The sequence below is a fragment of the Phacochoerus africanus genome, chromosome 9 (genome assembly GCF_016906955.1).
Source record: "Phacochoerus africanus isolate WHEZ1 chromosome 9, ROS_Pafr_v1, whole genome shotgun sequence".
Classification (NCBI taxonomy): Eukaryota; Metazoa; Chordata; class Mammalia; order Artiodactyla; family Suidae; genus Phacochoerus; species Phacochoerus africanus.
The window spans coordinates 71,757,433-71,829,521 of NC_062552.1; the positions used below are offsets into that span (position 1 = coordinate 71,757,433).

A 72,089-nucleotide genomic window follows, 5' to 3' on the forward strand; every position below is an offset into this window, starting at 1 on the left:
CTGGTGGCTGCAGCTCCGATTCAACCCCTAGCCTGGGAACCTCCATATGCTGCGGGAGCGGCCCAAGAAATAGCAAAAAATAAAAAAAAATTTTAAAAATTAAAAAAAAAGAAAAAAAGAATTATTTAAAAAGAATGAAAAAAGCAAAGCAATTTCCAATAAAAGGTGTCAGCATAAAGATATTCTTTTGCATTCCTCACTCTGATACTAACATAGAACAAAAAAAGAATAAAAAACTAAAGAAAAAAATTATCATCTATAAAACTCCCAGAATTCCAAGTCAAACCCTGTAAAATCTGTCAACTAAAATGAAGGAGCCCCTAATAATTAACAGAATTCTTGAAATAGTTCTGTAATACACAAGACAGCTCTAATAGTGGAAAATTTTAGTGAGGATTGGGTTTGTGGAAAGATGGGGGAAGTAGAGAGAGACTTCTATTTTTTGCTTTGTACCTTTCCTTAGTTTGAACTTTTTTTGGTAAAGACACATTTTTACATTTTAAAAACAATCTCAGAAGTACAAAAGTGATGGAAGTAAGTTTTACCGAATATATGGAAGATGCTTTCAAGGAGACAAGTATCTTCAGAGTTATAAATCTGACTACATGACTCAACTTAAGATAGTCCTCTGAGGGAGTTCCCATTGTGGCTCAGCAGAAACGAATCTGACTAATATCCTATGAGGATACAGGTTCGATTCCTGGCCTCGCTCAGTGGGTTAAGGATCCAGTGTTGCCATGAGCTGTGGTGTAGGTTGCAGACACAGCTCAGATCTGGCATTGCTGTGGCTGTGGTGTAGGCCTGGAGTTGCTCCTCTGATTTGACCCCTAGCCAGGGAACATCCATATGCCGCAGATACAGCCCTAAAATAATAATCGTCATCATCGTCATCATCATCATCATCATCATCATCATCCTCTGAGAAAAAAGCAAAGGTATACGAATATAAAATAAATGTATTCTACTTCTGGACCCTACAATCCTACCAAAAAAAAAAAAAAAAAAAAAACAAGCTCTATGAAACTTGAACTTTTGATTTGATTGGAAGAATCAGATTCACACCACTCTGTAGAAATACCTGGAAGCTAATAAAATGTAACATATGCTCAATAATAAAAGTCCAGGGGTTCCCATCGTGGCTCAGTGGTTAACGAATCCAACTAGAAACCATGAGGTTGAGGGTTCGATCCCTGGCCTTGCTCAGTGGGTTAAGGATCCGGCGTTGCCATGAGCTGTAGTGTAGGTTGCAAATGCAGCTCGGATCCTGAGTTGCTGTGGTCCTGGCGTAGGCCGGTGGCTACAGCTCCAATTCGACCCCTAGCCTAGGAACCTCCATATACCGCTGGAGCGGCCCAAGAAATGGCAAAAAGACAAAATAATAATAATAATAATAATAAAAGTCCAGTCTTCCTATCAACAATATGCTTAAGTTCATAACATGGTTGTAAGTATAGGCTAGGCAGTGGCTGAGAATTTAATTATATCTTCTTAGACACTAGAGTTTAGGTATATAGCCTGTGAATAGCAGGTTAACAGTCAAATTTCAATGGAAAAAAAAATACAAGTGAGTGGTGAGATATTTTTTCCAAATTCATAGTTCAGGTAGATTTCAGTGAAAGAACATATTTTATCTTAGGCTAAATCTATTATTTGGAAATATGCCAAATGCCAAGCCATGTTTTAAAGAGAAATTTTCTTTTAATGCCACTTACAAGAAATGACCTGGAGATTTACAGAATTCCGCTGGCCTTTCTTTTTTAAGAAATCTACATTCCACCCCAAGCATCTGTAGGCTACAGAATATTATCAGACAACTAATACATCCCAATCAGACTGAATTTATTTATAGACAACGTTCTTTTTGCAATGTTAGATGCCTCATTAACTTGATTCAGCTTGTGCATAGCAAAAATATTCCCTCCCTCTACAGATTTTTGATAGAGTGAATTATAATTTCTTGTCTCACTCATTATAAACCTTTAGATTGGAGGACATTTCAGAAATATGTAGTGCCACTTACATAAATCCTGGATTACTTGTCCTGGATTAACTATGCCCTTTATTCATTTTTATTTGGGAGAAATACAAAGTAGTATAGTAACTGTTCTTATTTTCTACTTTACACAGAAAATAATCTAAAATTTAATTTTGCTATGAACTTCCTCCTAGGAAAAAATGAAATGTGGTTTTTGTGTTTGAATAAATTCCATTATACACAATATTGTCAGGTTAGTGGGGTGTGGATTGAATAGTTGGGGTTTTAAAACTCCTGGAGCCTTAATAATTCAACATACTTTTTAGATATGTTCATCTGAGAAGAAAACTAAAGAGACACTGTGAAAAATCAGCACATATAGCTCCCATGTTATGTTACACATATCCAAATTGTGAAATTTTCTTTTGAATATCACTATGCAACTTTGGGTTGTATGCTCTTTTAATTTGGCTTGCACTTCTATAGCATGGGGGAAAAAAGGATTTTTCGTTCCAAATATTCCACTACAACTGTTTCAGACTCATCATTTTGAAACCAGATTTAAAAGGTTAAATTGAGCTCAGGGAAAAGATGATAATTAAAAAGCTAACTTCTATTTCTCTTAAATTCAACATATCATGCTTTCAACAAATTTTCACACAAATAAGTAAGAACATCTAATGTTTGATGTAAAGTGGCCACAAATTATACTGGGAACTATTTCCATACTTTTAAAAATAAATGTTAGTATTATAAAGAGAAAAGAAACATTTTTCTTAAATTATAGCCTGAAACATTTTAAATTTATTCTATATGATTGATTATCCTGTCCTATATGTCAGAACATAAATAAAAATATCCAATATATGTTGTTTTCATTATCTTCCAGATGATAGGGAACATACTTACTATCCTGTAGCTCTGATACTATACAATTAATTTAGCCAAAGTTGATCATGTAACGACAACAACAAAAGATGATTTCATTGCTGAGTCTTAACACTTAAAAATGTGTAGCAGAAATGTGAATACCTTAAGCAAGTTTCAAACTTCTGTTTTTAGTCAAGGAAAAATGCAGAAATCCTTTCTCTTCCTGCAAAGCACATCTTGTTCTTTTTTAGTCCTTTATCATGTATATTCCAAGTAAGCTTCTATTCAAAAGAAATAATTTAAAAGAAATCTCTAAATATGAAATCCCCCATGTGATTGGAAGAGAAAAAAATACCAAAAATAAAGTTTTTAAAAGTTTCTCTATGCAGTGTTTTGTCATCAAAGACCATGATATTAACAAGAAATTAATTTCCCCTTCTAGACCGCAAATAGCCCTGGATCCACATAGTTGGATAAAAATTCTGATTCTCACAAGATACTGGGAATTTATGCAGAACAGTATGATCTATGTTCATCAGGTGGAGTGTTTTCTTTGTGATGGGAATAGGAATGAGAATTGAGAGGGTTTGAAATTAAGAAAATGAAATCAGTCATGTGGCAAATATATGACAAATGATATGAAGCATGGGTTAAGTGTGTATAACTGGCCTATGGATGAGCTGTCTTTTTTGGAATACATAAGTGAAAAGTCATTTGTAAGCCAATATTTTTGGTCCTAGAAGAATTCCAAGTTTACCTGATAATCAGTTTTAAGGTTTCAGGGTACATATGGTAAGCCCAAACTAGCGGCCCTCCCTTATTCTAATCACATTTAAAGTCAGCTGTGGGAGGCTGCCACCCTTGAATGGTTTATAATCAGCTTGAGACATGAAACTGACTCATTTCTGGAAATGTGGGGGCTGTTCTTTCACTCTCTTCAGTACATGAATGCCACCATAAAATAAGATTAAAAGTTCTGGAGTTCCCCGGCTGCTTCTCTTTCCTATTTGTTATCTTTTCATGGTATGTGGGCTAATACTGTATTTGTGTTTTCTTTGCTTCAAATTATCTTACAATTTTGCATTGGATAGTCTGTTTTGCTATACTTCTAAAATAGGACATATTTTCCCATTATGCTATATTTTTATCATGTTATTTTTAAAAGATGAATACCTTAAATATAAATAGGTATAATATTTAAACTCATTAGAGTTATAATATCTTTCCTGGTGCCTACTCCATTCAATGCCAGCTCTTGGAAGATTACTTGTGAGCTTCTTTCACACTGTCTAAAGGTAGCTGTAAACTTGTCCTCTAAAATACCATTATTAGGAAATCACACTGCAATTATAGACTTTCTTCCTAAAGCTTCTGAACTTCAAGCCATGATGTTTTATTTTCTTCTTTTAAAAATGTCTTGGTCTCCTAAATTATGGACACATATCTTCTAAGATCTTATAGACATTCACCTAAGTCCTTGATCTCTTGCATTTTGAGACATCTTACTCAAGTTTTAAAGGAGGAAAAGGCTTAATGTACTCAATAAACTCTCGAATTGATTAGAAAAATTAAATACATGTATTTAATTTTGATAGTTTATACATATATTTGATTAGAAAAACTAAATATGGGAGTTCCCGTCGTGGCGCAGTGGTTAACGAATCCGACTAGGAACCATGAGGTTGCGGGTTCGATCCCTGGCCTTGCTCAGTGGGTTAACGATCCGGCGTTGCCGTGAGCTGTGGTGTAGGTTGCAGACGCGGCTCGGATCCCGCGTTGCTGTGGCTCTGGCGTAGGCCAGTGGCTACAGCTCCGATTAGACCCCTAGCCTGGGAACCTCCACATGCCACGGGAGCGGTCCAAGAAATAGCAAAAAGACAAAAAAAAAAAGAAAGAAAAACTAAATATGTGTATATATATAACTATGTATATATATATGTATATATATAACTAAATATGTGCATATATATATATGTATAAACTAGAGAGAGACTAAGAGAAGAAGAAGCAAAGAGATAGAAAGATGACATAAAATATGATTTGCTAAAAATTTGCAAATCAGTAAATCTTGTAAAGTACCTAGGAGCTTTCTGTACTATTATTGCAGCACTTCTGTGAATTTGAAGTTATTTCAAAATGAAAAAATATATTATTTCAATAATAGTATTTACAATTATGTAGCAAATAATATAATAGTTAATGAAGAAAATAATACTATGATGACAACCATATACTAAAACTAAAAAATACAACATGAAATGAGACAATAATTGGTTTGTAGGGGACTTACACTAAATTCCTTTGCTTTTATATCAAGGATTTAATAAATCATTATTTTATATCAAGACCTAGAGTGATCAAAGTCTGTTTGGTGAGGTGAGAAGGATGAGAACAAAATGGTCAATGTTGGTGGAAGTGGGTGGTTTGCAGAGAAGTAGGAGGAGAGTTACTTTATTTTTTTATTTGTATACTTAATTTTTATTGAGATAGCACTGGTTTATAACATTGTTTCATGTATATAACATTACATTCCTACTCCTGTATACAGTACAGTGTGCTCACCACCAAAATTTTAATTTCCATCTGTCACGCTACAGTAGAGAGCCTTTACCCATTTTGCCCTCCCCACCCCTTTCCCTTTGGTGATCACTATTCTATTTTCTGTATCTATGCGTTGTTTTTGTTGGTTTTTGGTTTGGGGGTGGTTTTTACTATATTCCATATATGAAGGAATCATAAGGTATTTCTGCATCTGATTTATTTCAGAGATCATGATATCTTCAAGGTCTAATCATGTTGCCACAAATGGTAAGATCTTGTCTTTTTATGACTGACTAGTATTCCAATGTGTATGCGGTGTGTGTGTGTGTGTGTGTGATACATCTTCTTTATCTTTCCATCTATTTATGAGTACTTAGGTTGTTTCCTTATTTTGGCTATTGTAAATAATGCTGTGATAAATATAGGGTTGCATATATCTTCTTGAATTAGTATTTCTGTATACTCTGCATAAATATCCAGAAGTGAAATAGCTGAATCATATGGTAGTTCTATTCTTAATTTTTTTGAGGAATCGCCATACTGTTTTCTGTAGTGGCTACACCAACTTACATTCCCACCAATGGTGTATGAGGATCTCCTTTTGAAGATTTTACTTTCTTACTTTAAATAAATAAGTCATTGGCAACACACACACACACACACACACACAATTGTAGATGCAGAGATTCCCCTATGGCATAGTGGAAACAAATCCGACTAGGAACCATGAGGTTGAGGGTTCAATCCCTGGCCTCACTCAGTGGGTTAAGGATCTGGTATTGCTGTGATCTGTGGTATAGGTCATAGATGCGGCTCAGATCTGGCGCTGCTGTGGCTCTGGTGTAGGCTGGTGGCAACAGCTCCGATTAGATCCCTAGCCTGGGAACCTCCATATGCCACGGGTGCGGCCCTAAAGAAAAAAAAAATTGCAGATGCAGATAATGGTATATGATCAATAACAAGACAGTAATAAGCAATGAGGAGTTATAAAGCAAGCAAGTGAGAAAAACAGAAAAGACAAGATATATGCATAGCACCAGAGACTCTTAAAAAGAAAACCTGAAGTAACTGACTCTGTCAGCTTAAGCTGCTTTCACAGTCCTCTTACCCTGAGTAAGAGCTGATTCCGACTGAGTCCAACCTGTAGACCTAGAAGGTTCACAGGAAATAAAAATTAGAAAACTCAGTCTGACTTGGTAGAATGCGGGAATGGTATCCAATAGAGTGTTTAGTAAGGGTTTGTCTAAATAACCCTTTTATTTTGAAATAGTTTCAGATTTATTGAAAAGCCTCAGAAGTAGTAAGAGAATCCCATATAGCACTTACCATTTCTCCTATTATAAATATATTTGTATGTACATTTGTCACACAAATATTGATACATTATTATTAACTAATGTCCACATTTTATTTAGATTTCCTTAGTGGTAACCAAATATTCACTTCTGTTCCACAGTCCCATTCAAAATATTACATTAATTTAGTTGTCAGTTCTCCTTAAGCTCCTCTTGGCTGTGATAATTACCCAGACTTTCCTTGTTTCTAATGACCCAGACAAACTCTAGGTGTACTGATAAAGTATTTTGTTTAATGTCCTCCTACTGATATTTACCTGATGTTTTTCTCACCACTACATTGGTATTATGTTTGTTGAAGAGAGAGATCACAGAGCTAAAGTGCCATTCTCATCACATCACGTCAAAAATATATATTATCAATATGGCTTGTCACTGTTGTTATTAATCTTGATCATCTGGTTGAGGTACTGTGTCAGCTTTATCCACTGTAAAGTTACTATTTCCCCCCTTTTCAAACTATATGATTTTGGAAGTCCTTATATATAGACCACATTTAAGAAGTGAGGAGTTATGCTTAAGGATAGCATATCCAAATAAATTATTTTAAATTCTACTGCACAGGAAATGTGTCCATTCTCTCCCATTTGTTTATTGACTTAATTATGTATTTATATCAGTATGGACTCGTGGATATGTATATCTTGTACTTTGGGTTATAATTCAATATTATATTTTTTTGTTGCTCAAACCATTCCACCTTTGGCTACTGAGAGGTCTTTCACTTGGAGCTTCTTTGTTCCTTTGACATACTCTCATCAGTGTGAGCATACTCTCATCAGTGTGAGCACTTTCTCACTTTCTGACACTACAAAGTTCTCCTAGTTTACCTTGTATATTTTCTGTCCCACCCCTAGAATCAGCCATTTATCTAGGGAGCCTCAGTTCCTTTAATTGGAGGATGGTTCTAGACACCAAGATGTGAGTCTAAGTATACTTATTGCTGCTGAGTGTCCTTGCTTCTAGGCTCTCTCAGCTAAAAGAATAAGAAAATATGTGGATGTATGTTAACCTTTGTATACAGACATACCTTGGAGATACTGGAATTTTGGTTTCAGAACACCACATTAAAGCATACTTTATAGTACTATGAGTCATATGAATTTTGTGTTCCCACTGCACATAAAAGTTATGTTTATACTGTGCTTATAGTCTATTAAATGTGCAATAACATTGTCTAAAAAACTAGATATATGATAGATAGGTAGATAGATAGATGGATAGATAGATAGATAAACTTTAATGAAAAAAACATTTTATTGCTGAAATATGTTAACTATCACCTGAGCCTTCAGCAAGTCTTGGTAGTAGCATCAAAGGTCACTGATTACAGATCACCATAACAAATATAATAATAATGAAAAAGTTTGAAATATTGTGAGAGTTATCAAAATGTGACACAGAGACATGAAGTGAGCAAATGCTGTTGGAAAAAAGAGTGCCCACAGACTTGCTCGATACAGGGTTGCCACAAAACTTCAACTTGTAAAAAATCAATATCTGTGAAGCACAGTAAAGTGAAGCATAATGAAACAAGGTATGCCTGTATCTATAAATATTTGTATGTATCCATCCAAATCTATAGTGAAATAAAAAAATGAGCTTAGGAGTTCCCATTGTGGCTCAGTGGTTAACGAATCCGACTAGGAACCATGAGGTTTTGGGTTCGATCCCTGGCCTTGCTCAGTGGGTTAACAATCTGGCGTTGCCATGAGCTGTGGTGTAGGTTGCAGACGCGGCTCGGATCCTGCGTTGCTGTGGTCCTGGCGTAGGACGGTGGCTACAGCTCCGATTTGACTCCTAGCCTGGGAACCTCCATATGCCACGGGAGAGGCCCAAGAAATGGCAAAAAGACAAAAAAAAAAAAAAGAAAAAAAACAACAACAACAAAAAAAATGAGCTTATGCATGTATCTCCAACTCTATTTACAACCAAACAAGCCTTTTTGTATGTGTCCATATCCTCCAGCTCCAATAGTAAGAAACCTGCCTCCTGCCATCTGCCATTAATCTACCTCACTGTTCAAGTACATGTGAAACCCACACCCCCATGTGAAACAAAATTAACTAAAATATATTGCTTATGTGCACTTTCTTCCTTTGGCTTCAGTTTTATGTCTCTACGTATTTCCAAAACTACTTAAACCAAAAACTTTTCTCCCTGTTCCTTCAGTGAAGTTGCTTTGTACATGTTGTACAATCAGATTGTTTTGTCACAGTATGCATTACATTCTGGAATCTACCAACCTTCTAAATGATGTTTTATTTGCATACATTAAAGTTAATTCTTGTGCCATGGGTTTTGACAAAGGCAGAGTGTCATGTATCATACAAAATATTTATCTCCACAAACCCCTGCCTCAACCAAAACCAACCTGTCCCCAAACAGGGTCATTGGCCATGCCCTTAAAAAAAATTAACTACTCTAGGAAAAAAAATTCTAAGGGGCACAATTCCCTCCTACTTTCCCTCCCCATCCAAGCCTCCTTTTTTCCCCTAGCATCCTCTCCCCCTCCCCCAGGTGCATCCATTACCTTAAGGGGTTTTCTTCTCTCTCCCACCCTCACACTGTAGGAGTGCATGAGCAGGACAGGTGCACAAATTTTTCAAGAATAACTTCACAAGATGTCCAATGATAGGCAAAGATCTGATGATGAGCACTTCACCAACAGGAATGGTAGTTCCGATGCAGACCAAAGAGACACTGCTGCTCCAAAGCTTTAGGGACAAGAAAAAACACTCCTTGATACAAATTGTAGCAATATTTTTTGATCTGTTTCCTAAAACAAAGGAAACAAAAGCAAAAATAAACAAATGAGAACAAATTAAACTTAAAATATTTTGCATAGCAAAGGAAATCATCAAAAAAAAGACAACCTACTGAATGGGATAGAATATTTGCAAATGAAATGCTTGTTAAGGGGTTAATACCCAACATATATAAATAGCTCATACAACTCAACAGCAAAAAAACAAATAATCCATTTTAAAAATGTGCAGGTAGTTCCTACAAAGGCGCAGTAGGTTAATAATCAGACTGCAGTGCCTCAGGTCTCTGTGGAAGTGCAGGTTCAATCCTCAGCATGTCAGAGTGTGTTAAAGGGTTCATTGTTGCTGCAGGTGCAACATAGGTTGCAGCTGAAGCTCAGATTCAATCTCAGGTCTGGGAACTTCCAGATGCCATTTTTATGGGCATGGCAATAAAGATAGATGGATAGACAGACAGACAGACAGAAGAACTGAATAGACATTTTCCCACAGAGGAAATGCAGATGGCCAACAAGCACATGAAAAGATGCCCAATATTAATAATCATCAGGAAAATGCAAATTAAAACCACAATGAAGTATCATATCACGCTTGCTAGAATGGCTATCATTAAGAAGAACACAAATAAGGTTGGCAAGGATGTGCAAAAAGGGAACCCTCATACACTGTTAATGAGAATGTAAATTGGGACAGCTACTGTAGAAAACAGTATGGAAATTTCTTTAAAAACTTCAAAGAGAACTACCATATGCCACAGCAATTCCACTCCTGAGTGTATATCTAAAAAAGCAGAAAGCAAAAAAGAAAGACACTAATTTGACAAGATACATGCACTCCAATATTGATAGAAGCATTATTTACAGTTGCCAATATAATAAAGCAACCTAAATATCCATCAGCTAATGAATGGATAAAGACAATGTAGAATATATACATTGGCATACCACTCAGCCATAAAAAAGGAAGAAATTTTGTCATTTGCAGCAACATGGAAACATGGATGGACTTGGAGGGCATTATGCTCAGTGAAATGAATCAGACAAATACTGTGTGGTATATGTGGAATCTAAAAAATAAAACAAATGAACAAATATAACAAAACAGAAGCAGAATCATAAATATCGAGAACAAACTAGTGGATATCAGTGGGGAGAGGGATTAAGAGGTACAAAGCATGGAGTATAAAATAAACTACAAGGATGTATTTACAACATGGGGAATATCACAAATATTTTATAATAAATGTAAATGGAGTATAACCTTAAACAAACAAACAAACATACAAGGGAGAATGAGTAAGAGAGAATCTACTATCCAGCAAAAGAAAAACATTAACTTCCCCAGCAAAACCACCACAAATTTTCCATTAAATGCAAAAAGAATTCAGAAGCAGCTAGCTGAAATCAGCTTTGATTATCCTCTTACCTGAAATGCTGAACCTAAAAGAGTTAGCATATATGAATGGAAATTACTTGGTCTATCAGGTTCTGTGAATGAAGGTGGTGTGTTTTTCCGGATATCACACTTCATCCAATTATTCATTTAAGCCACCAAAAGTTACTTTTCACACCACAACCTAACACTGTAATATCAACAGTCAAGAAGTCATCTGTCTGAGCATTCTTAAAAATAACTGCAGTCCCACTTTGACTATTTCAAAGATTTTGCTGTCAATTTTTTCCCTCTTGACAGACTGCAACTCTGTAGATCCTCCAGTTGGAAGCATAGCTGCTTAGTATTTGACCAACAGAGAAGAACATGACAAGAGGTAGGCAATACAATTCACATAATCTGTATGCAGTGTGAAGAAGAGGCATCTTCTCTCTCTGATATAAATCTTTATAGCCTTTGCAATATGGACTTCTGTGTATGTGTTATGCTGCTGGCTCTTCTCCTTGCCTTTATCCTTTGGAAACTAAGAGACTCTCCCAAAGGGCAGATGCTATCAAGAATAGAACTTTGTAGCTATAGCTTATTTATGTTTAAAACATCTACTTGCAAGTCTTGCTTCTTTGGGATAGTAAAATGTACTCTTTAATATACTGATGATACTGGTCTTGAAATCTACCAAAAAATATAGTGCATTTTGGCTTAACTCATTAGCTATATGAAGTTATTCAAGTAGCGATAGATAATTAGGAATTAGATGATTTATAATAAACCATATCTATTTCTGAGTATGTCTTTCACACTGTTGTGAAAATCTTACCTTTTACCTTTGTCAGTTTGTAATTAGAGGATTTTCTTTTACCCTTTGTAACTCAAAGACCATTTTATGTATCATCTCAAATACCACAAATGTGTTCCTGAAGGCAAAAAAAAAAAAAAAAAATTTCAGGAGTTTTACAACAACTTTATAAATACAAAGTTTGAAAAACCATATTGTAATTGCTTCTTTATATGTTTCTAACCTTATGAGGGCTTATCTATCTTATCATGAATACCCATGGCTAGCACATTTCTAGCACGTAATAGGAACAAAGTGACCACTTTGGAATAAATATATTAATCCCAGTTTATCTTAATTAAAATAACCAATAAATAGTTTTCATGCTGAAATTCTTCTGATTTTCAAGTTTTTTAATTGAAAATTGTTGAAAAGTAACTAAAACTTTGAGATTCAATATCTTTTCCATAGGCATATGTATAATGTAACACATTCACTTAGCTCTATAGAATCCTATTAATCCAAAGGGGCCTCTGCATAAACATAATGAATATTTCATTATATCTTTGCCTATGCATTAACACTTTGAAAAATTTTTAATATCATAGGTTCTCTCATTCATAATGAAATAAGAAATTTTTAATAAAGAAATGATATATTTTTATGTCCAAAATGTAAAGTGTTCACAAATTTTATTTTCTATGATTTGGAATAAGTTGCTTCTATAGGCAAACAAGGTCAAGTTTATAATTTTCATAAATGTAATTTTGAAAATTTTATAAAAGCTAAAGCTCCTTTTACTTAATGTAATGAACAGGTGATGGTGACATGCATAATGCAATTTTCGCAAATGAAGGTAAATGTAAGTTCATATTTCTATATTCAAGAAAAATATGAACTAACTCAATAAAGATGAGCAATATTAACCTGAAGGAGTTAATCATCAGAGTGAATGAGGGAAAATAGTATAATTATCAATATATGAAGGTAGTCATTAAGGTGAACCAAGGCACATAATATAGTTTGCAATATAATGTAAACAAAAGCCAAAGTTCCCATAGCAACAGAAACTTTTCTCCAGGGTACACATACTGTATTTTGGATTACCAGTTAGGGTTCTAAATTGGTAGTTTCTTATGCATGTGAGTAATAAAGGTACATCAACATGGTTCTGAACACAAAAATATTTGTACATTCAGTTTCATATGTGTTTAAATTTGCAAGCTTTACACTTAGTTTTCTATACTGCTGATATCCCCTAAACTTATGGTGGCATTTTAGGTTAGTGTCATTAAATTACATTTATCTCATTTGTGGCAATGTTCATAAATATCTTTATTGTTTAAACTTGTATGTTTTAGGATATATATGTGATATGTGCAATTCAGTTTTAAAAACTTTGATGATTAAATCACTAGTGTTAAAATATAAGGTTATATAAATATTAGGAAATATAATAGCTAGCCCTAAATTATTTCACATAAGAAATAAAATGGTGGAGGCCATAAAATGATATTCTTTGCTCATCATTGTTAGTCTTGCTGCAAGGAAAATCTTTTTCTTCTAAAATTCTACCTCAAATAACCCACTCCATTATAGCTATGTCTTCACTCTGTTTATCTTCTTTATAAAATAAAACAGGGCTGTTTAAACTTACAAAGTTCTTTACAGTAAGTTAAATATCAATTCTCATAAAATTTTTGCGAATATGCAAGATGGGGGGAAACTACAATTACTTGTATTTTATCTATGGGAAAAGAGGCACACACCCAAGAGCACACAAGAAGAGCAAATTGGCAATATAATACTTACTCAGCATAGTCAACTTTAATTTATTTTATTTATTTATTTATTTTTGTCTTTTTGCCTTTTCTAGGGCTGCTCCCTCAGCATACGGAAGTTCCCAGGCTAGGGGTCTAATCGGAGCTGTAGTCGCTGGCCTACACCAGAGCCACAGCAATGCGGGATCTGAGCCGCGTCTGTAACCTACACCACAGCTCAAGGCAACGCCGGATCCTTAATCCACTGAGCAAGGCCAGGGATCAAACCTGCAACCTCATGGTTCCTAGTCGGATTCGTTAACCACTGAGCCACCACGGGAACTCCTAATTTATATTTTATATACTAAATTTTTATATTTTATTCCATATATTTAATATTATATATTATATATGGGAAGTAGAAACAGCTAGGGGAAAAATCTTGTATTTTGTTTCCTGTTTATATATTTTATTCACTTAGATATAAATTTTATTCACTTTTATTAAGAATCAATAATAAAATGCTTAGAATATTCTAGAGAATCCTAGTGGCTCTTTATGTCTAAGAGAAATTGAACTTTTCAGGGTCTAAATTATTGATAGGTTTGGCTCTTTGTAAAATGGAAAGAGTTTAAAAGAGGCTTTAGTTTTACTAATATATCGATCCTCAAATTCAAATGCCCTCAAATATGTATGTCTTTGCAATTACATTAAGATAGGGACAGAAAGATCAATCTTTAAGTGAAAATTAGTGCGATGTCTCAAAATTAAACCATTTTGGAATTCCAACACTTAATAGTACATAACTGAGGCACATAGAAGAATATCTGATGTATGGGAGATAATATTACTTTTCCATAATTTGAATAAGTAGGAAAAAACATAAAAATCTTACCAAGCTTTCCAGAAAATATAGATTTGCATTCTTCTATTGTGTAAAATTTGTTTTATTTGATAAGTATAGAAGAAGTCAGAGATGCTGGAAATAAGGGTAAAAGTTAAAATTCCTCTTCAATTAAAAATAAAACAAAATAAATAGTGGTAAGGAGTCTGGATGCCATGAATATTTTAGCATTTTCTAGCATCTAAAGATGTTCTCACTATGTTACAAATATAAATAGTTTTGTTCATGTTGCTATTAAAGTGAAAATACCTGTGTTAGAATACAAATTTAAAACAATGATGTCCAGTTTGAGGGGGGAAAAAATCATCCCTTTTGAAGATAATGATAACTATTCAAGTTTTCCTCTATGAAGGTAATGTTTTTTGTCTAAGTCAACATACTTTACCATTTTTAAACTTTTCTCATCATATTTTTGACAGCAGGTTTTCCAATTTTGACAGCTCTTTAAAAGTAATTTTAACAGCCGAGTGATTTCTCTTCTAAGCAAAGTCAGATTATGTGAAATGTCAATGTAAAAACTATACACTCTGACACATAATCATTTTTAGTTGAATTTACTTATTAATTTTGCTTGCTATTACTAATAAAATATAAGTGCGTGGCTAATTGTATTGCTTTTTGAAATGTTTTAAAGATATTAAAACTGTATCCTTTTCACTACAAAATGTCTCACTTTATCACAATTAGTTAGTTACCCTTCCAAAAATGGAGAGGAAGGAGGAGTGGCAGTGCGGAGTAGATAATAGGGAATTGACAGCTTGAGCAAAGTGGCTACTGTAAAGAGAAAATTCAAGACTGCCTTGGTTAAACCAGGGTGGAGGTATATCTAAATCCCCTGGGGAACCTTTTGCAAAACATGTGCATGTCCCTTTCCCTCCTCTTCCCACAGCTCTATATACCCAACCCCTACTGCTGAGATTCTGATATACTCTCAGCACAGGAGGATAAAGAATATTTTTCACCTGCCCACCCTCACACCTGATTGAAAACCCCTGGAAACAATTTAAATATAAACTGACAATTTTCTCGACTGGATTAATCCAGTTGATTTCCTCAACCTTTTATTTCATAGTCAAAGTGTTGAAGGAGGTGAGGCAACTATCTGGTAAATATAAATAAATGGATTGTCAGTTCAAAAATTACCTTCTCTCTGTTACATCTTCTCTAGTCTCCTGTTTCTTGATTATTTTACCTTGGTGACTGAAAGCTTGTTTCTCCATAGAACGATTTTGTCACAATTATAAAGAAAAAAAGCTGTAGAGAAGAGGGTTTCACTTCAGTTAATGATTCACTATCTGACCAATACTGTAAATGGAATTAAATTGTCATCTAACATGCACCTTGCAAAATTTAGAAAAGTTGGATTAGTTACCCTGGATGATTTCACTGAGGAGTATACATTATCTAGATTGATAAATCGAATTCTAAATTATCCTATTCTCCTGTCATTGCAGAAATGTTCCACTTCGTGTTGAATGAATAGACTTGCCTTAGACAAATTAAAAGCGTTAATTACATTTTGAAGTCTAAACAAGTAAACAAAACACACACACACACAAACAGTTGAAATTACAAGTAGGATTCAACATCTCAATAGCTTCATTCAATGGCAAGTGGGAAACAATGGAAAAATAACTGTAAAATTCCAGGAGAAAATTATTTCCAACCAGACTATCAATCAAGTATGAGAGTTGAATGTAGACTTTTTAGATAATACCTAAAATAACTTACCTTTTCCTAGTCTTTCTCAGGTAGCTCTTAAAGAATGCACTCCACCAGCTTGAAGAAGTAAGCAGTGAAATAAAATCCAGCAATCTAGCAAACAGGAAATCAAACTCAGGAAAGAAACAAATGTAATTTTCAAGGTGATGAAAAATCTTTAAGAAAAAAATAACAATGCAGTAGGCCTAAACTGCTGATTGTGCCATCTAGATCAGAAGAATAGATCTATTCAAGAAAATAAAATAGAAGGAAGGGAATGGAATGTGTCACCTGATGTGTTTGAATATACAGAAATGAGTTTTAGCATTTTGGTGGAAAATTGGCACTAAAATAACAAAAATGGTCACATAAAATATTATAAACGAATGTAAAGCTATGTAAATATGATCCAAACTGTAAGAAAAAGTTGTATGAGTTAATGTAATCAAAGTTAAAAAACATCTAAACCGTGAACAAAATTTATATAGTCAAAATCATGTAACAATAGAATATTGTTTTTAACAGTTTCTTGAGATATAATTCACCTACCATAAAATTCTTTCTTCCACAGCATATAATTCAGTGTTTTTAGTGTATTCACAGAATTGTGCAGCCATCATTACTATCTAAATTTAGATGTAAGCCCCATACCCATCAGCAATCACTCCAAATTCCTTTCTTCTTCAAATCTGGCAGGCAATAATCTACTCAGTATCTCTATAGATTTACCTATTCTAAACAGGTTGTTTTTGTTTTGTTTTGTTTTTGCTTGTTGCTTTTTTAGGGCCACACCCATGGCATATGGAGTTTCCCAGGCTAGGGGTCAAATCAGAGCTGTAGCTGCTGGCCCAAACCACAGCTGCAGCAATGCCAGATCCAAGCCACATCCACGACCTATACCACAGCTCACGGCAACTCCGGATCCTTAACCCACTGAGTGAGGCCAGGGAATGAACACGCAACCTCATGGTTCCTAGTCGGATTTGTTTCCACTGCGCCACCATGGGAACTTCTAGACAGTTTTATAAATGGAATTTTACAATATGTGGTCTTTTGTTACTGATATCTTTAATTTAGCATAATGCTTTCAATATTCATCCATATTTTAGCATGTATTAGGACATTATTTTCATTACCAAATAATATTATGTGGTGGTATGGATATAGTACATTTTGGTTATCATTCATCTGTAGATGGATGATATGAGCTGTTTCCATCTTTTAGCTGTTATAAATAATACTGTTATGAATATTTGTATACAAGTTTTTGAGTGAACATATGTTTTTATCTCTTTGGAGTGTATACCTAGGAGTAGAATTTGCTGAGTCATCTGATAACTCCATGCTTAACATTTTGAGGAATTGCCAAACTGTTTTACAGGGTGGTTATGCCATTTTACAACCCCACAAGCAATGTAGGAGAGTTCCAACTTCTCCATGTCTTTGTCAACTCTAGTTATTATATGTCTTTTTTATTTTAGCCATCCTTATGTTTGCAAAGTGGTATCTCATTGTGGTTTTGAATTACATTCCCTAATGAATAATGATGTAGGGCATCTTTTCATGTGATAAATGTCCATTTGAAAGTCTTCTTTAGAGAAACATCTACTCAAAACTTTTGTCTATTTTTAGATTGGGTTACTTTTTCTTGTTGAGTCTTGAGTTCACTATATACATTCCAGATATAAGTCCTTTATTAAATATGTGATTTATAGATATTTTCTTCCAATCTGCGGATCAGAGTATTATTTTCACCTAAAGTTAATTATATTTTTAAGATAGAACTATGGGAAGTGATCATGTGTGTGTGTGTGTGTGTGTGTGATGTTTGGGAAAAAAATGTTGGTTAGCCTGACAATTACCTTGCACTTGAAAATAGAACAAGACAAATCCAATCCCTGCAATTGAGTAATGGCTTGTTTTCATATTATACAAATAAAACAAAGTTGGTGAAAGGAATTTTGGGTGCTCCTGAGTTTCTCCACATTCTCTCCTCTGTCTTTTTCACTCTCTGCCCCTTAGTCTACAGATGCAAATAGGAAGCTAAGATAGAAATTGGACATTTTTTAAAATACCATTATAAAATAAAAACTTGTCTATTGACACTGAAAATTTAAAAGAAACAGACTTAACGAATCAGCCTTTCTCAAATTGGCTTTTGGGAATGGGATCTTCCTTAAAGCATCCTAGAGGAGTACAAGTTTATCACAAAAATTATTCTCAGGCTTTCAGAAATAAACAAGAATGTAAAAAAATAAATGAAAATAAAGACTGTTTTTGTGAAGAAAACTACCAAAACCTAGTTCAGCATGATAATGCTTACTCTATGTTAACAGAATGCATTTATCAGCTGATGGCTTTTGTAATCTGACCATTTCAAAATCTGAGTCTAACCATTAGTAGGAAGTCATTAATATATACATATGTGCCTATATTTATTCTTAATGTCACTACATAGAACTTCATGCATTTAGCATCCATGTGTTAAATACTAGTTATGCATAGACATAAAATGCAGCAGTGAACAAAAGAGACACAGACACAGCCCCTGTTTCATTCTCTTGAATTACAATTTAAATGATTAAGTTCTACCTCTGGAGAGCAGAAATGCAGAGCATAACAGACCATTATTAAATGTTTGTTTATATCTTGGCCACTGAATTATATAATAGGTATACAAAATAAATGAGGGAAAAGTCCAGTCTTTGATAAGTTTAAAGACTATTTATTACAAGAGACTGAAACAAACATTTTCACCAAAGTGTGGTAAGTGTCATGATAGAGGTAAATGTGGCACTTCATCCAATCTGCAAAGCTGGAAGTGGTTAAGAGAAGATTTTATCCAAAAGGTGACTTGGAAGTTCCCAGTGTGGCTCAGTGGTAACGAACCCGACTCATAACCATGAGGATGCGGTGCAATCCCTGGCCTTGCTCGGTGGGTTAAGGATCTGGTATTGCTGTGGCTGTGGCATAGGCTAGCAGCTACAGCTCCTATTCGACTTCTAGCCTGGGAACTTCCATATGCCACTGCTACAGCCCTTAAAAAATTATATTATTACTATATCAAACATATGATTTTATATTACCTCAATGGCAATTAAAGCAATTAATGGCAATTAACAGTGGATGAGATCAACAAAGAAAATATTAAGGATAAGAAAGAGAACTGATATGAACACTGAGCCTAGGGACACTGCAACATTTAGAAGTCAAGGAAATTGGGAGGAAATGAAAAAATATGAGATGGAAAATCCAGAGATAGGAATATAAAATTAAAATAAAACATAACCACACTGTAGGTTTGTTGTTCTGGAAGCCAAATAAAGAAAGTGCTTTAGGAAGGAGATAGTGATAAATTTGCTCAAATGTTAATGAGTCTTCAAGTAAGATGAGGCCTGAGAATTGACCATTAGATTTCAAAACATGGAATTCATGGTTGACCTTGATAAAGGCAGCTTCAGTAGAATTCTGTTGCTAAAAATCAGTCTGGAATGAATTAAAGAAGGAATTGGAGGGAGAAATTGGAAACTGTGTGTGGAAACTTCTTTATCAAGTTTTGTTTTAAAAGGAATGAGAGAATGGGAAGATTGTAAAGGGAATGAGTCAGAAGGGGAAGTAAAGTCAAAACTGAGTTTTTTTAGGAATGCAAGAAATAGAAGCATGTGTATGTGCTAATGGGAATTTGTCCAGGATCAAGAAAAATGAATATGGTGGAGGAAAGAAAAGAAAGAATGGTTAGTTCCACATCATTAAGCTGGTGGGAATGGGATAGAATCCAGTACATCATTTGAGGGCTAGGCTTTTCTAGGAGTATGGTAATAAAAGGTCAAGTAAATTTGCACAGAGTTAAGTCAACACATGTAGAGGTAGGAGGAGCTCATGGAAACCCTCTTCTTTTTGCATCAATGTTCCTAGTGGGGTAGAAATCATAGTCAACAGTTTAGGATGAGGATGAGAAAAAAAAAGTGTTGGAGATTGGAGGTGAGAAGAAGAAGAATTATCTAAGTCTTATTAATGAACTAGAAAAATGTAGTATTATTTCTCAGTAGCATAGAGGAACCACTTCTGAAGCGATCCCAAATTTAAGGTGAGGTCAGTCAGCATTGTTCTGGATATTCTTTTTTTTCTCTAGCTTCATTCAATTGCCAGTGGGCAAAAGTTGAGTAGGTTAGGGGTTTGACTTAACAAAGGTGGTGCTTTATCCACCTGAGCATATTGAAGCACGTAGAGGGGCAAAAGGGTGGTTGGTATTTGCTAGTGAGTGCTTATCACTGATGGAGAGTCCTTAGAAAGTCATACCAGTTTAAAGTAAAGACATATTTTTAGAAATTTTAGATTTCATCAGTTCTAAATTCCACAGTATTCCTTGGCAGAACAGAAGAAAGAAAAAGTTTGATGTGAACTTTCCATTTCCTAGTTATAGAAAAGGTGCTTTTATTCTCTTCTAGTCTTTAAACTGCATCATTTGAAAATCAGAGTCCTTCATTATCGATATAAGTGTTAGGATGTGGGCTTCTCTAGAATAGTGAAAAGTTAAAAAAAAAAAACTTAAAGAACTAGTAATGTTAAATTATCCTTGAGTGCACATTATTTAGTTCCTCGTTAACTTGTTTTCCAGTAAAAGTGAAATGTGCAATATGCAAATTAAATAATATTACATGTCAGAGTTTGAAAGAAATATTCATTTAACATTGGAAGAGGTTTTTTCCCTAGGAAATCTTGTTCATTTACTTTGCAAGAATTTTTGTTTGTCCCTATTTGTTCAAAACATAATACAATTGTGAGACCCAGTGCCTGCTGGCAAAGTTGGAATAGCTGTCAGCAGGAAATGGCAAACTAATAATAAGTGCTGGTAAAATATTTATATTATAGTTTACTGGGAAGCTGAATGTAGTTTTGTATTTCATTAGTGCTTGAGGCGATACATAGTAGCATAGTCGTGCTCCAAAATAAGTGGATAGAATTCTAAATACTATAGTAACTTATCTTTCAACTATCTACTAGGAAGAGAAAGAATTAATAATAATAAAGCCTTTTACAAGTTGAAATTTAAGAAATTTTAAAGAGGTCTATAGGGCAGTAATTAGCATCTCACATTCAGTGTTATTGGACACTAGGCTGCTGGATCAACCACTTCTGTATGAGGCCTAGTAATTTAGCTCTGGTTCATAATTTTCAATAACAGAGCTATTCAAGAGGAAGGGGTGGTTCTAAACCACCAGAGGACTTGAAGTATAGTGATGTTCAAGTACAACACTGTGTTTATGTACTCCCCAAAGTGTATCAAAGCTCAGATCCAGAGAAATAAAAGAAAAGTCAAACAAAACAAGCATTAGACTGCGTAAAGTAAGGTATGGACAAGGCAAACAGGTGAGGCATTGTTTAGGTGGCTAAGGTAGATCAATATCTATTCTTGCAAGCCAGGAATCCTGCCCGCTTTCCTCTGGCGCTCTGCAGATCATCTTACCGCGTGCAGACAGACTGTCGCCTAAACCCAACTGACAGACAACCTATTTCACCTCTGTAAAAATCATACCCATCTTCTTTCTTTGTGGTTCACTGAGGGGACAAAAAATATATAACTGCCAAAAAGAAAAAATTACTAAATTTGTTTTACCACACTTTAACATCCCTTTTCATTAACTTAATTATAAAGGACTGGTTCTTAATTTCTCTTTCCTATGTAATTTTAATCTACTCAATAAAATGTAAGTATATTATGAGTATAACAATGTGTGTGTCTATTGTAGAAGTGACCAATTTTATCCAAATAGTAAACACATGTAGTGTCTTGCACATAATAATCACTCAATAAATATTAGCTAATATCAATATTTCTATCATAATGTTTAAACATAACAGAGAATGCACAGAAAACCAATTAGAAAATGAGGAAACTAATTCATAGGCTAAACAGGTAATATTTTAGTAATTTCAAAAATATATTTAACAAGCTCACAATAGCTGAACTTTGAGAAAAATAAGAGAAAATCATATTATGTTTTGTGACATAGTACCATCGATTTGCATTCTTATGACAAACTACAAGTTTGAGCATGACTATTAGTAATCTCAATTTTCCCATGTAATGTTTTAGTTCTGAAGGGAAGATCAAAAACAAAAATATTTTCTCAAAAACAAGTATTACACTTGAGTTATATAAAAAATAACCAAATGTAAAACCCATCTTCTAGTTCATAGAATTTTAAAAAAATTATTCAAACTTCCTTGCAAATTGAGCATTATACAATTTTTACTTTACGTATGTAATTTTATTGTGTTTTTTTTCATTTCATGAGTTTAACCACAAAATTAGGAGAATGCCTTTACTCTAGTAAAAGCAAAGGTAATTGCCATAATAACAAAAGCTCTGTGTAAGGAGAAATTACAAAAAAGCTTACTTAGCAAAATATAAACTATAAAAAATGTACACAGTCCTCCTAATTCTGTCTTGGCAAATGGAAGGCATTTCCTATGTTTTACTCTTGAGTATAGCATTCACTGAGACTTCAGATTTTTCATATGTATACAATAACTTGCAGACTTCATTTTACCATGTTTTATATTAAAACCCATCCTGCATTTTTCCCCCTCTTGGTTGAATAATAAAAGGAAAAACAATTTTAATAAAATATTTAAAATACCAAAAGTCAAAGACAAATCCTTACTTTAGTGGTTGTAGAGATTTTGTCTTAATCTTGAAAGTGGAAAAGGTCAGTTTTGTAGACTGGTGCATATCATATCTCTGTGTAATAAGAATATGTCTTTTCATCACTGCTACAGTTTTATGCTCACCTCTTTATGGTGGAAGAAATGCAATTTACTTGTCAGATTGAAGTATTTGATATAAATTCTTATCCTACCTTTTGAACTAGCATTTCTGAAACACTGTATCGTAAACAAATGGCATGTTTAATAAAACAACTACTTTACTCCTAACTGAACAAGAGAATATGATTATATTAATTTATAGCAAGCCATATGATTAGAATTGTTTTTAAATATTAATATAGCAAGAATGTATGATTATACTAATTTAAAATCAAGACATGTAATTGGAATGTAAACAAAATATTTTGAGTTTCCATCTTCAGGATATCATTTTAAGAGTTTAATATAATTTAGAAAATATTAGTTTACATTAAAATTTTGGGGTACTTACCAATCTACATACAAAGCTAAATTTAAAAGTCAATTTATAGTTTAGAATGATGCAAAAAGCTTGTTTTAAATATAAACAGTTGTGATTTTCCAAAGGATTCATTTAACTTTTCTATAGAATTGATTTCTCTCACCTACAGGTTAGCAATTCTAAAATATATTAGCACTGTTCTAATGAGAATGCAAATATGGGGAGGTAGATTTAGCTGAATGTATGGATGTGTGTTTATGTGTATATATACATATGTATTTAATATATAATAACTATAATTTTTTCAAAGCCAAGGATTTGATTTCACCTTCAAATTTCAAAATATTAAATAGTAGATTTTCTCTAATCAGTCACAGACTTTTGATGCTGAAGATCATTCCATTTTTACTCAGTTGTGAGAACAAAGAAAAGTAAAAAATCATTGGGTTCTGACCTAATCAAAGCCATAAGCTGTTTTTTAAAACTTGCATTGTTAGGATCCTAATTATCTCATTTGTGTTTGTTTAGATAGATAAACAGATGAAACATTTCTGATCCAGATGTGACAATCTCAGCACTGTCATTTACCTTTCAAGGATCATAGAATTTTTGCTTTTAACACATTCCCTTGAGTACCTACATGTTTTCATTATAAACCAGTAGTTGAGAAAACATGTCAGATGCTAAATTCAAAATCCACCATCCAGGAAACACGGGGAAATGTAACAACTGTTTTGGAAGAAAATGTCTTGAAGTCAACTTACATAAAATCTTTAATGGTTTGCCAATGAATTATAATTAGCATTTATGTTACAACTGCAAATTCTAAACAATTTCTGCTTAACTACTATAAGGCTGAAATTATTTTTGTCAAGTATGCATAAAACCTTAAGCTAAAACACCTACATTCTATAATACAAAAGTTTAGTGACAAAAAGCCAGAATTTGTAACATCAATTTAAATTATGCAGCAAAAGAAATAAAATAGTCTAAAGTCTAGAGCACTTAAACTTTTTAATACATATATGAATAATACTTAATTCTTTATGAAATCTCATAAAGAATATATAGCGCTCAAGGTAATAATTTCTGATATGAATATTCAATAACTTGTATGTTGAAGTAGACTGAAAACTTAGAAATTCTAGAGGTTCATGTTCAATAGAGTACATGAAAGTTTTGGGATATTTGTGTAAAGGGTAAAATAACTCAAGTATTTTTTAGTAATCATTTTCATCAATAATTATTCTAAAATATGAAGAAAACTATATAACATAAACAATATAATCAATGAAATGTTATAAGCAAAGATAGATAATGCAAGACAACTGAGCTTATAATGCATAACACAAAATATTTAATTGTCTTTATATGACTACACACAATAACTTATTCCTACTTAATGAAATAATAAATACACCTTTTTCTACTTTTTAAATATGTATTTGCAAACATTTTCTCTCACAGAATTGTTCAATTAAATAATATGCATATCCAATTAAAGAATTAATGTATTTATGGATATTCATTTTTCTACATTTATTTATTTAATAAAGGCTAAAGTTGGTTAGACTAGCATGGAAACAAAAATTATGATGTTATTTTGAGCTCTATAACCTCTTCTAATTTGCAAACAGGTAATTATATGAAAAATTGTAGAATGCACTAAAAAAGCAGTTGGGAAACAAAAAATATTTCATGAAGAACTATTAATTAGTGTTATAACCACTAAAAACAGAACTATGTTCATGAATATATAATCATCTAAAGAATGTCAGTCTTTAACTTCACTTAATTACTAAAATGGTCATTTAAGAATATATTTTAATGAGTATCACAAACATATCCTTTGATTAAATGTTAATAATAAGGGATAGTTTGATTTATAATAAAAATAGCAAAATATAAGACCAATTTCATATATATGCATATTGATTATGAGAAAATGTTTAAAATATTTATGCCTCCCAAAATAGTATCAATATAATTAAAAATACTCTTAGTGGAAATCAATCCATTAATATTCACAGCTGATCTCTAACAGATTATCGGTATTAGTAAATGCGAGTGTTGAATGCTAGTTTCTATCATTTATGACTTGTTGGATAAACTGGCAAAATAAGTAGGAAGCTTCAATCTATTTCTTTAACCATGAAGAATAAACACCATCACAAAAACATTTTGGATAGTGTTTAGGAATCCATGTGCTAAATAGGTTTTAATATAAGGAACTCTCTCATCAGTAAAGTGGAACTTTAGAAAAAGTCATATTTTGGAGTATCATAGCAAAGTTTGCACTGTGTGTAGTTTACTGTCATAGCAATTCTTCATAGTAAAAATTCTTAAATCTAAGGTTGTCAATCTTCTGGGTTGTGAGTACTGTACTCACTTAGAAAATAGCAGTTAACAGCAAAAAAAAAAAAACCTTTTAAAAGCATTGACTTTTATACTTCATTCTAACAAAACAATTCACTATTTACTTATTTTACACTTAATCTCCATGCTAAATCTGAAAGTATGCTCTCAATAGCAACTGTAATAAAAGAATGTTGGGATAATGACACAAGATGATAAAAGCAAGGAAAATGTTCATTTGAAGATATAATCTCTTTCACATATGCAAGCTTTAAGTAAGAATAAAGTAGGATAAATGGTCCACAAAAAGTTACCCAGAGAATTCCTATAGGAAAAAAATTATCAAAAAGTGGTAGAAAACTTTCCTAGACTCCAATCCCTGTTGATAAAGACCTTCTAATACAAGATTTATAGCTCTATAGAAATATGTGCTAGTAAATTTTGTAGGCCACAGTTTCTTACCATCTTTAATGAACTGATGAAAAATTGGAGAAGAATCATAACAGTTTTGTTGGTGGAAATATTTGGTTGGTTGGTAAGGCAGAGATAATGCTTTGTGTCCAGCAAACCTATTTATTATTTCTCCTAAACACATAGATCAACCATATTCTCAAATCTTCCCTGCAATTAGGTTGGCCTAATATAACTGACTTCAGGCCAATGGAATAGGTATTATCCTTCAGAATCCTCAATGAGCTTTCTTCCCTCCCTACCCAACACATAGGATCCAGAGGAGCATTCCAGGGCTCTAGAAGACGGCAGAGCCATTCCTGGGTTCCTAAATGACTGAATGGAACTGAATTGCACAAAATCCCACTCTCACTCTCTACCCAAACCACACTGGAATGTGACACAAAGGACTAATAAATGTTGAGGTATTAAGCCACTGAGACTAGAAAAAGGCTAGATAATTATTCATTTTTATCTATTTCTCAAATACTGTGAATAATAAAGAATTATAAGGGATAAAAATAAAATTTGGTACTTCAGAGGAAAGCAAAAGTGGTAATTGTTCTGGATATGAATATTAGAATAAGAATAGTTCTTAGAAACCATATGATGTCAAGTATTCTGCAATTGGTCCCTGTCAAAGTCTTGCTTCCCCAATCATGTGCTGAACTTATGTCATCTTATTATGATAATATTACTATTACTCTTAGCTACCATTCATTTCATACTGTATTCTGGGCTGAGTGCTAAGCACTTTATATGAATGATCTCATTTAATTTCAAAGTGACCCTAGGAGGGAGTTTTGACATTATATTCATTCTACAGAGGAAACATGTCTATAAAATTTAAGATGATCTCACATATAATGAGTGGTGAATCCAGAACTCAAAATATCTTTTTGACCCATGGACATCCTATTAAGATATTATATTTCATTGAGGGTAATATTTGGATCCATCAATTACTGTTTGAGCAATTGTAATTTACTTCAACTACTATCCTTCCCACAAACAGAATCATATATTTGTATGTTCATTTTGTAGGTCACAGGAAAGACTGATAGGAAGGCTTGACCTTAAGAAATATATTATAATCCTAGATCTGCCCTTCATAGTGGAAACCTTATACTGTGACTTTATCAACATGCCAAAATGATTCATCTATCAAAGGGAGATATACAGTAATGTTTTGACCCAGAAATTAAATTATTCATTTATGATGAATAACTTGAATGAAAAGAACTTCACTGAAGTCCTGAGATATAATTACTCATCTAAAGGTAACTACTGTTATAAGTGAAATATTTGAAATTCATGTGATTAGTATATATCCTAGGAACAAAAATACTTCCGAAGCCAAATAATGATACAAACACTGCCTGGAAAGCATGGATTCAGAATGAAGATATTTTTCTGGATAGAATGTTTAACAGCACCAAGTTTAAAAGGCCTGATAAACATTGACAATAGGAATGACCTTTCATTAGGATATAAGACCAATAGAATTGAGTCTACTCCCCCATCTCTGAAACAGTTGGATAGGCTTTGCATACATTGCTTTTGGCTTTCCTATATCTGCTTTCATGACTAAAATTATTTCTGTGGATATGTCAATACCTTCAATTAGTTTATGTCAAACCCTGCTGCACAGGAATTTATCTGTTCTTTGAAGATAACTTTGCATATCCTTGTACCAATTTTGTGTTGATCTTGAAATTCAACAATCAAAAGGCAATCTCATCTTGTGTTATTTCAAATTTCTTGCTCATACCTCTCATAATCTATAAGAACAAAACACAATGACAAGAATTGAAAGAATTAATTCCAGGATAAAATATTGCTTACTGAAAAAACATGCCTATTTGTGAGAAATGAGTGAGGATAAATAATAGCAGCTGTTCTCTTTTTCTTTCATTTAGGGTAGAAGCAGTATATCCATAGGATTCAGTTAATCATTCCAACCATCTTGATTTCTGGACTAAGATCCCCTAACTCTTCCTAAAATAGGTCCATGTTTCTCTTTATAATGGTACCAAACCCCAGTCTAAGCTAGGACTTTTGCTCTGTAAGAAAGTATGGCCCAGAGTAAATCAAATCTGGTATACAATGTTGGGGGAAGATGATGCTATGCCACTTGCAACTTATCAATGAAAAACTAAGCTGTTCAAGCTTTGTGCTGCCAAGGTGCCATTCATTTCGAGAGCAAAGTCCAGTGCCACAGTGCCAATGTTCCCTTATCCACCTAGGAAAATGCCAAGAGGAAAACTTTCCACAAATAACCTTGGGATATAGTAAACACAATAATAAGGCTAATTAACCCCAGGGTGCTTCAAGGCTGGAATGATTGTCAGACAGAAACAAATGATTTTTATTCCTTTATTATTTTTTCTTCTTCATCTGTGGAATCAGAGGGTGGGAAGAACACCAAGAATTCAGATATAGGAGAGATTCGGGCAGACTTAGGAACCTATCTGGTAGCTAGAGTATATTGTAAGGGAAGTGTTTCAAAAATAAAAACAAAAACAAAAAGAATGCTGAAGAAAGTTTCTCCAGAGATGCATCATGCACACTTAGAGAGTCCCCAGATGCATTTTTGCCTGGATCCAGCTACTTTTCTTTGAACTGGAGAACTTGTATTTGGAAATTTCTGATTGATAACAGCATACCAATAAATATCCTTTGATTCGAAGTGAACAATCATGCCATCAACCTTCATTGTACTGACCAATGAGAAACCTCTGAAAATAACAACATGGACAAGAAAATAGATGATCAGTACAGAAAATGCAAAACTTCTTAATAATAAGAGAGAAATAGACATGAAAATCAACTTACAAAAGTAAAAATAATTTTAAACTATATTAATATTTTATTTCCAATTTTTAAAATTGTTGTGGTATTACACTGTATACTAAATTTTACTTTTATTAGTAGAACTAATTTAATTCATAATGAAAGGAGGGAAATTCCATTAAAGTAAGCATTGTCTATGATAGCACTGCTAAAATTCGTTAAGATCTGAATATTCAAGCTATATCAGTAAAGTAAAAAAGAACACATGTGAAAACTTGTTATGCTTAATTGAGCATATGCAAAGTTCCCTCCCCAAAAATGATGAGTAAGAAACAAAAAGAATTTAAAAGAAAAAATGTCAAGAGAGTGATTTAAAAAAAAAAAAAAAAAGTTGTATAGTTCCCACTGTGGCTCAGTAGATTAAGGATCCAGGGTTGCCACAAGCTGCCATTGTAGGTCACAGAAATGACCCAGATCCGGCGTTGTCTGTGGCTGTGGCATAGGGCTCAGCTGCAGCTCTGATTCAATCCCCAGCCCAGGAACTTCCATATGGTGCAGGTGCACCATAAAATAAAAAAAGAAAATGTGTTACAGATCCTAAAAATCTAATTATCTTACTGAATTCAATTCTTAGCCACTGCAAAAGATAAGACACAGAAGACCAAACTTAGCAACTTATCACATGGTTTCATTTAATTCTGATTAATAAGTTTCCTATAGTTAACAACAAGCTGAACCATATTATTGGAGAGAAATCAGAAATCACAAAATTCTAAAAGGAAAAAAAAATCTATTTCAAAGGAAAAAGCTAAAGAAATATCTAATTAAAACCTGAAATAAGATAATTACTGTACTACCTGGCAGAACTAATGAATGGGGGGAAATCAGCAGAATTAAGGTTTTATTAATCTTCCCTACTTCTGAATCATAACTTGAGGTACTTGTCCAAAAGCTGGGTTTTTTTTTTTTTTTTGGATAATGACTTTTGGCTTGTGGCTTTATTAAAACACTATAGCTAAAAAGCGTATGAATAAATAAATGGACCGTTAAAATTTTCCTACGACTTTTAAAGATTACTTTCAAGAAACAATCTCAGTTTGTTGGAGATTGGAGGAATCTTCCATTGAGAATAATACATTAGTTCTATGCAGTTATATTCTGGGAGGCAGGATTTGACTTTAAGTCCTAAAAAGTCATCATCACGAGGCTCTACTTTAGTCATGAAACTGCACATTTGATCCATTTCCTTTACTAAAAACGGAAAATCAAAAAGAATAAAAGACCAGCCAATCTTTAAATGTATAGTAAACACGGTGCCTACTGTTCATTATTTGAGTGGAACATTCTGTTTGTCTTGTCTACAACTTAATGGGGTAATATCCAAAGATGAAGGCTGTAAACTTTCACATTTTTCAATCAGAAAAACAAACCCTCAGATCCTGTGAATTACCTGTCCTGTTTCATAGGTAGCACCTGTATTACTGCCACACATCTGTGGAAGCACAATATCAGCCAACTGTTAATCAAGGATCACTTCCCTTCAAAGTGACTGATGATCCACTGTTAAAACAACTTATAAAAATAACTTCTCCTTCAAAAAGGTGCTTCAGGGTTTTCAGACACATTTCACTGATCTTGCTAGTTTAATACATGTTTGAAAGTTAATTTCTCATTAATATTTAAAGAAGAAATGGCTTCAGAACAAATTTTAAATGATCCATTAAATTTTAGAAATAAAATATTATTGGCATTATTTTCATCTAGATTACAAGGAATAATAATGTCCAAGATTAAGATTAGCTTTTAAAACTGTTAATGAGCCCTGGCAATGTGAAAAAGATATGGATTAGGTAGATGTAATGAGATATGATTAAAGGGTGCAGGCACTGAAGGGTGTTGGAGAAATTCTTTTCAGAAAGAGTATAATTAGTGTCTGATAAAAGTACTTAGTAGATAAGATTTTTGAAGAAGAAAGGTTAAGATAAACACATACTTTATGACAAACCTGCTGAATTTTTCCCCTTTGGTTCTCTTACATACTCAATATTATGCTGAAGTTTCATACATAAATAATGTTTGTCGAATACGTGATGCAATTCTACCAGACAATTACAGTGTTTTAATTGCCAGACATGGCAAGCAGAAAATGTGCTGAAAAATCTTATTCCATTTTCAGTGTAAATTTCTTTGTTGATTTATGTAATGTAGCTAATAATATGCAACCTACCCTAGTTTTAAACAAACAAATGAACTTCTAAAAAGCAAGCTTTCCTTAAGTTGCTAAGCAACTCCAAAGGCACATTTTATTAATTTAATAAATAACAATTAGATGACAAATCTTTAAGGAAGATTTCCAACAACATTTTATAAAAAGTAGAAAATCCAAGCAGGTACCCTTCTGACTGTTCTATTTCTAAGGCTTCAGGGCTAAGTAGAGACACTCATTTTCAGAGGTACATTTGACTTACTAAACAAATTAAACATTTCTTCAATTGAAATTGTTGCTCTAATAGAAGTTGGGTTCTGGGACATCTTGTGTAGCTCTCCAGAGTTATAGCTCATGGTTCATTCCCATAACTGAAGTTTTCTTAACCTCAGCACAATAGATATTTGGGACCAGATAATTCACTGTTATGGGGGGGAGGTCTCCTGTAAATTGTAAGACATTTAGTAATATCTATCCCAACTTCTACTTACTAGATGCCAGTAGTGGCCCCATAGTTGTTACAACAAAAACGTCTGCAGACCTTGCCAAATGTGCCTGATGGTGGTCAGGGTGTGTGTCAAAATCACATCCAGTTGAGAACCACTGAAAGTGAATAATGGGTAAATATACCAAATGAGAAAGATTTTGAGTTTTAACTAGTAATGAACACATCCTGTAGTCACTATCAGACAACACTTAACATCTCCTAGCTCTAGCAACAATGAAGAATAAAGTGACAAAATGTATTCCAGTGGTCTATGGCTCTTATTCCATTCAAGGTTCATTACTGATTTCAACATTTCAATGCAGTTTCCATTGTATAAAAATTGGGGAGAAAGAGACTAACGATGACTCTGTAGTAATAGAGAACTACACCATCCCAGAACTGTACTAAAATCTTTTCTCCCTTTCTTTTTTCACTCTCCCTCAATTTTCACTATGCTCAGTTGCTGGCTGAAATCATTTTAAATATAAATCTCAATTTTAATCATGCCATCCTCTGCTCATAGGGCCACCATAGGTTTCTATCACCTCTACTATGAAATACAAACGCCTCTGCAGGATCTTTAAGCTTTCCTACAAATTACCACCAAACTCTGTCTCATCAAACATCTTTCTCTTTCTCCATTTATGCCACCTTTACCCCACCCCCACCCAGAACACAAACAGCTTGCATTTCCAACCTTCCTATGTGGCACATAAGGATAAATGCATCTTCTCCATGAAAGTTTTCCTAATTAATTCTTCCTGTATTTCTTATTGGTATCATATTTCTGTTAAAAAATGACATGACTGCAAATTAATTTGTGAGGCAAATGTTTTCAATAAACCAGACACTGAATATTGCTTAGTAGCTGTTTCTATCAACTTACATTTACATTATTTATGCCCAACTAGACTGTAAGTTCCCAGAGGATAAGAACAGGTCTTATTTGTATCCTTCTGATGCCTCTTAATAATGATGCTAATAAATACACTTTAAATTTGATTAGCAATTATAACCTTTCAAAATTACTTTCATGGTTACTAGCTTATTGGTTATATATTTTCACTATTTTAGAGTCAATGAGGGTGGGACATTAAATGCCTGAGGGACTAGTCTGTAGGTTATACAACTTGTGCTCAGCAAAATATGCATTTAGTATGTGCTGACTGACTGAACCCAGTCACAACTTCCCAACTATGCAATTTCTCTCCTAGTTACATAAAGTTCTTATAGCATTTTAAAACAAATGTTATTACAAAGAACAAGAAGAGCTGAATGATGAAGACACAACACAGAAGTGAATTAAGTTTGACAAGGATTAAGCTATAACATCAAGAAAGCAAAAGAGAAATCTCTCAGTTTCTGCCTCAAAGTGGCTATAGGAGTTAACTTCATAATGCCATGACTTCTTAGCACAGAAAGTAATACTTTAAAAAGAAAGCAAAATGTTAAGAAAAAGTCATGGAAGGGCTCATAAAACCCCCTAAATTCTGGAGTTCCCATCGTGGCTCAGTGGTTAACGAATCCGACTAGGGACCATGAAGTTGTGGGTTCCATCCCTGGTCTTGCTCAGTGGGTTAAGGATCTGGCATTGCTCTGAGCTGTGGTGTAGGTTGCAGACATGGCTCAGATCTCGCCTTGATGTACCTGTGACATAGACCGTTGGCTGCAGCTCGGATTGGACCCCTAGACTGGGAACCTCCATATGCCACAGGTGTGGCCCTAAAAAGACCAAAAAAAAAAAAAAAACCCTAAAAATTCACAGCATTTTACCTCATATATATTAAGAAGTTCAAGAAAACACTTTCAATAACTCTAAGAGATTTCTTCCCACTGCTTTCGGGAGTCCCTTAAATAAATAAATAAATAAGTTCTTAAGTCCATTTATTTATCAATCTCAACCGAATTCAACAAAACCACCAGAGGTCAAAGGTCAGCTGATTTCTGAGGATACCTACCATCTCTAAGAACCCTATGCCTAACAGAGCAGCATAAACTACTCAGTAATTCTTTCAACATTTATTGCATGCTTACTAGGTGCAGACACTTGCCTAGGCCCTGCTGGAAAACGCCTACACTTCAGTTGCTGATGTGAAATTGTGCTGGAAATTCAGAATGGGGGGAGGTGATCTGAAAAGACAAAAAGAGATTTATCTGCAATGGGCTTCTTCTCTCCACTCCAAGCCTTCCTCCGACCTGACCCCCACCCTCCCCTGACTCGCCCATCACTCCCAAGTTTAAGGAAGCCAACAAATTAAAGTCAAAGTAAAAAGAAATGAAGGAAACAGGTAAAATTTCCACTAGCTACCGCAAAGATACAGAAATCAGCTCTCAAAGATATCCCTCAGCTGAGTGACTGAGAGGGAACTCAGAAGCCCACGGGCCGGAAGTGCTGGGGAGGGGAGGGTCAGGGCCCCCCCAGGGGGACCGGAAGTGCGGGACCTGGAGTGCGCGGGAGAAATGGGCCTGAGCAGGGTTTGACTCTGCACCCAGACCTTACGAGGCCTCTTAGGGGGTTTTCTGACCTCGAGGCCCCTTCACACCACAGCAAGCTTTCTGCAAAATAGGCATTTTGGACCTTTTCCGAAGAGGTTCCTAGATGTGATGGTAACCTTGGCGTGAGGTCTGCAGCGAGGGTCCGCGCTCCTCTCCCAGCTTTTTCCAGGGCCACCTACGCCCCCAACACCGGTACGCAGAGGGGTATGGACGCCTGGCGTCGAGTCGCGATGGCGGGGTGGGGGTGCGGCCAGCCTGGCGTCGGCCTTGCTGCGCCCTCTTCCCAAGAGAGGAAGACTGGAATGGGAGGCGGGGAGGGTCCTGGCGGATGGAGTGTTAGAAAGAGAGCCCTGGGGGCCCGGAGCCGCGACGTGGGCACCGAGAAGGTATCTGAGGCAGGGACGCGTAGCGGGGGCTTTGTTCTGGCCGCCTTTCTCTGAGGACACTGCTTGTGCGGCGGAGCCGGTGGACCGGGCGGAGGGCCGGCTTCGGCTTCAGCCCCGGGCTCGCGCGGCGCTGTGGGAGCAGCGAAGAGGGCACTGCAGGGCCCTTTTCAAATTAAATTGTTAAGAGTGAAGTTGGCTTCAGGGTTTTTGTCTGGGGTATAGAAAAGAATATAGAAACACTCGGTCTCTGTCTCTGTTTGTCTTCCCCGCCCCGGAATTAATTCTGAAGCTCTCAGCTTGGCCTGCAAATGCGGGAGTAAGAGGGCAGGGAGCACCTCTCTTTTCCTCTCTCGCTCTCCAACCGTCCCGCCGCTCGGCCCTCCTTCCCTCTCCCCAGGGACCGAGTCGCCCCCGCCCCTACCTTCATCCCACACACTTCATTGGACCGTCTCAGGAGTCCCTTACATATTCCGCGGAACACAAAAACTACCGGAGCGCTCCACTTCATTCCTTCTCAGCATTGGGCGACTTACTTACATCAGAGTAGGAGAGCTAGAGTTTCTTGTGGATCTTAATACAATTAAAATGCGCCAGCCTTAGGTGTTCCCAAAGCGCGAGAGGGAAAGTGTTTGGACTTGGCGCTGATGGTCAATGGATATGCGCAACATGGCTTATAAGATCACTTTTAAGCTCCCCCCCTAGTTGTTACTGAGATTTAGGCTGTGAGAAGAAATAGCTTTCTGCGATTTGTCATCATATTAAATATTTGACTCCTCCTTGCTCTCCATTCTTTTTGAATGTTCAATGATGGAATGGAAACTCTAGGTTAATTTCCAAAGGTTAGTGACCAGGGTAGCCTCAACTCCCCTCCCTGTGCTGCCTGCTCCCTACCATCCTGGGAATTGGGAGAAACCCTGGGGTCTGTAGCTGCAGAATTAAGCACCCTAACAATTTCTGATTGTTGAAAGGGGGAGGAGGGATGGAGGAGAGAAATGGAAAAGGAAAAACACACACATTTGTGTTCATTTACACATTTCCTGTGCAGAACAAAAAAGTCCCACCATCAGCAAAAGAAGTCTCTTCCTCCAAAATAGCAGCCAAAGAGGGAAAATTAGAATATGCATAAATTTCTTCATTTTCATTCGCACAGAGCCCGATTTCCGGCAGATTTGTATTTAAACTGCTCAATTAATCCCAATTTCTGAACAGCATTTTACTTAGCATCTTCCCAAAACTCACCTAAAGAGCTGCTCTTCTCCCGCCACACTATTTTGAAGCCTTCTTCCCTATTCTCCAACTGCCAATGAGAATTGCATTATGACTGTCCCTTTATTTTTCCTGTCCACTGTCTTCTTTCCAAAACTGGACTAATGCTTTGGATTGTGCTTTAATACAGGCTGGCTACTCTCTGTGAAGCCATAACTGCAAATGAGAGCCTAGTGGAAAGGACATGTCTTTGAATGTGTACCTAAAAGGAAATAAACATGATAGGACCAATGATTTTTGCAGCTCTTCTCCTGGCATAGAATCCCTCCCTTTTCTACACAGGTCACATCCCTCTGCTATTAGCAATAGCTAGGATGCTAGGACATGTCCACCTCTCAAACTTCTCTCCCTCCCCCATTTTTAAGGAGTGTGATAAGCACACAATTCTCTTCAAAGGAGTATTACTCATCATAACTATTCAAAGAGTGTCAGTCCATTAAATCCCCCCACAGCACATTTCTGAAATATTTGCTTTGCCACATATGCAATAGATCTGGCTGTATCTACCTTGAAAAATTCTTGGTCGGAAAAAAATGTTAACATCATTTGAAACCCATTTCTTTTCCGAGATATAGCTGGACTTGGGCTTACCTCTCCTGTCTTTGAAACTATATTTCTTTTATTTAATTGTAGAATGGGAATGTTTAAAGAATGAAATAACTACATCTTGGTTTACTGAAAACATATATAAATCTTAATTCTACTCACTCCTAAATTCTTCACTCTTTCACACCTCCAAACAGAAAGAAACCTATATTTGCTTCACAATACAAAGTAGAATGTCTGTCCATAGTTCTGGCTTTCCTTCATTGTTTATGGATCACAAATACACACCAATCATTGGTGGTTAAAAAAGTTAGAAATGCTAATATTTGCTTAGTTCTTAGTTTATTTTTAAAAATAAATGTATATATTCTAACTATATGCTGCATGGTGTGTTTAATACATATGCATAAGCATTTATATACATTGGTTAAAGATGTTTCTAAGATATGGGATATAAAAGCCTACTAATTTTGTTGTGAGTGCATAAACTGAGTGCAGGTGAATGTCTGCATAAGGTTTACCACTTTGTAAAACATTTGCTTTTATTGTTTCTGTAGTTTCTGTCAAATATTCCCATTACAAAAGTATTAACTTAATTTCTTTTAGTTAGGCAAGTCTCCAGTGACTCAGAGGTTCTGTTATATACAATTAAAACCAGATTGTTTAAAAATCAATTTTTAAAAGCCATATTTTTGGGATGTACATAACAGTATTGAGAGCTACTTTTATTGGTGATATTGATTTCTTTTAATTGTATTATTGAAACAAACAATAAATGCCTTTAATCAAATGGACAATTCAAACAGTTAATCACAATAACTGAGAATATTTTCCATAAAATATTCTAATTAGAGTTGGATTTTATATGGAAAGATCCAGTTTTATTTCAAGTTGTCGAGTTCCAGAAGAGTTCAAGTGAATTTAGTAGTTATTAGTAGTGCACAGGGAAGCCTGAGGGTACCACTGGTGAGCAGAGCAATATACAGTTTCAGCCAAAGCTGTCTTTCTCCCTGTTGCAGACTGAATATCACCTCAGTGAATTTATCCCTAGAAATAAAAGCTCCTCATTCTCTTCTGATATTTAGTGAAAAACAGTCTCATGAACTGGAATATTTTCATACATTTTTAAGTGAAAAGATTAGACAGAAATGAAAAAAGATGGTTCCCCGCTCTGAAAGGTAAAGGGATAGATGCACAGCATGACCAGCAGGGAAGCTGCATCCTTCTTTTTTTCCTTTCCCTTTCTTTCTTCAACTACTGCTTGGTTTGGCTGTGCATTTTGTGTCTATGATAATATATAAAGAAAAAAAAGTTTTCTTGAGGACAAAACTGGCTATTGTTAGTTATGCCTTTCTTTTCGTAATTGTTACTTAACAAGGCAAGCAAATTTCTCATAAGTTTTCAGGGCTACATTAATTTGCAGGAAAACAGAACTGCAAAAATATTTAATAGTCACCCTTCCTTGCTCTCAAACTGTCCTTCTTTGCTAAGATCCTTTTCCATTTGGCCCTAGCTGCTGGGCTGCCAAGGAATTTCTATCTCGTTCTGTTCTAGGCTCTCCTCTCCTATAACAACCCTTCCTCTCCCAATCAGGTTTATTTCCCCTCCAAAATGAAAGCAATTACCAAACATGCTTTAACTCCAACATCTGCCTGACAAACATTAGTGTAATTCCTTCCCCACCCGTTTTTCATTTCTCTCAGTTCCTTTTTCTCAGGGTAATATGCTCAGTGGGCCCAGGTGATAGAAGGAACATTGGGCTGAGAGGAGAGTTAGATTTCTGCAAGTACAGGCTCATTGGCAGATTCTTCCCAGCCTAGTCTCAGGCACTGGTGGCTGTTCTCCCACCTAAAACAATCAACCTTGGCAGGTTTACAATTGACAAAAATAACCTCTCCCTCCTCCTAAGGAGATGGGTTAGCTTTACCAATGAGATCACCACAAGGTCTCCTTCCTCCACTTCTATTCCCTTCACTTTATTATCCCCTTTCCATCCCTCCATCCCTAAAGGAATCAAAAACGTTCATCCAAAGGGCCCTAATTTCTAATGTTTATGTCTTGGCCGATAACCTGAATTCCTGAGAGCCAGTGTTCTCTTTGGATTCACAGGAACCTCATTTAGTTTGCCCTTCTCAAATCCCTTAGTTTTGTGAATATGATTCCCAAATATGACAACTTGCCTATTCACCAGCAGAGCTCTAGCTCAAAGGCACCAGGTCCTTCTAGACAAGAATCCCCTCACATGTCTGCTTTTGCTCCCAATCTCTTCCAGGGTTGATGTACTTGGGAACAGTGTCCAAGGGGGACCCACCCATAGCAATGAAGATGAGTGGGCACAAAAATACTCAGTGACATTAAAAAGACCTACCATATAAAACCAAGGGAGTCTATATTAGAATACAAGTTGGGCAGGGACAGATCATCCATCTAACCAGTGAAACAATAAATCAGAGCAATGTCCAACTGCAGCCGCAAAACACAAATTTCAGGCTGAAATGGAGTCTATCTTCATCCTGTCAGCCAGAGAAATTATTTTAAAATTGTTCCTGCTATTATTGTTTGCATTGTTATCATTAACATTTTATTTTTGTCATTATTGCTGCAGTTTTGTTATTTTATTTTGGTTTTTGTTGCAGCTATTATACTAAACAGAAGTTTAGAAGGATTAGTCAGATTAATTAGTTTATTGGTAATTTAAAGCTGAAAACTAGTAATTAAGCCAAAAACTAAAAATGATCAAAGATGATTCATACCAATGTAGGATTTGGGAGGAAGAGAATCTAAATTTTGGATATAAAATTTGGCAGCTGTGAAATAAACAGGACTTGGGGATCAGAACTATGATAATTGGAGTATTCTTAGTCACCCAATCTCTTCCCCTACTCTGCTCCAAATTCAGCTAAGATCATTCTGTGATTTATCATTTGATAGAGGGAAAAATTATATTTGTTTTTGTTGACAGAAAACAAAGACCCCATGCTTGTTCTTCATGTGATTTGCATTTTCACCTGAATTCCCTCTGTTTAGAACCATCCAGATATCAAAGATCTCTCCCCTCCAAGTTTGCATCCTTCTTCTCTTTGCTCTTGTTGTGCACCTCACTAAAAAGGGTGCATCATTTAAGACAGGTATACAATTCTAGCCCTCTCCACAGACACATTCCATGGAATATAAATTCAGTAATGCAGTTCTCTCTACAACAAGTTCTCTGCTCTTTCAAATATAATTAATGTTTTGATAGTGTAGTTCTTTAACTACATATATACACACAAAAACAGACGCACCCTCTAGCTTTGCTGTTTGTGAATCTAAAACAGAAATGTATGTTGCTCTTTCAGTGACTCCTAAAATTCTTCAACTCAGCCCACAGAGAAGAAATCTGTTTAGGTAATAACTGCACAGTCTGTTGTGTGTCCAAAAATACCTAAAACAATAAAAAAAAATGTAAGCCTCTAGTTTTTGATAGTCATTTTTGTCAAATTTCCTAGTAATTAAAGGATATTTTGAATTGATATTCTGAAACATTCACCAGATTACAGTCAAAATCAACAAAAATACTGTCCTAAACTACTACTTGTTTTTTCCAAGTTTTGATACTGGAAACTGGAAACCGAATTTCAGTAACTTCCATTTTACCCAACTGGGGCTAAATGGATAGAGATGTATAAAACTAGTAACCATAATAACAAAACTATGTGACTTCAATAGGAAACTGCTTACTCTGTCAGATATGTCAGTTATATGTTTTAGGTAATTTAATTCATTTAATTGCAATTGGTTGTATATTGACATATTTGTATGTGAAATAGATGGTCATAAAGACAGATATGTAGATGACAGCATACCCAATAGGAGTTAAGTGAGCAAATGCTGCTGAGCTTCCATATTCAAGTGCACCATATCCCTAACACTTTATTTCTATATGCTGACTACAGTTATAAGAGGATAAATAATCTTTCAGACTGTAGGACATGATATGTTTTCAGTCTTTAAAGAAAAACATGTAACTTATAATACTTAATCTAATGAAAATATAAACCTTAATCTCCCTATATTGTTATTGAGTTGCAAGAGCTAGTTATTTGGAAGGATACACTGATTTCCAAGCAGCTTGGTCATTTTACTTGAAATGTGCATATATATGAGATGTTGGCAGGGGAAGTATTTTACCATTTCTGTTCACAAAATTTTTAGAGAGGATATGTAAAAGGGATTTTTAAAAAATCTTTAGGTTTTATTTTCTTACTCTTCAGGTAGTATTTGATATTTGAATTGTTGAAAGAAGGTAAAAGAACCAACAAGGAAAGGAGCACATGTGGCTTATTCCAAATAAGTAGCTCTTTTTACTAGATGCAAAAGAAACAAATATATTTCCCTAGTACCATCATGCAAAAAAAAAAAAAAAAAGGGGGGGGGGGAGAAAGAGTGTGATTTGTGAAGAGCTAACTGTGCTTTTTTTGTTATTGTTTTAGATGGTGGTGATCCATCAGGGTTCCTTTAAGAGTACTTTCCTCCAAACTGTTTTCCTTAAAAGCATAAGTGTCAGTGTTGGAACTTCTTATCCCTTCATTCCCTCACAGGCTAACATAAAAACAGCAACTATTTCAGTTAATTTTTCAGTAAAAAAGAGTCTTTACAGGCTTAGCGTTTCCATCTTATTACAGACCAAATTACAAATCCCAGTTTTTTTAGATATAGTTAACTTGATATAAGAGCTACTCTATGGATGTGTGTGTAGGGGGTGTAAAATTTTTACAGTAGTGATCAGCAATGACATGCGAGCTATCAAAAGGAAATCCTCCGTCAAACTTTTTAGAATTGTTCGGATATCTTCCTTATTTTCTCCCTTTTTTCGATTTGTTTTTGAGACAGTAAGACGACAACTGCTCTGATTCTCAAATGAGGTTTCGTTTGGCTCAGATTAATATTAAAGAAGATCACATACACGGTTGGAAAATATTGTTATTTTTCTTTAATGGGGAAAATTGGACTCCCGCGTGTCAGATCTGTGGTTTTCTGAAGGGCAATGGAAATGGTACTGACATCACTTTGCACTTTAACAATCGGATTTGGTCAGGGTACAAGTTGTTTGTTTAACCCGACAGCTCGGTGCACCCAGTCGCACGCTTTGCACACTCATTAAAACGATTATTCACGACCTGTCGAGTGTTTTCGGGTTCATTCACAGGAAAGGCTTGGAGCGAGCGAGAGCAATTCAAGTCAACACTGTCCACTACCCCATGCACGTGAGGACGAGCTGGTGTGTGCGTAAAAAGATGGAGGGAGGGGTGGGTGAGGACGCCTTACTTAGCTCTAAGTCCCTTTCCTCTGATGTTCTGGAATGCCGAGTGTGCTTGGTCCTAAAGGGCCATATCGCTGTATTAATTTCAAGGGCTTGGCGCAGGACAGAAAAATAAAGTAAATCAAATAAGCAAACTCAGAGCTCTCCCTCTGTTCTTCCCTTCAACCTTTAGCAAAGCTTAAGGTACTGGGGCTTGCCCACCTTCTTGCTGCAGCCGCCTGACTGTGAGGCTCCACCTCTCACAGCGCGGATACTGAAGATAAGTAGTTCAGGAAAACTCAAGAGGTTAGGAGGATAATTCCATCTCACAAGGCCCTTTCGTTCTCAGGAAAGAATTCGGTTACTTTTGCTCTCTATATTCTTCAAAGATACAGGTGAGGGGAGAAGCTCGAGAGATCAAGAATAGGGCTATTAATCATATTTGGTAGATGTATTCCAAATTATTAACAAGAAAAGATTCATCCTCAAACTGTAATAAAAGTACTATAAAACCACAAGTAAATAGCCTTTAATGAATTGGCCACTTTTTTTTTCAATTTCCAAGTCATTTTTCAACATTTTGTAATCACAGTAAGAGAAACACAGTGCATCTCAATCTCTCACTATTGCCTCCTACATATAAAAGACACACCCATTCAAATGAACCCTGAGGCACCATCACATTCACATGTGAGCTATTCAAGAGAAATGCTTATCTTCACAAGGTATAATCATATATGTATATATATAAACTAAATAATAGAATATATGATTGTATATATTTATTTACTGTGTTCTGAAGAACCTTGGAATATCCTGTTCAGCATAAGCATCACTGGCAAAACTTAGAAGTCACAGATGTTTTAGAACATTGCCATTTCCACATTCAAATCCTGTGACTCCTTGATTTTTCATTTACAACATTAGTAGACCCAGTGTCCACCTTATTGTCAAGAAGGTAACCTCATCATGTCAACAGGGGAAAAAAAAAAAAAAAAACCTCAACAGTTTCATTCTAGCATATCTAACATCGTAAAATCATGTTTTCCTATTTTATTAAAACACATCAACAGTGAAGAATGGAAGCTTTCAAGTAGCACGAAAAAGATTTTAATCAGAAACAGATTCCTAATTGCTAAAAAGCAAGTACTAATAAGTAATTTCATAAACTCTTTGGGTTGCCATAATTCACTACCAAGTTTACTTAAAATTGATCTGTCAAATGTGTTTCTTATATAAGCTCTTTCATTAAAACCAACCTGTGATAATAATCAAGCAGCAGATGCTGAAATATGTAAGTAAATAACTGAAAGTCTCTGCATAAATAAACACAAATCAATGCAGTAATAGACAACACTATTGATGCAGGAATGATCGATTTTAAGTCTTCCAACCTGCAATCAGAGCTCCCAATGTATAATTAAAAGTATATTTTTCAACTCCACTACTGCTGCTGCTGCTGCTGCTGCTACTACTGCTACTACTGAAAATAAATAAATAAACAAGCCCTGGTGCCACTTTTACCTGATTCTACTTTATTCCTTCTATAGCATTTCTGATGGGGTGGGAAGAACATTCTCCTTTTCCAAACTTAAAACTACATCATTAATTATAAAAATTATAAAAGTATCAAATAATAAAATTACCACCTTATTCACGTTCTGAATTTTTAACCCTCATAATAGCTTTTAATTACTCATTCAGCACATTTAAATGGGAAAAATACACAAAATACTTATTTTTAAAGATTTTTAAAAACTACTGTAGCACTTTTGACTTTAAAGATGATTTGGACTTTTTGTTAAAACAAATGAGAAAAAGGGTTCTTCAGTATACCCTGGAAGCTCTCATGCCTATGCCTGCATATGCAAGCAATCCGAAACAAGAAAGAGGGGAAAAAGCATCTGTGTTATTCCAAAATTGTTTCATAAAGTGATTGCAAAACAAACAAGTGTCTGACTCAAAGAAATAAATATACTTTGGATTTCTAGAAATTCACATCTAAAATATTTCAGATTTTGCTTGAAGTTAAATTTCCTTTTTGAGACTATTTATCCCTGGAGGGCAGAATTAATTTAGATTAGCAAGCACCGGTGTATGATGAGTTTGAGTATTTAGGTTCTGTAAAGTAATGAAAATATGGTGTTCATATTTTTTCCTTAATCAACAAAGATGCTTATTTACATTCATTCTTGAATTAGTGTGGTCCTTTTGAATCACAGGCCTTTAAAAAATCTCTTATTTATGAAATTCAGCTTCTTTGAAAGTGATTTTTTTCTTACATGATATCACCAGCACATAAATTTCAATTTGATTGTATTATTATGGGACCAAGAGTTCTCTTTCACTTCTCTCCTTTCCACCCAGGGAAAAGAATTCAGAGTTAACCGGACCCAAAAGGAAAATATCATCAGTTATTGTTTAGGGCTAATTTAACAGATAATTTAACTTCAAACAACAATGATCAGGTCATTAAATTTCAGAGCAGTGAGAAAATGAAAGAACTGAGAGATAACTCTCCCTAACTCCACTACGATTTTTAGTTTTCCTGTTCAACCAAAGGAATCAACAATGCCTTGCCAAGGAGACAGGGAGCAAGAAAGATTTGCACCTTAAACACATTCTGATTCATGTGGATGAGACAATAAGAGGAGAAGAAAAGGGGGAATAAAATTGAGGAAGACTGCTGCAATTCAGGGAGTGCTGGCTGTGTAGGAAAATTCAATCTAAATCGAAAATGAATATCCGAAACATGTCTGGCAACCGAACATTTTCTTTCAATTGAACACTAAACTCCAAATCTTGCAGCAGCGCAGAAATGTGCTTTCCTCCTGGCAGTTTTTGCACGAAGCCAAAGACAAGGAGGGAGGGTTATTTCTGTTAAGCAGCAGACCACGAAAAGGACATGGGGCATCTTATCTATCCCCCTCAATAGCACAATTTTGAGGTATTTGCTATTTTAAATGCTTTTTTTCTGATCACAAAAATCTGTAATTTCTGCCCACCTCAAGTTTTGATAGAGGGTCAGATAAGGATGATGTTGAAGCACGGAAATTGAGTCTTATGCAGGATAGGGAGGGGAGCAGCCGGAAATGGATGAGCTCTATGCTGCATGGTCCTTTCCTTCTTGTGCCCTTTCCGAGACTGAAGATCACTGCGGGGGAATCCCAGGCTCCGGCAAGAAGCTCAGCCCACCTAACCCCCTGCCTCCCTTTCCCCAGTTCAAAGACACCTTTAGTGCTAAGGGAATGTCCATCCCAATTCCGCCTCTTTTCCTATAAGAACTCTTCACTTTGAACCACAGGCTTGGGTAGAAAAGGAATATGGGGTAGAAAGTGAAACAGAAGAAGAGTATATAGTGGAAAGGAGATGTCTACTACAGAGAAAACAGTTTTACCATCTATCAAATAAGGACTGAGATCTGAAACCGGACCAGGTAAACAAAAAAGAAACAACTTTCTGGGAGAAGGGGCGGGCAGGCTTGGAGGGAAGACACAAAAGAGTAAGAAAGGAAAAAGGTGGGGAAGTGCGTCTGGGCAAGGTTCTGGAGTCAATTTTCCTAGATCAGCCAGTGTGAGCTACCAAACTCAAAGCTCTTCTTGTCCTGGGCAAGAGCGCCCTCACCTTGCTGCTCCCCGCGCAGCGCCCGGGTTCCCTTCGGGCATCTCGGCCGCAATGTCCCGGGAGCGCGTCTCCTCGCGGGGCCGCAGAGCCGCTCCAAGCCGCCACGACTCTACAGCCTAACTCAAGGTTCTACACGGTTCCAAAATCCGAGAAAACGCTGGCCACAGGGACTTCAAGTCCCGCCCTTTCTCCCTCTCCAACTTCGGCCTGAAAGTCCTCGAGACCTTGGGAAGGCTAGTGGAAAAGGCTGCGAGGGACCCAAACTCGCTCCGGGCTGAGCCAACCTGTGTCTGGCGCGCTCGCCGCCACTCTCGGGACAGCCAGACTCTCGAGCTTAAACCGCCGTCTCTTAAGTGTGCATTAAAAATCAATTATTTGCCTTAGATTCCCAAAGCCGGGAACTGGGATATTCCCATCAGGGACGAAGTCAAGCCCAGAACGGTGCTCATTTACGTAACCCTTCCAATAGAGGAAGGAGAGGCTGCCACCCGCGACCGGTGCCGGACTCTACCTGGAGCAGCTCCGCTACATGCGGCAGCCACCCTTGCTCAACCTAGGCCCAAGAGCTGGGGGCGGAGGGCCAGCTCTGGGGCAGGTTGGCAATGTTCATATGAAAATAGGGGGAAGGGGGCATTCTGCCAAAAAAAAAAAAAAAAAAAAAAAAAAAGAAAAGAAAAAGAAGGAAAGAAAAGAAAAGGAAAGAAAAGAAAAAACTTTAGAATGAGGCAAGACCTTGTCTCCGGAGCAAAGACAGACCTTTGTCTCAAACAGGGAAAGCAAATACCTACGGGTTTGAACCTTAAGTCTCCTTAATATATTCTCTAAGCTTCGGTAAGTCTCCGAAATCACATTTCCATGAAATGAATTACTTTGCACTCTGGGACATATTTCAGTCTCCCCCAACCCCTGATCCATATAAATTCGTCTTCTTTCCTCTCTTTTGCCATGTCTACGTCCTCTTTACTTAGGGACCCGCCGTGACTTTCTGCCACTGAAGGGAAAAAAAAAAAAAAACCCATGCATTCTTTCAGCTACTTCTGCTGATAGCGCGTCCTCTATAAAAATTTAGAAAAAAGAAAGCATTTTAGCTGACATCAAAGTCGCGATTAAAGCCTTAGTCAAAAGCAGTTTGTCTGGCATTACCCCCCCTTCCCGCCCCGTAAAGCACTTTCACTTACCTATCTTGGGGTAAGAGAGCTCCCAGTCCTTAGGTCTTTTTCCTCGGCATCCTTCAGACAACCTCAGCCAGAGTCTTGGATGGAGGGGAAAAAAAATAACAGATATCGGAAGGCAGAAAAGAAACTCGAAACATAACACTACAGCATATATTTCCCGGATCCACCTGGGCCTCCATCCTCAGGAAAAGATCTCCGTAAACTGGCCGCTGGAGTGGGGAAAAGGTCGGTTTGGGGGCCCGAAAACTAAGAGGTGGATTATTTTAACTGCTGGTGGCTGGGGGGAGGGGAGGTCCTGGGGGGAGTGTACGGAAAGGGAAGGATTGGGATGAGAAAAGGAAGGCTTAAAAAAAAAAAAAAAAGCACTCAAAAGAAAATCAAGAATGAAGTATAGCGACTTTGATACTCTTACAGGTTGGTAACTTTTAGGAAGAAAGCAGAAGACGTGTGTATGCGCGAAAGGAGACTCTTAGATGACCCCTATTCTTTCCATATCTCCAGGATTTGACTTCAAGAGGAAAAAAAAGGGGGGGGGGGATTTTTAATTTCAGTTTCACCTACCCTGTTTGTTGGAATAGCTGCGCAGATTTTCATGCTGGAGAGATCCATCTGTCTGGCAGAAGCTGGAGTGGTGTTGGGGGCAGGTTATCTGGTGAAGTAGGAATGTACAGGAACCCCGCCCTCTAGGCACAGTTACACAACCCAAGCAACCATCTCAGCCAGTTCTAAAACCTCTGATGGTCTTCACCTTCACCCTTTGTTAGCCTATTTCTCAAATAGGCATTTACTCCCAAAGACAACCAGCCACTTTAGCTATTCATAAAATTAATCTCCAAGGCAAAATTATTTCAATGCATGCAAATTCCTAAACGATGTAGTAGAAAACACACTTTAAAAAACACATTTATATATTTAGAATTGTAAATATTTTGGATTTATCCACCTACTTGGGTGAAATATCCACCAATTTAAATATAATTAAATCAACACACCGTAAATCTCATTTTTTTGTCTCTCAACCCTGGGTTTTATGGGAGTCATAGAAATCACATGAAATTCTCCATGACCATAAAGGTATGTATATTAAATCTTGTTAGTTCTGGACTTCATGTTCACTTGATTTCTAATTTTGAAACAAATTGAAGAAACATATTTGGAAGAATCCTTTCACTGCTTTAGTTTAAGTAAATAGTATTCTTAATGTTTTATATGTTATTAAGTTGTATTAAATTGTACCAGACAAACAAAATACTTTAAACCTGGAAATAAACTATAATTTGGGATTTCAAGTTTTAAGTTATGATTACTGAGCATTTTCAGTTCCAAAATCTCAAAAAGAGCAAACTTCATCTCATTAAAAATAAGTATGAAAGAAGAAAAGCTTCAAAAAGTTTTGAAGTGTTTTTCTAGCATAAGCTAATTTTAACTGGCAAAGGTTGGGGACAACAAAAATCCACACAACATTGCAACTAATCTGTTGCAAAAAAAGGAAAATCTATTAAATGCCATGCTAGATTTCTGTGTTTTTGAAGAAGATCACTTGAGGGATAAGACAGATTGAGATAAATGAAATGTTCACGCTGGGCTTTAAGAGGCCTTCACAAATTTCCATCTGTATATTCCCCTTCACATCTAGTATGCATTTTAAACAAGCTATTCTTACTTCTAATCACATCCATTATATATGTAACTTAAACAGGTATCCATATAGAACTTTTTCACTTTGGTCCTTAGTTCCTAATGAATTCAAAGAAGTCCATTTTACTCTTGACCTCAAAGCATTAAGTTTGCCATTGAAATTGTTTCTCAATTATGCAAATAAACAATCACAAATAAGTATGATTATTTAATATAGCCAGAAAAAAAATACTCATGAGGGAAATTTTCTTCTATATTTATGTCCCTTTACCTCAATATAAGACTCTAATGCTCTTTTTAACTTTTGGTCAAAAGACTGTATTTCTGCTGTCCCAGTATTCTTATTCTACAAATGCAATCCATGGTAAAAGCAAACAATACATCATCACCTTTTCCAGTCTAAACAGTCTTTTCCTTGAGCTGTTTTGGATCATAGCTGTGTAATGGAGGTTTCCTTTGCCTAGCCTCATTCACTTGGACTCTATTTCTAACTTTAAATATCAGCCATACATTTGGCTTCTAAATTTATTTGTGGAATTCTCCTTCATGCTTTACCCTAAAGAACTGTTAAATTTCAAAAAACTTTGACCTCTGGTGAAACTGCTCTCATACTAAGAAGGTAAAACCATGTCCATGCTGCTTAAAGGATATATTTAAACTAGCTGTATTGGTCTCTTTTGGTCCATTCTCCATTTGTGTATATTTGGTTCCAGCTCTTTTAATTTTCCTGGTCCTTATCTTTCTTAGATCCCTCTCTCTCTAGGGTAGCAGAAGTTTTTTTGTTTGTTTTGTTTTCTTTTTTCCCCTAGGCTTTAAGATCCTCAAATCCACTTTCCCCTTCCTCCCTCTAGCTCTCTCTTCCTCTATCTGTCCATTCCACAGCCTACCCATCCTCATGTCCCAGTATTAACTACTCTATATTTGTATTTCATATCTGTTTGAGTCAGCCTGCTTCTCTTCTAGGCTTTTTTTTTTTTTTTTTTCCTGACCAACTCTCTAAGTGTTTGCCGATAACATCTTGAGGACAGATTATTTTTCATTGGGCCCATTGTAAGAAGTAGCCAGCTTATTGCATTACTGCAGAACACATTTCAGACTATACAATTGTAACAAATGAACAACTTGTCCTCCACGGACTCACCACAGGATCCAATTAGTTACTAAACCTTTTAGTTAGGTTTTCTAATTATTTTCTGAAGTCATAGCAATCCGACTGCTGAAACAATTCAAAAATGTTTCCATTTTGTTTCAGATTTATATATGCATAGTATGCATGTATATGTATATTTCAAGTTAAAACAAAATTATGATTGTAAGCAAAAGGACAAATCTCTAGATGAAATTATACAGACATATTCAAAAGGGACTCAAATAAATACCTCTATGATGTAAAAATGAATGAAAAGGAGAGAGGCATTTTACTTCTTCTGAACATCTAGAATTTTAAATTGATAAAATTTAAAATATAAACATTAATCTGCAAGCCATTACAACAGGTGATCACTTCAGCAAAATCTATATTGCAACTTCAGCACATCTTTATTAGAACTCTTTCATTGTGGGTAAACAACCACAAAAATAAATGCTGACTTAGAAAGTATAAATACAAATATTTAAACAAAAATATTTGCAGCATTCATAGCGCAAATTGTACCTGAACTGAAGGGCTCTGGGTGTCTATATATATTACATATGTGTGCATTATATCACTTCTATCTAACGATATACATTTATTTATTTATAATATGCCAAGTGCTATAAACAAATACCTGAAACAAAATATATAAAAAAGCATTCTATCAACTGATTTGAAAATAAACACAAGGTAAATAGCTATGCACATAAAATTAAATAATCTTTTTGCTGTATACTACAGAAACTTAAAGATATCAGCTGAAAAGCCTATACTTTGTTTAAAGCTAGCATTTACCAAATAATCTGCTCCTTGTAAAATTTGACTTCACAATGGAAAAAATACTATTTTCATTTTAAAACTCTTAGTTCAAATGAAAGGAGCAGTATCAATTTTATTTGGCTGAAAAAGCCTTTGAATTTCCTAGAACTTTAATGGTCTTTTAAAAATTAGCTCTACTTAATAAAAGAGACAAAAGTATCAAGATATATATGAATTTAGCCTATTTTTTTATTTCTGTGTGTTCATAGTAAACATTTTTGTAAGTGACAAACACGGGCATATGACCACAGTATCACAATCAAGAAATTTTAAGACAACATTAACAATCACTCAAATTTATGCGGCATTTGCGCAACACAAGTTACATATTTGCAAGGTTTACCTATAAGTACAATAGGTATTAACATTTCACTACATTTAGAAAAAATAAAAGTGACCTGTTAGTGACCACATACATCAAAATATACACAACACAAACTGAAGGCAATCATTAATTTTGTCCCCTTCTGATTTGATTCATTTGAATGGGCAGTGCTGCCAACTGAAACAACTTTTTTTTTTTTTAAATACTTAGTATACCAAGTGCATTTTCTAGAACCCAATCTTTGGTCTAAAAGTAAACAACAACAACAACAAAAAAAAAAACAGCTTTTTAAAAGAAAAGGACAAAACAATAAATGGCCAAAATAATTTCTTGGGCACCTTTACTACGAATGCTTCTTAAATACAAATTACAGTTCAACATTTTAAAACTCTCCCCATAATTTAGGTTGTTCTCAAGGTCTCCATCCACCATACAGATCCATGATAATTTATAATACTGCACACATGGAAATCTGGTGGCTCAAAGATAGACTTGTCAGGTTTGAATGAAATGGCAAAGCAGTCACTATTTAGATACACATTCTACTATAATTTTGACTTCCAAACCTTATATTCTACAATGTATTCTCCCCACATTGCACCTCGCTGACACTCCACACCTTGTTAGAATAATAAACAACCCTAAAGACTGAACAAACGTACAGAAAGGGGGGGCTTAATAAAAAATACCTGGACTTATTTTTTAATTATCATTTACAATGCAAATGTGTGTAAAATGTTCACTTACAGTCTGGTCCCAGGGATGTTAATGTATTAAAGGGTTGGAAGAAGACCCCTGATTTTGATGTGTGAAATAATCAGACAGTCCCCCGGACAGTCCCGTCGTGAAACTTGGCAAAGAGGGTCTTAAAGACTCACAGGGCAGGGTCGAGGGGGCCTGCGGAGACGTGGAGGAGGACGCGGCCCGGGCGCTCATGGATGTGCTGCTCTGCGAAGTCATTGACGGGTGTGGGACATGGGGGAAAAAGTAACTGGTCTGGCCCGCGAGCAGGTTGACCGAGCAGGGGTTGAGGGAGTAGGTCCCGGAGCAGGGCACCGACAGGCCGCAGGGCACCGAGGCGGCGAGCGCCGCGGCTGTGAGGTGGTGCGTGGCGTAAGGAATCTCCCCATTGACCAGCCGGTCCACGCTCAGGCCGTTGGCGGTGGAGAAGGAGTGGTTGTTGCCCAGCGAGTTCTGAGTCAACACGGAGCTATAGGGCATGGGGTGGCTGGGGTAGGCCGACGTGGTGCCATTGTAACTCAAAGTGCTGCTGGCGCGGGGGTGGTGCAGGGACAGGAAGGGCGACATGGGCCAGTAGAGGGAGCCGGCGCGGTCCATGAAGGTGAGGCCGGTGGAGGTGAGGCGCGCCCCGCGCTTGAAGGCCAGCTTGGCCCGCGACGTTGTGGAGCGGCGCCGTAGCTTGCCCGTGGTGCCGCCTATGAACACGTCGTCGCTCGACGGGTCCAGCATCCAGTAGTTGCCCTTGCCTGGATCGTCGTAGTGGCGCGGTACCTTCACGAAACACTTGTTGAGGGACAGATTGTGGCGGATGGAGTTCTGCCAGCCCTGCTTGTTCTCGCGGTAATAGGGGAAGTTCTTCATGATAAACTCGTAGATGCCATTGAGCGTGAGCCGCTTCTCGGGGCTCTGCCGGATGGCCATCATGATGAGCGCGTTGTAGCTGAACGGCGGCTTCTCATACTTGCCGTTCTTCTTCTCGCCCTCCTTGCCCCCCTCCCCGTCCTTGCCGCCCTCGCCCGCCCCCTTCTTCTCCTCCCCCCCGGCGCCGGCGCCCTTCTCTTTCTCGTCCGGCCCGACGGGCGCCAGCTCTCCGGGCCCGCCGCCGGGCTCGCCCTTGCCGCCCAGCCCGTCCGCTTTGGCTCCGTCCAGGGCGGCGGCCGGGGGCGGCGGCGGCGGTGGGAGCAGCAGCTGCTGGGGGCCCTTGTCGTCGTCGGCGGCCGGGGCGCCCCGCGCCTGAGGGGGCTGCGGTGCCTGGGGCGGCGGTGGAGGCGGCTGCTGCTGCGGTGGCGGTGGCGGTTGCGGGGCGGGAGGCGGCGGGTGATGGTGATGGTGGTGGTGGTGGTGGTGGTGCTGGGGATGGTGGCTGTTGTGGTGGCCGTGGCTCGGGTGGTGGTTGTCGTTCTGGACCGCCTCTGGCACCAGGCTGTTGATGCTGAACGAGGACTTGGGGATCATTTTCACCTCTTTCCTATCTCCCATGTCCAGCATCACCCAGTCGTCGGGGGGAAACGGCGGCGGCGGCGCGGGAGCCGGGCAGAGGCGCGGCGGGAGGCGGCGACCGGTGGGTGCCGAGCGGGGCGCGGGCGGCGCGGGCGGCGGCGGCGGCACTGAGCGCTTCGGCAGCAGCGCAGTTGGACCGCAGGCTCCGGCGCTGGCAAGTCATGTAGCAAAAGCAGCAACCACCCCTCAGGAATTAGAAGAAAAAAAAAAAAAAAGGAAAAGAAAAAAAGAAAGAAAGAGAAAAAAAGAAACAACCACCGCCCCGGGGGTGAAGCTCCCTCGCTCCCAACTCTACTTCTTGGTCTCCCCCCCACCCCCCGCTCCCCCCCCCCGCTGCTTCCTCCTCCTCCTCCTCCTCTCGCAGCAGCAGTCACAGCAGCAGCAGCAGCAGCCCAAAGGGGGGGAGAGCCGGGCGGCGGGCGGGCGCGTCCCGGAGCGGCCGCAGCGAGGCTGGGAAGACAGCGATCGAGGCGGCTATAGCCACAATTAATTTTCCAAGCTACAGGCGCACACTAGGGCTGTAAAAAAATTTTTGGTTTAACCTTTCCTACCGCTGGGCCAATCAGAGCCGGCGGCGTGCGGGAGCGTCTCTCCTGCCATCGACCAATCGGCGGGTCCGGGCCCACCCACCCCCGCCCCGCCCCGCCCCGCCCGCCGGCTCCCGCCCCCTCGGGCGCTCTCCTCCCCCTCTCCGCGGGCCTGGGCCTCGCGGCCGCGCGGAACCGCGTAGGGATACGCCAGCGGGAGCACGCTGCGCCGCGGCCCTTCTCTGCGCCCCGGCCCTTCTCTGCGCCCCCTCCACCTCTTCCACCCCGCGGGTCTGCTGAACCGATATTCCCTTTTTAGGGCAAATATCTCACATTTCCGGCCCACTTCTCCCTGTATAGGGTCGTTTTCGTTTGAGCGTCAATATTTGTTCGTATTGATTAAAGTTTGTATCCGATTTTATTTTTAAAAGCGGGGGCGGTGGCGGCGGTGGAGAGAGGAGTGGGAGTGCAAGAGAGAGGATGCAGGGAGAGGGCAGGAAATGAAGAAGGAAGAGGCGAGGCACTACTTTCCCCAGTCGGCCTTGCAGGCCTGGGTCCGGCATTTCTGTGCCGGTAGGAAAATTGTGTCCCTCGTGGTAGCACTCCAGCGAGGCTTTGGAGGGTTGGGGAGGGAAGGCCCACCTCTGGCATGGGGGGGGGGTGTCCTATACCTTGGGGGAGGAGGGTCCGGGTGAGGTTTAGGAACGGGGGGATGAGGAGGAGGAAGTGGGCTGCCGAGAACGGGGCCAAGCAGGGGTTACTTACTCGGTTCCTGCGGCTCCGGCGGTCGGCGAGCTCGGAGCTCGGGCGCCGCGGGGTAGCCCGGCCTCGGGCTCCTGGCGCTGCGGCGGCGGGCGAGGGCGGCTCAGTGGTGGGCTCCTATGATGGCCTTCCGAAATGAGGGGTGCTCAGAGAGAAAACAATACCAAACAGTCTCGAAATAAATCAGGTAACACATGCTCTATATGTGTGTCTCTTCCCCTTCTCTCCGGCTCCAGACCGTCTCTCGCGTTCTGGGTGACTCGGCGCCGTTTTCTCAAGCCGCTCCAGCGTCTGCTCAGCTTCTAATCCGAATTGGAAGCGAGTAGCCGAGAGCGATCACCCTGGTCACAATTTGCTTGTTGACAATGGAGGGAAAATAAGGGTGGGCGTCTATTTCTTTCCGGTTTTTTTTTTTTTTTAAGCCTTCCTATTTTCACTCCCTCTTTTCTTTTTCTTTCCGTATCTCAAATCCTTTTAATTTGTAGGGGCCTTAACCCTGAAATAACCGCATGCTGCAGCCAGCCCTTTCCCATGGCTGGAAGACACCTAAGAGCCTTGGGAGCGCGGATGCCACAATTCCAGCTTCTGGGGGCTTTAGGTCTGGGAAGATTCGGTTGAGGATTGAAGTGAGTGGGGAGGTTGTGATTCGGGGGCTTTAAAGGAATCCCGTGGCCAGGGGCAGGGCTAAGGCCCAGCATTTCCCAGGGATTGGAATTTGGTGCGGAGCACACTGATCAAAGGCTGTTTCATCCCACATGGGCATGAAACACACCACATTTGACCGAGAATGTAGCCTGAGAGAAGAGGGAGGTGGAAGAGAAGCATAAATGAAAAGCACCTTTTCCCTCAGTAAGGTAAATCATAAAATGTAAACATTTCTTCACTTTGACAAACTCAAATTATTTCAATACCAAACTCTGACACATTTGGTATTGAAGAAAAAGTGCCTAGGTATGATGTTAAAGTTCAGTTCTAGTATAAAGAATGCAAATAATAAATACTCAGGGAGTATTAACATGGAGTTATTTCATTCTCCCCACTGCACCCCACTTTGACATTCAGAGAGAGGATAAACACGGAATAGACAGAAAATTCTAGTGATATATATATATAAAGGAGCTTTGAACATTGGACTAATCTCAACTATTCTTTCGCTGTATGTATTACCACCACCACCCCCTTTTTCAACATAATTCCTTACTTTAAAACAAACTATTTACGTTTGGGAAATTCGTGGGTTCCAGCTATCATCATTGATGGTGACATGGCTCCAAACTTTGACTTTTAAGCTAGGGATTTCTTACAGAGCCTGGTGAGCTAATGGGTTTTGCGACCAGGCTGGTGAGATCTGTGGGCCTTCCTCTCTGCTCACTTTTCCTCCTCCCACTCTTCTCCCCTCCCCAGGCCTGTTATTTCTACTTTTCCTCATCTCGCCTTCTTTCCTCCTCCCCTCTTCCCCCCTTCTCCCTCCTCTCTCTCCCCACCCCTCTTCTCCCTCTATTCCTCTCCCTCGCTCCATTCCTCCACCTACTCCTCCCCATTTCTCCCCCCCACAGCCCCCCTTCTCAGCACCACTTATAATGGCACACAAGGGCTCCCTCTGAGGTGGACGGCCCGGTACGTTTTCGTAGTCGGTCTAGCGTGAAATGATTCGGTGTAACCGGATTCTTGGGAAAGGACAGGTTACGTAAACATTTACTGATGTGGAGTAACTATACTATTTGTACTCTGATATGCAGGAAGGAAAGTGTTGATTAACACAGAAGAAAAAAAAAGCGAAATTAGCTGATTGCATGCTCATAAGTGCAAGCTGTCATTGAACTGCTTTTAAAATAGACACAGCTGGGTGTTTGTGTTGAAAAATTTCTTGTGTTTTTGCTAATACTGAAATAAGCATGATTTTGTATACCAAACATTTTCAGATCATTAAAATTTGTAATCTGTGCTGGTTTTAAACACAAAGAAAAGAAACAGAATCATTTCGATGTAAAATTTGCTGATATTATATTAACTCAATCAGGTCTGTACAAATTGTGCATTGTGCCTCCTAAAATCTGTTTGATCAATTTAATACACAAAGTGCCAAACGTGGGTATTGTTTGTTAACATTGGACATTTTATTCAAATCCAAGCTCAGCAGCAAACTGGAGGAGCATTCCTTGAATACAACACCAGCACTGACTGATGAATTTTTAATGTTTTAAGGTGTTTCTTAGGTCAAAGCTGAGTGTTCATTGTTTAGTAATCCTGCATAAAATTTTAGCAGGTGAAATAAGTTTGTCTTCTGTTTACTTTCAAATAGCAAAAACTAGGGTCTACTAATGAGAGCTCATTTTATAGGCTAGGGGCTTATATTGACTGGGAAAATGTTTTGCATGCAAATTAAAAATGTGTTATATTATTTTAAGGATTTCATGGATGCAAGTCTTAAAATAGAGTATTTGTGTAGGAATAAATAAATTATAGATTAATATTATCATATTAAAGATCTCCCTAATGACAAAGGTTACTTGCAATTTTGGGGAAGTGAATTCAAATTCCTTTTATTAATTTTAATTAGATTTTATGGTGAGATAGAGTGACGTATATGTGTATACACACACATATATGGACTTGTTCAACAAAACATGCACTGTTTACTCAGCAGCCCACATTTGTCTCAGCAATGGCTTCTTTTTAGAAAAGCTACTAGATGAAATGAAATGGAGGGGGAGGGGGTCTTGGACAGAGTATTGTGCAAGTTGAAAGTCTCTGGATGGAGCTTTGTATATCCTACTGGCCAATTTGGGTGCAAATTGGATTTGAAGGACTGCCCACATCTACCTCAGGCCTGTCTCCTAAACATGTGAAGCCCTAACTCTATTTCCATTTCATTCAGTCTCTGTAATTACCTTTAGAAGAAAGAGGGCATCCAGTGGTCTCAAATCTGAAAAAAATTCTCTATCATTTTAATATTTTCTCATCAGCAGCTTAATCTTGATCTCATAGATCTATAAATGTAACTGTTGACAAATCAAAGCTTAAGTCAGAGCAAATATAATTTTCTGGCACATAGTTGTAAACTTCTCGTCTGCCTTCCTCTGCATCCCCCCCCACCTCCCTAGAAGACAAGCCTTGTAAAGAGTGAGTAGTTGTAACTAAGAATTGCTTGGGAAATAAATTACATTATTCTGTCTCTATTTCAATTAATAGTCAAGACTTCACAGCCAATTTCAGGGAGGAGCATGTTTAGTTTTTCTATTTGTGATGTTACATTTAGTCTACCTTTTTGTCTGTGCCTTCTTTTTGTCCCTTATTACCTGCTAGTTAAAGGAGGGCAAGCCATTTTTGCCTAAAATGCACCCTACTCTTGGCTCCCTGGATAGGATGTCCTTGGAGCAGTGCCCAGCACCAAACTCTGGATAAAGCTCTCTTCCTGCAGATGCATGGGGAGTCCCTGACCCTGTGACATTTGGGAGCACGAGGAACCCATGCAGAGGCATCCAGGTATGTCCAGGGATCCTATGACAAGCGAGGTCTGCCCTCACTCAAGCCAACTCATCCCTAATCCCTTCCTAACAGCAGGTAATGGTGCTAACATTTAGTGATTATAAGTTACTCTTTAGCGTGTTGTGTCCCTGTTCTGTGGGTTTTGGTTACAGGTTATACGATTAGGCTTGCGAGAACAGTAGTGAACTAAACTTCTCAGTAAGAGGTCTTCACACCAGGGAAGTGTTACTTTTCTGCAGCAGCACTGCCTCGTCACTCATTAGGGAGCTGCAGGTTGTCAAGCTGCTGCTCTTAGTGTGCGCGCATCCTCAACATCCCTGGGGGCAAGCCCATGTGCACCCGGGCACGCGCACGCATGCACACACACACACACACACACACATGCACACACACACACTGCACTAAAACTAAATTAAGAAGCCGATGATTAAGACAAGCGTCTACTAGGCCTGTCATTTCAGCATCCTTCCATCATAACATTGTGGCACCGGCAATTTTGCTTGAGAACCTTGAGGAAAAAAAATCCATGGGAGAGCCTCGTATTTGAGAGTCGAAATGTTTAACTTGTATAAGCTAGGGAACATTTTGGAGGTGATAAAGTCCAAAGTTAACAAAAAGAAGAAGAGGAAGGAAAAGAAAGCCTGGATAGAGACCCTGGGACTGTGACCCTACCAGAGGTTCCAAGCTCTCTGAAGATACGAACATACTCATCCAAAGGAATCCTGCTGAGAGCTGCAACCAAATACATTTGGGAGAATCTTCTTCCCAATATAATCCCACAGAAAGCCAGGTGTGGAGAAATTCATGAGGAAATATTACCATTCCAGGGTGGAAGGATCTTTAAAATATCTCACCAAACAACCTCTCAAATACTCTGTACATCTCTTGCAAATATAAAATGCCCACTAGCCATTTACTTGTTTCCTGTTATTTGCCAGCATGCTTGGTACCTCTGAGGATGGACAGTTTGCAGAGGGAGTTGAGTCCTTAGTGTGAGGGGAGGCCTGTTTCATTTTTTGTCCTGATTCAATTGTCCTACACTCTTCTGGCAACCGGGCCAAAAGGCCAATTCTTTTTTCTTCTAGTTGCCCTAGGAAATGGCGAAGCCCATCCTTTAGAGGGGTCAGGAAATGCTGAAGAGAAAGACAAAGACTTGGAAGGGTGATGGTAAATGGGAATGACGGAGGCTAGTGCTCAGGTCTTTAGCTTTAACCCTTGAGTCTATCTAAAAAGGGAGGAAGTGAGAGTTGGCAAAAGTCAGTACAGAAGATAATTCTACATTGGAATTTCCATCGGGGGACATGGAAGGTGGGAAAAAAATGACTTCTTAAATATATATCAGCCTGAAAGAAAAACTTACAGGCCTCAAAATGCAGAGCTCCTACCTAACCCATTGCTGTTCTCTTTAATTAGTTGGAGCTTCAATTTAATTTCCTATAGAACCCTGAATAATCTACTTTGGAAAATGTTAACATCTCTATCCAGAGAATTTGGGATATCAAGTGTCCTCTATTCTGAAGCACCTTCTAAAAGGTCCCCCAAACTCAAGTCTTGTGAGGAAAAATGAAACGATGCGGCTGAGCTGCAATTATTAAGGCAGTCAGCACTCAATGGTCACCCTCTCAATAGTTAAAAGTATGCGAAGAGCACTGAACAGCCCAAAGACCATATAGAAGATTGATGAGTATGTTTCAGACAATGCTCTTGTCCACTGATGGTCTGTGGAGGAATGATAAGAGAAAAAACTGCCCGCGTTGGGGTGAGCAGGCCAGGAGGCATGCAGAGATCCCCTCCATCCCAAAGTCCCCTTTCGCAGAGGAAAGTCATATGAAAGAAAACTATTTACTAATGAAATACATCTGCTTCCTTTCTAAAAACCCAGGTGGACAAACTAATGAGTCTGTTTTTACTTCGCGTCTATCTCATACCCACCTGCCTTTTCACTCTCGAACTGCCGTTCCGTAGGTCTTCCCTACCCCCTCCAACTCGAAGCAGAGGAAAATGCGTTGGAGCAACATTTCGCAGAAGGTCCTGATCTTCTCCCTCCCTTGCTAACCCCCGGAGGCTGTAGCTGCGACGGTTACCGGCGAGGAGCGTCTAGGAATCCTGGCTCCAGGGCCTGCGTGCCGCTCCTCCCCACTCGCACCCGCGCACTTGCCCTGCGCTCCTTTGTCGCCCGCGCCTGCCAAGCGCAATCCTGCCAGAAGACTTGCTTTTAGGTTTCATTTCCTGATTTACCCCCTTAGTTATCTTTTCAGCCCAGATATCTTGTTTGCACATCACGCCGGAAGCACGCATACAGATCAATATTTTTGGGCTAAGAGGTCATCTGCCACAGTGAACGCGGAAAAAAATTGAGCCTAGTAAAAGGCTTTAAACTTATCATTTATATAAAGCACAACTCAGAGTTAAAAGACTGGGGTGCGTGCAGATGAAGTTAATTCGAATATTCAATTACATGTAAGGAGTGTGGGATCTAGCGGGGGAGAGCAGTTATATGCCTATTTCCCTCCTGCCCTAGGGAAGGAGCGGAAGGCTGAGAGGAAAGGAGCGGCCAGGGTAAAAGCTAGATGCAGGATGGCGTCAGGAACAAGTTACCGTTATGATGTGCAAACAGAACAACCCGACTCTTCCATTTCAGAATCTACAACAAAGGTAGTGGTGGTGGTGGAGGGGAGGATCACTTTTATTTTAAAGACAATCCTAGATAGGTTTTTGTTTACCCATTTTAGTATCTTCCTTCTGGGCCTGTCCTAAGGCACGCAGGAGAGAAAGTAATTGTTCAAGACCGAGCAGTGGGCAAGTTTGGCTCCTAAACGTGTGAACTATGAATCACCGCGGTGACGAACTTCTCTTTCTTTCCTTTTTTCCCCCCTCACCCTTTTCTTTTCTTTTGGAGCGTGAACTAGTTAGATAAGATAGAAGAGGCCACAAGGAAATGGAAACGCTGAGAAAGCCCGGCTCTTAGGAGAGCAGCCTGTGAGGCTGGCAGGCGACAGCTGCGCGCTGCATCGGAGCTGAGAGGCTCGGGGCTCGCTCCGGAGCTGTCCCACTCAAGTCTCGGCGGTCGCCCGCGGGCAGCACTCGAGCTAGGATCACTGCCTAATAGGCAGCCTACCCATCGGCCTTAGAGGAAACACCCCAGAAGACGAAAGAACGGCCCCTAACTGGGCTAAGTATCTGCTCCTGGCTCCGAAAACGGAGCCCGCAGTTTTTTCGAAAGAAGTTCCAAGACCGGACCACAAAGCAATCGAAGGGTGGGAGACACTAGATTTTAAAGAAGTCTGGAATCACGCGTGAAACATTATTTCCCCCATTGATTAAAAGTGATTCCCTTTCGCTATTTACAGATATGCAATATTATTGATTACACACCGCGATTTGCTTGAAAAAATACTTAAGAGCATTTTTAGCATCTTTAGCACACTCCCCAGTCTTTGTTCCATCAAACATTTCTGCTGATAGTGTGGCTGGTAGGGATCAATTAGCAGTGAATTTTGCCCCAGGATTGCTCCCCAGGGCAGACAAATAGAACCAACTCATCTCCAGCGACTTTATTTCGCCCACGTGCGTATCCACGCCAGGGCTTTAGAAGCAGTTCAAAATCCCCAGCCTTGGTTTCACTTGATTTTGTTGTTGTTGCTGTTGTTATTGATAAATATTGAGTCATACACAGCCACTTGTCAGAGCCTTTGGCTCCATCTCGCAGCTGCAGCTCCTAGTGGGGCGTTTGAGTCGAGTTCTAGGCACTGGAGGGATTTGGTGGGGAAAGAATTGCACATTCTCAGTTCTTTCAGTTGCGGAGATGGTCCTTTAAAATCCTACGTTTTGTCTCGTCTGTCTGCTGTCACTTTTTTTTCTTTATTTGTTCAGATAGGTGTGTCTTTTTTTCCCTCGCATCCTTTAATTGAAATTACCTTTAAAATAAAAAGGGATAAACTATTGATCCCAGTTCTCTTCTGTGTATCTGAAACTAAAAAGAACTTAGGCTAGTAGATAGATAATTGTTGTAATTGCTGGGAGATGGTTGGGTAGGTAGGACTTTTGGGGGTTGTGTAATTGGAGTAATATATACAGTTTATCTTTCCACTGTGCTGTATATACTCTTCCCCTTGATACTTATTGCACACAAACTGAGCTTATAGTCGGCTTGTCTTGGCATGTTTGAAGCCCCAGACACCCAACAGTATCATTACAGGAAAGAGACAAAACCCCAAAGACTCAAGGCTGGGAGGCGTCTGCCTTTGGGGTGAAGAGAGAGTTTGTCTTGGCTTTGGATTTTTGGGGTAAGCACACCCACTGGCTCAGACTACCTGGCAGCACAGAGTTCAGGTCTTCCCGGAACTGAAGTGCAGGGAGGGGGCTGGGAAAGAAACAGCTGATTTTCGACATTTCAAAGGGACTCTTTCTATTTATCAGTGTTACCGAAGTGTACGTTACTGGAGAAACAACAAAACAAGCATAGAGCTGCAATTTTCAAGAAAATAGGATCCCCAAATATAAAAATAAAAAAGTAGCAGATAAGATGTATAATTCAATCAAATTACACAAAATTGCTTGAAAATCCAGAACAGTAGCGATCCATTATGCCTCTGTTTTATTAGTGACAAGTACAATTACTCTAAAATAAAGAACACTGGTGAATATATAATTGGCTGTAATCATGTTAGTGTTTGAATAAAAATGACGGGAACATTTAACACTTTGACAACAAAATGTTCAGAAATAACTTATTTATTCAAACAGTTTTTATTTTCCACCAAGTGAAGGAGAAACACAGTTTGCTTAGAAAAATCAATGACTTTTCCCTGCAATAAATAAATACCCAAAAGGGGAAAAAAAACAGCCCCACACCTCTATATTATTACTATTATTATTTTTAACCAGCAAGAAGCTTAATCCTGTGTTTGGAGTCAGCACTGCCTAACGGTTGTTGGGTACCAACGTCCGCCACCTAGAGGCAGAGCTCTGCAGCTCACCCAACGCCAACCCCTTTTCCGGAGATGACCTCGGGAATCAAAGTTAATATTCCTTTGCAAATTGCTCTCCAAACTAACTTCCCCCTCCCCCGCCTCTCACATCCCCTTGCGCCCTACAACGTCGTCACAATATTTTCTTAGTAATTGCTCTGTGCAATTGACAGAAGCGCCCAGTCTCCGGCAGCGCGGTCGTCTCCCAGCAAAGCGCTAGAGCGCGTTGGGGAAGCAGATCACAGGGAATATTTGCATCTGGAGAGAAGATAATCGACTTTCGACCAAAATTCGTCCGGAGCAGCCTGAATTCGGGTGTCATAAAGCGACAGCTAATGCTAGAACCCCACATTCCAATGCTTTTCTAGGGCGTTCCTGGAGAAAGCACTGCCCGGATCCCACTGTCGCCAGTTGCTTTACCGCGAGGGCTTTCCCTGAATTCTTCCCAGTCCACACACCCCTCCCGGCTGCAAACAAGGAGATTGGAGGCCAGGGCTCTTTCTCACCAGTCCTTCGATCCTAACGGGTCTTTTGATTTTCCTAAATCACAAGTGCCTGAGGTACTGAGGTAGAAGCATTAAGGAGAAGGTCATGTTTGGAGGGATCACCCTTTGGCCCCCCCTGAGGCCAACCCAGGAGAAATCTCAGGTCTTTACATTGAATTCTGCTGTTTCAGAAACCTCCACGTGTGTGGGGTAATTTGAAGGTGGACCCATTGAGACTAGGGGACTTTTCCCATTTTAGTTTGGGAGGGGCCCATTGGCTCCTCGCAAAGAAAAAGCCAGCATTGCACCTAGATTGCCTGGCTGCTTTCAAGCAAATCTTGGGGGAAAGGAGATGCTAAGCGAGGTGAAGGGGCTAGGAAAAGAGAAGTAAGGACTGTGCTTTGTGCACTCAGAGGCTTTGTGATCCGTAGCAGGGACCATCCACATCCTTGAGCTGGCCCTTCAGGCATTTCTCCCTGCCCCACCCATCCAAAATTTCATTTTATTTTACTGTAAGTACCTAAAACACTGTTCTAACGGAAAGTTTGCTACAAAACCTAGGTAGGAACAAGCAAGCTGAACTCAGTTTTTGGAGGAATACCCCCCCAAAAAAAAACCTGATAAAAATTGGACTTCAATTGAGTTAATTCCTTAAGTTTCCCCTTAACTATCCCCCCTCTTCTTTTCTCCATTTCTCACCTCCAGGGACCCCCATCCCTATCTCTATTTCTGTCTTGATACCTATCCAAATCCCCCTCTCTCTCTAAGGGTAAGAGAAAAGAAGCAGCGTGAGGCGGGTGGAGGTTGACCATTTTTATGCCGAGTTTGGGAAACTGCTTAATTGTCAGTCCTCAGCCCCAGGATGGAGTTTAAAGGACACATCCCAGAGATGATTTCCAGGGGCAACCTCAGAACTGTGGGCTAAGAACCTCTTTTCATACTGTAGAAATTAAGATAGTGAAATATATATATATATACATACTACACTATATTATAGATCTATCTCCTCTAAAATGGACATCCCAGTACATGCCTCGCCTCAGGAGTGAGGCACCCTAAGAAGTTAAGTCCACAGAATTGTTTCATTTTATGTAAAACTAGTGCTTTCACTCTCAACTCCCAGGTCTCTATCATTCATCTCCTGCATTATATTAACAGGCGATGTTAGCCTTTCCCTACGTGTTTAGGCTGCTAATGCAGTCCACTTAACGCAAAAAAAAAAAAAAAAAAAAATGCTCATCTGTGGAGATTTTCCCAAGGCTAGCCTCGGTGCTGGCCCCTTTTTCTTTTCTTTTCAGGGCACGTTCATTCCTCCCTCCCCCTTTTTGAGGTAGGGGCTGAAAAGAGAGTCCAACAACTTTGAGCTAGTGTGTGAGAGTGCCCTCCTCTATCTCCTGCCTGCCAATCCACACCAGGGGTAGTGAATATTTGGTTCCGCCTTGGGAGCAGAAATATCTGGAAACTTCAGCAGTGGCACTTGGTTGTCTCTTTCAGTTAACTTGCCTTCCTCTCTCCTTCAGTCGTTGCCTTTCTTTTCTTCTCATCTCAGTCTGTGAAAGTGGTTCAGGATTGCTGTCACAGCCTCCTCTGCATCCTTCTTAGCTCCTGCCTTCTGAAGAAAACTCTGCTGGCTTTCTTTTCTGTTTTGGCAGGAATGCTGGTTTGGAGATGCTCTCTGTATCAGATTCTTTGTGTGTATGTTTGTCTAGTTTTAATAACTTTATGGAGGAGACTTTCCTGGGTTTGCTGGCATTTCCTCCCTGAACTCCTCTATGGAGGAGACTCTCTGGAGGAAGGAATAGCCTGAACTTAACTGATGGCATTTTGTCAGGTTCTCTTACTCTCTAAAGTCTAGCCTGGGAAAGGCATATGTCATCATGATTCATATGAATTCAGTTTCCAAGGAGAAGTCCACTCAGGAGAAACATGATAAAACAAATTTAATATATAATAAGTATTATTATTTAGGTTTTAATTTAAAAGATGATTAAGGAACACTTAATAAGGAACACTTTAGATTTTTTTTTTAAAAAAGCCTATATAGTGTAAATGTGAAAACAGAGCAACTCTGTCTCTACCACTCTTTTCTCATGGATCCTTAGGCAAGATACTTCACCTTTATAGTTTTCTTTCTTCATCTGACAAATAAGTGATCTGCATTCATTAATATATATCATCCACATCCACTTACCAAAATACCCAAAGCAATAAAGAAAAAAAAATTCCCCAAACCATAGAATCTTCTTTTTTCTTTTTCTTTTTTTGGGGAGAAGATTTTATTCAAACGACAGCAGCGACATCTAGTGACCATAGTTCTCAATAGCATTGATGATGATGTGGAATATATTTACTGAGGATAGATAGGGTCTTTGAAGAGAGACAACTTGTTTTTTCGAATAAATCTTGATTGTCTGGCAAACAGCACTTTTTTGACGTCAAAGTGTATCTTACTGAGTTTAGAGGAATGATATAAATAAAGGAAAAGATGCTTAACCTCAAATCAGTACACAAGGCAGTTAAATTTTTTAAATGCTTTAATTTCCATGTCAAGAGACTAGTTCTAAAAATAATTTTGTGGGTTGCACTTTATGTAATTAATTTCCTAAATTAAAATCAATTGCACAAGTACTTAAAAATTGAAAAAGATAGAAACTTCTGAGATTTCCTTTTATCTGGACCAGCCATTTAGTTGATTTGAGATTACTGTCAATATCAGGAGATGTGCTAAATATAACTCCCTCCTTCAAGTCACCACATATATGCTCTGTCTTTATTACCTTTGCATAAGATGTTTTGAAATTCAAAGAAATGGTAGCTCCATCTCTTTTTGTAGCAAAGACAATCTGGGCACAGGCGAAGTCTTAGCAATGGCAGAGCAATTACATAGCCCAAGACTTTTCAGAATAACAATGCTAGCATTTTCTTGGCATTTAACACTTTAGACAGAAGTGAAAAAGAATCCACCTTATACTCTGTGACTCTATAAGCTGGCCATGTGTGTGTGAATAGTTTGTTCACGCACATGGTGAAGAATAAATGTCTTTCAGTTCCTATTAGCAAAGCAGATGATAACTCGTAGGATGTGTAGTTCCATGTGTAGGTCCATGTTGTATAACTTTAGCCATGACTGTGGCATGTGGAAGTTCTCAGGCCAGGGATCAAACCTGCACCACAGCAGTGACAGTGCCAGATCCTTCATCCACTGAGCCAGCCACCAGGGAATTCCCATATTTTATAACTTTAAAGGAAGCCAGCTTTGTTTGTTATGTGCTATCTTTTTTTACCAGGACCTTCTGTACCTTTTCAATGGAATTTGGCTACTGATCAACTCACTATGTAGTTTAGCCAGGTAGTATTCTAGTGTAATAGGACTGCTTCCCTCATAGTTAACTCTGGGGAGAATTTCAGCTAGTCGAACCATTTCTCTTGACCTTAGTTTCCTTGTGCACAAAATGAGAAGTTTGAACATTTCAGTGCTCCTTATTGCCTAGAACATCTTTGAATCAATAAAGTGTTGACCCTCATTTGCAAAGACCTGCTTCTAGTGATTCTTTTGTCATTTGCCATTGTTCAATACCAAATCTGAAATCTCCAGTTAGGCATCTCATCAGAAATAAGAACTGAAAGAATTGGTGAACTCTTCTTCTTCATGTCCAGCCCCCTCTTTCCCTCTTTGTCTGATTTTTAGAAATAACAAAAATCTTAGACTTTTCAGTCAACATTTACCAATTCATTGGCATGCACTCAGCTCTCTTGCTGTCCATCCAGAAAAATCACAGTGTGAGAATGGGACTAAACTGAACACAAAGCTGAGGCAGCTGTATTTGAGTTTATCCAACATGTTCCCATATTCTCATGGTAATAATTATTTATTATTATTATTATTATTATTATTATTATGAATCAGAGCCAAAAAATTCTGGCTGCAAACAGCCTACACTTCCTCCCTACTTCTGTGGCCCTATGAATAAATTTCTTCAGGAGGTGGCAGTAAAATGTCCTCCACTCCTGTCTGGCTTGGAACATCATTACACACCTTAGCAAGGAGAAGACTTCTCACAGGAGACAAATATTACCTCATGATGCAAATAGGCTCAGCATTTAATACAGGCCCCAGTGAGGCTGAAGACATGTATGAGACATACAGATGCTTTTCTCTCTTTTCTCATCTTCCTAGATGCCTTCCTACACTTCATACTACTCAGACTGCTAGTAAAAATACTCTGCATTTATATAAAATTGACAAGGCACAAGTTCTTCTGTGAATTCCTCTCAGATTCAAGAGACAGATATTATTTTATTTTAGAAGTGAGGAAACTGACCTAGAGAAGCTAATTTACTCATCTAAGCTCATACCATTAGGACAGAACAATCCTGGCCTGAGATAGGCTGCATCTTGCCACTAAGGTTGTCCTCAGGTTGTCCTCAGAGTTGACGTCCTCATACTGGGAACCGGGGTTACTGATCAACCGGCTGCTCTTCCTTAACCTCACTAAGACTCCATTGTGTATGTTTGAGAAGTCTCAACTTTTGGAGAATTCTTGGAACCCTGTAGCATGGTGGAGTCTGTGCTTGGTACTCTTCATTCATGTATGATTTTCTCCTCTTAGAGATAAATTTTACATTTTTTACCTGAGGGATAATCTTTGTAAAAAGATAGCAAAATAGTCTAAAAATACATTATTTATGTTTTCTACAGGAGGGACCATCTTTGCAAAAAGACTGTACTCAAAACATGTTTGTTAATGATCTTGGGATCCAAGATTTGCGAAGGTAAGACAACATCTGATTCAGTAGCTTGGGAGAGAGATCTCTATTTGAATCAGTGGCTCCTGGGAGCTGTGCCGAGTCTAAATCCGGATTACTCTGAGTATTCTGGCCGTCGTTTCCTGCCCATCTCCCTTCGTTCTTGGCTTCATACATTAATGCATTGGGAAACTCCATTCTTGCTGGCTCCCCTGTGGACTGGTTTTCAAAATGAGCTGCCTCTTCAAGAAGCACTTTGTAGATCTGGCTAAGGACCCTGCTCTCAGCCGAGAGCTGTTTAGCCTTCTTGAATCTATTTTCTCTGAAGTAGCTCTCTGCTGCCCTCCACTGGCATTCAGGCTCTAGAGCTAGCTAGCTCTGCATCTGCCAGCGGATTCACCGCATCTAGGGCTCCAAGTGATATGTGGGAGCCTTATTAACCACACTATGTGTAGGTTTTTATAGCATGAAAAATATAACTCAGGTCCCTTTGTATCCACTTATACCTCGTGGTCTCACTTATTTCCTATAAGTTTGCTGGTGGGCAGTGGTCAAGTGTATCTGACTTTATCTTCAAGTATTCGAAAGTATTACTTGCAAGTATAGAATTTCACTTTAATTATAAAGTTGAAATATACTTCAGCTGACATGATACTAGACCACAAATTTCTGAGCCTGCTGTATTTACTCTGCTGTAAGGAATATTAAAATTTTATCTTTAATGTTATAAAGATAGAGTGAATTATATGAAATTATATGAAATCCCTAAATAAGTGCATTAAAAGAATTTTTTTAAAGAATACGTATTAGACACAGGCTATATGCCAAGTACTCTTCTTGGTGCCGAGAATACAGCATTGGATACCTTTACATTTTCCGCCTTCATCGAGTTTGTTTCTTATTTTAGGAATATAAACATTAGACAAATTAATAAGCAAAATAGCCTTTAAGGGATTATGTCATTACTTTAAGGGATTATACCATTTATTTCCTAAAATAACTGCAGTGATTCCATTTTTAAGAATATCAATATTAAAATTAAGAGGGGCATAACCAGAGGTTAGGTAGGGATTATGTAGGCTACAAATATTTAATGTGTTATTCATTCATTCATTCATTCATACATTTGTTGTGATTATAGTACTGGCGTATAAAAGCAATTGGTGCATATAAGTGTCTGAAGCCCTCAGCTGTAAAGATGTTTTATCTTTTGAGTCTCTCACAATCTTCTCTCTTGTTAGAATGTCAGGGAGTGCCATCTTGTCACCCCCTGTAAAAGCTGTCATGGAAGCCCCTGCTTATTGCTGTCTTGAAGATGGGCTCTGTTACTGTCTTTCCTTTTCTCTTTGTTTTTATTATGTTCTCTTTTTATGTCTTTTGCTTTTCCCACAGATGAGCTCTAATAGATCCCACTAGCCAAATGGAGTAAATTTTCCCTTTCTAATGTGGCAGAAGTACCAATCGTAACTAAGCAGGTATAGTCAGCTGGTCTTCTCTAATCTACCAGGTCTGTTTGAGTTGATTGTCTATCCCAGGTGAAACATGATTGGTTTGGGAAAAAACCAAACCAAACCAAAATAACCAAGTAGTATTGACATTAATTACAGGTGTGATTTTTTGAAATGCTGTATTGGTTGAAGATTTCCTCCAAATGTGTTATCAGGGGTGTAGGGTCATAACAAACTTCTTGTTCTTTCTCAGGGAAAATGCCATTGCCTTCACCCACGTTCTGAGCCATCATAAATGACTTGTCAGAAAAGCAGCTTCTAACTCTCCCAGCTTAGTATGAAGCTTAGATGGTTTCATACCCTTGTTTTTTGAATGAGATTAGCTGTCTAGCTTCAGAGTCTAAGCCAGAGTTGGCCTTGACACATACACAATGTCTTTGGCCATAAGTTCAACAATTACTTTACATATCATTTATGGCTAACTTGAAAAAAAATCATGCATGTAACATGTTTATACAGCTGCCTCAGTACTTGTACAAACTCTCTGAAACAACATATGTCCTCCCTGTCTTTTTCACTGCAGAACAGCACTCCTTGTGTAGATAAGTGCTTTGATATTTTTGAGAGAAGAGTTCTGAACTTATAGGATGCTCTTAAATTTTAGAGGGTTTGGCAGGTTGGTATTTAAATAATCCAGGCTTTAACATTACTCATTTGAAGTGATCAAATGGATGAGGTGAGGGGATTTTCTGTTTAATTGAATACATTGTCCACTGTAAGGTACACCATTATTTAATAGACTATAAAGAAAGAAAAAATAAAAGCGCTGTAAATTTATCTGTGATGTGCCACAAATTGTGAGATGCATCTGTATCTCAGAGATGTTGAAATACGTGTCTTACAATCACATGAAATGTGGTATTTCTCCATTTGCTTTGAAAGATTCAGATAAAATGATAGAGTAGATTCTTGGGAAGACGCATCAAGCAATAAATACATATTGACTACAGTAACACGAAGAACCAAAAACTTGACAGCCAAAACTTTATAATGTGACAATTATGTTTCTCAGTGTATTTACAGGTGTTTTAAAAATAACTGCTGATAAATCTTTAATTCTTTACAGGAATTCTGAGATAGCTCAGGATTTCTAATTAATATGTTTGCATTAAAAGAAAAAAAGTCCACATTTTGGAAAAAAGCTCTATAATACACTAGTGATTCAGGTTTGTTGGGTGAGAAGCTTCCTCCTTCCCTTTGAAGGATTTTTCTGAGTAGAACTTTCCAGTTTTGTTGTAATGGTATAGTCTTCTACTAGTAAGACACACCATCATTTCACTGCAGCATGTGGGTCAGAACAACTGGTAAGAATCTGAAGACCCATCTCTTCTTATATATGAGTTAAAAGTGTATATTTTTTAACAAATTATTTTATAAAATATCTTTGATTTTTGCTTACTTCTAACTTTAATACAGACTTGCTGTAAATTTTTTCCCATATATTATAAAGAAAATAAATGTAAATCACGTATTGAGACAAAACTCACAGACAACTTCAGTTAACGTTTTGCATAATTAAAAAACAGGCCTTTTACTATGCATAAATATATATGTACTATATAGTGTACTTTGAATAATTTAAATCTTTCTGTGAGTTATGCTTAGGGTTCTGCCTTTTTCATCAGTGTTGTATATGAGCATTTCCCATTACTGTTTTGATTTTTGAAAACCACTGTTATCTTACATATTAAGTCCTGTTTAATTATTTTATGGATTGACAGTGAACAATGTAACCATTGCCCATTTAATCTCTGCTTCGCATTTAGGTCGTTTCCAATTTTTCATCATTAAAAAATTGAGATGTGCAACTTTGTACTTAGATTTGTTTCTCTACCTCAGAGTATTTCCTTTTAATGTTTTTATTTTTGTTTAGTTTAGTTCTTTTTTTAGTGGCTGCACCATTGGCATATGGAATTTGCCAGGCCAAAGACTGAGTCTGAGCCTTAGCTGTGACCCATGCCACAGCTGCGGCAAAACTGGATCCTTAACCACAGCAGGAATGTCAGTACAAATCTTTCTTTAAAACTTGCAATGCGATGATCCCAAGGATATACTGTATAAAGTACTGGGAGGGGATCTAACTCCTCAAAGGCCGAAGGCAACTCTCCTCACTATCATTTAATTTAAAAAACTCAAAGCACTTTCATTGTTCTATCCTCTGGTACATATATGAAAGAGGAAAGGATAGAAGTTAATATCTTTGTTTTATATCTAGATATACAGATGTAGACATACAGGGAGGATCTCTGGACAAAGATTGTAAAACAAAGTTTGAAATTTATTATTTACTCCAATCACTATTGTTTGTGTGACTTTTAGCTTCCTCAGTTCAGCTCTGCACTCTGTGCTGCCTCCTGGTTGTCCCATGTTCCCCAATGCAGCCTCCCTCTCAGCTTCACAGGAGCATCCATGTTCTGAAATTTTCTCTCCCTCTCAAGCTTCCTTCATTAAAAGTTGCATGTGAGGTGTTTGGTCCTACTGAGTAACCTGTTACCTACTTTGGTCAGCTAATTCCAATTTGGGTTAAGTTCTCAATGTTATTCTCTTAGAGTGAAGGCTGTGCCCAGTTTACATCATGAGCTAGAACACAAATACACACACATACACACACACACACGCAACTGAAATAAAGGATTTATGAAATTATACTCATTACTTGTGATACATTCTATTTTTTATTCTGTTGTATTCTATTTAAAAACTTACTGTTTGGATCCCACTGAGTGAGGTATCAACTATTAACAGGTTGATGAACTACAGTTTAACAACAAGAGGGTCTTTTTACGCTTATAACACAGATAGGTTATACTCACAGAAGAGAATGAAGGGAAGTTCAAACAGGGGATATTTTCGAAAAAAAAAAAAAAGAGCCTGCTGGTTCTTATTAAATTATTTATGTAATGCAAATAAAATGGTCTTAGGTAATATATTAGTGAATAGCCTGGTATACCTAAGAGAAATAGATTATGATCTTTCTTCCATCAAAACAATGGAAAAAGATACTAAATAATTAATAAGCCACACTGTGTCTAATCTACATTTATAAAGTATGATAAATATTAATTAATGTTAATATCATTTTTTTGGTCTTTTTGTCTTTTTCCAGGGCCACACACATGGCATATGGAGGTTCCCAGGCTAGGGGTTTAATCGGAGCTGTAGCCACCAGCCTACGCCAGAGCCACAGCAACATGGGATCTGAGCTG

At 37.9% G+C, this 72,089-nt stretch overlaps 1 protein-coding gene, 2 long non-coding RNA genes and 1 pseudogene across 3 annotated transcripts; 1 reads left to right on the forward strand and 3 right to left on the reverse strand.

Moving 5' to 3' along the window:
- Nucleotides 1-9,365: 9,365 nt before the first annotated feature.
- On the forward strand, nt 9,366-11,299 carry LOC125136365 (ubiquitin-conjugating enzyme E2 E3-like; annotated as a pseudogene).
- A 17,041-nt stretch (nt 11,300-28,340) lies between these two features.
- On the reverse strand, nt 28,341-31,591 carry LOC125136463 (uncharacterized). Its single transcript, XR_007137194.1, has 2 exons — nt 31,469-31,591; nt 28,341-28,716 (listed from the first exon to the last, which is right to left on the reverse strand). It is a non-coding gene; the product is annotated as an uncharacterized LOC125136463 (long non-coding RNA).
- A 1,925-nt stretch (nt 31,592-33,516) lies between these two features.
- LOC125136462 (uncharacterized) lies at nt 33,517-46,871 on the reverse strand. Its single transcript, XR_007137193.1, has 3 exons — nt 46,800-46,871; nt 46,242-46,315; nt 33,517-33,594 (listed from the first exon to the last, which is right to left on the reverse strand). It is a non-coding gene; the product is annotated as an uncharacterized LOC125136462 (long non-coding RNA).
- A 3,128-nt stretch (nt 46,872-49,999) lies between these two features.
- On the reverse strand, nt 50,000-53,011 carry FOXG1 (forkhead box G1). The gene has a single exon (XM_047795636.1). It carries the CDS (start codon nt 52,382-52,384, stop codon nt 50,921-50,923), a length of 1,464 nt encoding a protein of 487 aa, XP_047651592.1. The 5' UTR covers nt 52,385-53,011; the 3' UTR covers nt 50,000-50,920.
- Nucleotides 53,012-72,089: the final 19,078 nt, after the last annotated feature.

Excerpts from the sequence above, each read along its gene's own strand:
- FOXG1 (XM_047795636.1), bottom strand. The coding sequence starts at position 52,384 with ATGCTGGACATGGGAGATAGGAAAGAGGTGAAAATGATCCCCAAGTCC.